The 72089-nt window shown below is 47.6% G+C and overlaps 1 protein-coding gene across 1 annotated transcript; it reads right to left on the bottom strand.

The window, feature by feature from the left end:
• Positions 1-13341: 13341 nt before the first annotated feature.
• Positions 13342-63084, bottom strand: Lats2 (large tumor suppressor kinase 2). Its single transcript, XM_041633966.1, has 8 exons — positions 62951-63084; positions 50718-51259; positions 25363-25495; positions 22346-23640; positions 20456-21038; positions 19808-19990; positions 17964-18070; positions 13342-15455 (listed from the first exon to the last, which is right to left on the bottom strand). The coding sequence occupies exons 2-8, from the start codon at positions 51054-51056 to the stop codon at positions 14973-14975; spliced, it is 3123 nt and encodes a 1040-aa protein (XP_041489900.1). The 5' UTR covers positions 51057-51259; positions 62951-63084; the 3' UTR covers positions 13342-14972.
• Positions 63085-72089: the final 9005 nt, after the last annotated feature.

Here is a 72089-nt window from a genome sequence, read left to right as displayed (position 1 = left end):
AGAAATTGCTTAAATTTGGTTTTATTGTGGAATGTTTTTCTTTCTCGTTAGTTGTGATAGTTTTTCTGGGTATTCAAATCTGGGCTGGCACCTGTGGTCTTTCAGAGTTTGTACAAGGTCTGTCCAGACCCTCCTGGCTTCCAGAGTCTTCAATGAGAAGTCAGGTGTTATTCCAATGGGCCTGCCTTTATATATTAATTGGTCTTTTTCCCTTAAAACTTTTAATATCCTTTCTTTGTTCTGTACATTTAGTGTTTATTATTTGTCATGGGGAATTTCTTTTCTGATCCAGCCTATTTGGTATTCTGTACGTTTCTCATACCTTAGTAGATGCCTCCTTCTATAGATTGGGTAAATGTCCTTCTATGAGTTTTAAAAAATATTTTCTGTGCCTTTGATCTGTGTTTCTACTCCTATCATCTGTTATCTACAGATTTGGTATTTTCATAGTGCCCCAGATTTACTGGGTGTTTTGTGCCTGGATATTTTTAGATTTAACATTTTCCCTAACTGAGCTATCTATTTCTTTTATCTTGTCTTCCACACACCTGAAATTCTTCCATTTAAAAAAAAATTATTTATTTATTTAAAACAATCTTTTCTCATTTTATATACTAATCCCAGTTCCACTCCCTCCCCTCCTTCCACTCCCTGACCCTATCCCCCCATCTCCTCCTCAGAGAGGGTAAGGCTTCCCATGGGGAGCCAACAATGTCTGGCATTATCACTTTGGGGCAGGACCAAGGCCCTCCCCCCCATAGCTAGGCTGAGCAAGGCATCCCTCCTAAGAGAATGGACTCTAAAAAACCAGTTCAAGCACTAGGAATAAATCCTGGTCCTGATGCCAGTGGCTGTTTTTGTGGGTATCCCCATCATTGGTCTTGACTCCTTTGTTCATATTATTGCTCCCCATTCTCTTCAATTGGACTCTGGGAACTCCACCCAGTGCTTAGCAGACTGCATCTGTTTCTATCAGTTGCTGGATGAAGGTTCTATGGTGACAGTTAAGGTAGTCATCAATCTGACTACAGGGCAAGGCCAGCTCAGACACCCTCTCCACTATTGCTTAGGGTCTTAGCTGGGGTCATCCTTGTGGATTCTTGGGAATTTCCCTAGTGTCAGGTTTCTCCCTAGCCCCTTAATCAAGATCTCTTTCCTTGCTCTTCCTCTCTGTTCTCTTCTCTCATCTCAACCTTCCTGTTCCCTCCCCATCCTCTTCCACCCTCCCTTCTCTTCCCCTAATCCCCAGCTCCCAATTTTCTCAGGAGATCATGTCTATTTCCCCTCCAGTTTTTTTTTTTTTGAGACATGGTTTCCCTATGTAGCCCTATGTAGTCCTGGAATTTACTCTGTAGACCAGGCTGGCCTTGAACTCACAGAGACCTGCCTGCCTCTGCTTCCCTCTGCCTCTTGAATGCTGGGATTAAAGGCACCACCACACCTGACTTCTTGTAAAGTGTTGGTGAGATTATTTTGTTTACTTTGTAAAAATCTTTATTTCCAGTTTTCAGTTTTCTGTAGCGATTCTCTTTCTTAAATTCAACTTTCATGTCTTGAATTGTTTTATTTCATCCAACGGTTTGCATTTATGCCACCGAAACATTCACATCCTTTTAAGGTCCTCGAACATACTCGTGGCTGCTATTTGGAAGTTCTTGTCTTGTGTTTCAGCTCTATTGCATTTCTTAGGGCCTGCTGGTCTAGGGCTACTGGCTTCTGGTGAAGGCATAGTGTCTTGACAGTTCTTGGGCATCCGGACTTATATTTGAAGTGTTTCTGGTGTCAATATCTGGTGGTGTCTTTGTTGGGTGGGTGTTCCATTCTTTTGTTGCTGTTGCCCTCCGGATCCTAGCCATTGTGCTGGCTGTGGGCCTCTGCGGGTTGGTGGGTGACAGAGAGGAATGCAGATGGCCTAGGAGGAAAGACTGAGAGGGGCTTTCGGAAAAGAGCTGAGACCTGTAGGAAATGCAGGTGGAGTGGGAGAAGAGGCTCCTGCAAGTGGGCTACTCCAGGACCAAGTCTGGAGACTAATGGAGACAGCGGAAGTTGCCTACCGAGTCCCAGCCTGCTGGAGCCCCAAGGTCCCCAGTAGAAAGTGTTTCTGGAGATTAGCAGCTGACACAGAGGGATAGAGATGGGTTAGAGGAAAGGCTGAGAGGGTCTGTCAGGAAGAGCTGAACTGGGTCCCAACCAAAAGGTAGAATTCTCAGGAAATGGAGGTAGGATGGGAGAACAGGCTTCTCCAAGCACACTGCTACACAACTGAGACCGGTTCTGGAGAGGACGTAATGGAAGACCAGAAGGATTCATAGCTGGATTCTTGAATTTGGTCTGCCTGGATACGGTGTTCTGGCAGACTTATGTGAGCATCTAATCACCTGTCAAATGGAGGTAGAAAAAGAAACTGTGTGGACCCCGACTGTTGCTTTAGTCTGAAGTGCAGGTTTTGCAACCACATAAACAGTACTCTAGCAGAGTGGCCCCTCAACAGACAAGACAAAAATACTGTTTGGAAACAGCATCTAGCTGGGCAGTGGTGGCGCACGCCTGTAATCCCAGCACTTGGGAGGCAGAGGGATCTCTGTGAGTTTGAGGCCAGCCTGGGCTATAGAGTGAGTTCCAGGACAGCCAAAACTGTAACAGAAACCTTGTCTCAAAAAAGAAAGAAAGAAAGAAAGAAAGAGAAATATAAAAGGTGAAGGAAGGCAAGAAAGAAGGGAAGAGGAGAAAGAAGGGTGTCTAGGAGTAGCTATAATCATTTGATTATATATCCTCTGTATTTACTCATTTACTTTTGACACTTTTATGTTTGTTTTTGAGACAGGTTTTCTCTGTGTAACCATGGCTGCCCTGGAACTCATTTTGTAGACCAGGCTGGCATCCAACTCAGATCTATCTGCCTCTGACTCCCAAATGCTATTGGCCTTTGAGATAGGATCTCACACTGTAGCCCAGGTTGCCCAGGAACGCTGTAAGCCCACACTGCTCTTGAACTTGCAGCGATCTCCTGCCTCTGCTTTCTGAGCACTGAGACTGCAGGTGTGAGCCACAAGTTCCACTAAAGCCCACCGTTTCTTCTAACCGCCATATGCTAATGAACATGTGAAGGCGTAAGTCACAAACAACCCCACACCAGTTTGGAATTATGATTAATAAGGTGATATTTATTTAAAGGGGAAAAAACTTACAGATCACCGTCCCAGACAACAGCCCTCTGCACAATCAGGAATGAGTCTAGTCGCCAGAAACGGAGCAGGAAGCAAAAAGAGTGAGGAGGGAAGTGGCCGCATTTTTAAAGGGAGAGAGACCACGCCCCAATGGGCTGGTATCTCAGCGGCTATTGGCTGGAGGAGCGGAAGGGCCTCCCGCAACAAACATGTCTGAAAACAAACCTCGTCACACAGCCTTGGCCACCAGGTGGCTCCCACTCTCAGCGATGTCTAGAAGGATCCAGGCAGGAAGCTGATTTCCTTGGTCCAAGTCGCTAGAACTCAAGAAGCCCCCCACTTCCCACCCTGGCTCTCTTCCCAAGAAGAAAAGAGCTGACTGAATAAGGAAGATGAAGGCCAGGAAAAGGGACGTTAAAACAGAGTGCAGGATGCCTGGGAAGATGCTTAGGAAGTTCCCTATGCACAAGCATAAGCACCTCCGTTTGGGTCCCTGCATCCATGTAAAATAGCCAGGCAGCTTGGCATGTGCCTATGGTCCTGGCACTTGATGGAGGAGGGTAGAGACAAAAGGATCCCCACAGTCGGCTGGCAAGCAGCAGACTTGGTGAGGGACCTTGACTCCAAACCTCAAATGAAGAGACACTGAGGACACAGGTGGAGCTCCTGGTTTGCTTGATACTTTAAGGAAGGATAGATGGGAAGGAAGAACAGGGGGAGGGTCTCTGTGGGATCACGGCCAGCTTGGGCTACACAGCAGCTTCCAGGCCATCCAGAGCTAGCAGTGAGACCCAATGTCAAAAAACAAAACAAAACAAAGGAAGGAAGGAAGGAAAGAAGAAAGAAAATAGGTGGAGATAGGTGTGGTGGTGCACACTTAGGAGGCAGAGGTTGGCAAATTCGGGGTGAATTCAAGGCCAGTCTGATCGACGTAGTGAGTTTCAGGCTGAAAACAATAAACAAATACCAAAGCAATAATATGGAAACATTGACAAAAATATGGAAACAATGATAAAAAAAAAGTGGCAAAGGGATAGTTATATACAATTGAGGGTCTAGAAATAAACCTCTGAATCTATGGCCTATTTATTTATTTTAATACTTGAGATGGAACTAGGTTCCTTGACTATTCAACATCCCAGCCTGGTAAATTGATTTTCTGGGTTTTGTTGTTTATGTTTTAGATTTATGTTTATTTTCTGAGTGTGTTGCCTGTGTGTATGTACAGCAGCATATGCATACTTGGTACCCACGGAGGTCAGAAGAGGGCATCGGATCCCCTGGAATGGGAGTGACAGATGGTTATGAGCTGCCATGTGGGTGCTGGGGTCTGAACCCTGGTCTCTGTAAGACCAGTCAGTGCTCTTCAGCACTGAGCCATCATTCCAGTCCCACTACTACCCCTTCTTAATTCCCTTCTACTCCCACTTAATCCCCTTCCCCAGAAGATTATTCTTTTCTCATTGAATTGTCTTAGTTTTCAGAAAACCAATACAAGGGCTGGGCAGATGCCTCAAAGGTTAGGAGCACTTGTTATTTTAGAGAACCTGGGTTCAGAAAAACTAGGAATGTAGCTCACTGGTAGACCCCAGGACTGTAAAGAAAACGGTATTATCATTAAAAATATTTGTGCTTGAAAAGAGACCACTAAGAGCTGAGCATGGTAGAGCACTTTTTGATCCCATAACTCAGGAGGCAGAGGCAGGCAGATTTCTGAGAGTTGGAGGCCAGCCTGGTCTACAAATTGAGTTCCAGGACAACCAGGGCTACACAGAGAAACCCTGTCTCCAAAAACCAAATAGAGAAATAAAGAAGAGTTTAATAAGGAAGCAGTTAAGAGAACCAGTTACTCTTCCAAAGGACTTGGGTTCAATTCCTAGCACCCCCATGACAGGTCACAATTCTTGGAGTTTTCCTTTCCTGACTGCCGGCTCCTAAGTAACTGACACAGAGGCTTAATATTAATTATAAATGCTCAGCCAATAACTCAGGCTTGTTACTAGTTAACTCTTACACTTAACCACACTTAACCCACATTTCTTTTTCTTTTCTTTTCTTTTTCAAAGACAAGGTTTTCTCTGTAGCTTTGGTGCCTGTCCTGGAACTAGCTCTTGTAGACCAGGCTGGCCTCGAACTCACAGAGATCTGCCTGCCTCTGCTTCCCGAGTTCTGGGATTAAAGGTGTGCACCACTGCCGCCCGGCTTAAACTCACATTTCTTATCTATGCTTTGCCACACAACTCATGACTTGTTATCTCATTTTCAGCTCCCTCTGCGGCTGCCTCCTCTGACTCCGCCCTTCTTTACCCCATTATTCTCAATTTGGCTTTCCCACCTAACTTTATCCTGTTCAGCTATTGGCCAGTCAGCTTGTTTATTAAACCAATCATTCCTATATCTGATATATATTCAGAGTGTACAGAAGGATTATTTCACAGCACACAACTGTCTGTAACTCCAGTTCCAGAGGATCTGGCACCCTCACACAGACATACATGCAGGCACCCAATGTACATAAAAAAGTAAGTCTTTTAAAAAAAGGAAATAAATAAGAGAGTAAGAAAGAGGGAGAGGAAAGATGCTTCAGCGGTCAAGAGCACTGGCTGAGCTTCCAGAAGATCAAGGTTCAATTCCCAACACCCACATGGTGGCCCACAACCATTCTTAACTCCAGTCCCAGAAGATTCAATGCCCTCTTCTGGCCTCTGCAGTCACTGCATGTACATGGTGCACATATGTGTGGGCAACACATCCGTATACATACAAAAAATAATAAAAAAAAACCTGAATCAAAATGTCCTAGGGTTGGTAAATAGTATTTGGGAACGATATTCCTGTTAAGGCACTTGCTCATGGAATCTATAAACCACCCTCACAACCCACGAGTGAAATAAAATTTGATTAAAAATAGGTGAAGAACCTGGAGACGTTTTCCCATTAAAGATACAAAAATAACTAAGAAGCACATGGAAAGTGGCTCAATCCCATTCGTCCTTAGGGCGATGCTAATCAGAACCACAATGAAATACCACAGGCTAGGAGGCAGGCAATGAGTGTCAGTGTGGACGGGAGAACTCGGTGCTGTCCTGCATCCCTGGGGCGATGTAGGCTGGTTCAGCTGCTTTGGGAAAACAATTTGGCAGTGCCTCGAAAGTTAAGCACAAACTTACCATTTGATCTGGCAATTCCACATTCAGGGGACACCCAAGAGAAATGAAAACATGTCTGTCTGTCTGTCTGTCCAAAGCTGCTCCCGAGCAGTGCTCCTCATAAAAGACCCAGAGTGGAAACCATCCAAATTTCATCTACTGAGGACTGAATGAATAAAATGTGGTGTATCCAGGTAACAGAATTCTGCTTGGCCATAAAAGCAACGAAGTGCTGACAGGTGCTCCTGGGTAAACCTGGCAAACACTTGCTAACCATCAAATGAAACTGAACACAATGGGACCCAGTACTTAAGGGTTTTGATGGGGTAGTGACTAGGAGAGGCAAATCCATGATGCCCAAAAGGAGACCACAGCTTTCTGAAGGGGGTCCATAGGTCCATAGGGAACGAAAGGGGGATGATGGCTGAAGGGGCAGGGTTTTTGTGAGAGTGATAATCATTGTGCAGCTACATGCACATGCTAAAACCTACAAAATTATATACTTTTTGTTGTCTTCTTTGGATAGCCTGTGTTTTTAATTCTTTATTTTATTTTGTGAATATGGGTGTTGGCCTGCTGTGTCTGTGTACCATGTGCATGCCGTACTTCTGGAGGCCAGAAGAGGGCGATGGATCTCCTGGAAATGGTGTTGTACTATTATATGCCTCTGTGGATCCAGGGTCCTCTGGAAGAGTGGCCAGTACTCTTAACTGCTGAGTCATCTCTCTGGCTCCCTGTTTTGTTTTATTTACATAGGATCTTTTGCAGTTTCCCAGGCTAGCTTCAAACTCATTATCTTCCTGCCTCAGCCTCTCAAGTGCTGGAATTACAGATGTGGTAGAACTGGATACTTTAAATGAGCAAATCTTATAATAAGTGATCATATCTTAATAATGCTATTATTTCAAACAAACAAGGTAGAGTCATATGAGGAAAACCTCCAAAATGAAAGTGAAAGAATAAAATACACAAGCAGCATAAAGCTTTTAGGAAGAACTAGAGGGAGTAGAGACAATTCGGAAAGAAGCCCAGACCACCTTGACGCAGTAATTGCTGAGAAATGAAGACAGATATTAAAGGTATAAGACAAAAACTAATAGATCAGGGGCTGGAGAGATGGCTCAGTGGTTAAGAGCATTGCCTGCTCTTCCAAAGGTCCTGAGTTCAATTCCCAGCAACCACATGGTGGCTCACAACCATCTGTAATGAGGTCTGGTGGCCTCTTCTGGCCTGCAGACATACACACAGACAGAATATTGTATACATAATAAATAAATATTTTAAAAAAAGAACAAATGGATCAACAAACAAGGATGAGCTCTGGGGAATGAAAAAAAAATGCCTACCCCTCAAAAAGTTTAATAGTCCTGAATGGTCAAGTCATTGGAATCTTCCAGGAAATGGTAGAAAAGGGGACACAGATGGCAAGCTGTAATATTCTGAAACATATATTTGATCTTTATTGTAGCTCAAATGTAAGAGGTCCTGCCCAGGCCCACATGTTCCCCAGCTGGTGGCACTGTTTGGGAAGGTTGTGAAGTCTTAGTAAGTGGGTCACTGAGAGCAGGGCTTGAGATTTTATGGGGATCACTTCCTGTGTGCTCTCTCACTCTTTTTTTTATATTTTTAAAATTTATTTTCATTTTATGTGCATTGGTGTTTTTAGGTCCTCTGGAACTGAGATTACAGACAGTTGTGAGCCAGCAGGGAACTGAACCCTGGTCCTCTGGAATAGCAGTCAGTGCTCCTAACCACTGAGCCATCTCTTCAGCTCCCCTGCCCCCATGTAGGGATACAATGTGACAGCTGCCACCTACCTTCTCTGCCATGATGGATCTTCTGAATCCATGAGCCAAATACACTGTCCTTAGGGGCTTCAGTCATCACAGCAGTGAGCAACAGAACTAATACACTCCAATACACATACTTCCTAAATATAGTTCTAACGTTGCGACAACTCCCCAGTCCGGGAAATCTTTTTTTTTTTTTTTTTTTTTTTTTGGTTTTTCGAGACAGGGTTTCGCTGTAGTTTTAGAGCCTGGCCTGGAACTAGCTCTTGTAGACCAGGCTGGCCTCGAACTCACAGAGATCCACCTGCCTCTGCCTCCTGAGTGCTGGGATTAAAGGTGTGCACCACTACCACCCAGGAAATCTCTAAAGTGATACGTGTCATTCTCAGTGTGAAGGAATTGACTCCTGCCTGCCAGGCCCTTGGTGGAGAATGGGGACTGGTCAGCTGAAAAACCAAGGTAGGATTAAGGTTGGGACTTTGTAGCCCTGTGAGGGGTACATTGACCTCTGTGGCCAGGATGGAATCAATCATGTTGTCCTGGCTGGTTTTGTTTCTTTGTTTTTAAATCAACTTAAAACAAGTTAGAGTCCTCTGGGAAGAGGAGCCTCAATTAAGAAAATGCTTCTATCAGATTGGCCTGTACACAAGTCTGTAGGGCATTTTCCTGATTAATGATTTATTTGTGAGAGTCCAGCCCTCAGGAAGGTGGTGCTGCCCCTGGGTGGGTAGTCCTGAGGTGCAGACAGAGACTGCTAGGTCGTTTTCTGGCCACTCAGACCCAAATAATCACACAGAAACTGTATTAATTATGACACCATTTGGCCTATTAGCTCAGGCTTTTATTAACTCACTCTTACATCTTAAATTAACCCATTTCTATTAATTCATGTATCACCATGAGGCTGTGACTTACCAGGTAAGGTGTCCTTCTCCTTTGGCAGCTACAAGGTTTTTCCTTGACTCTGCCTAGTCTTTATCTCTGTTCTGATTTCCCACTAGGCTTTACTCTGCTAAGCCACTGGTCCAAACAGCTTTATTTATCAACCCATAAATGCAACACATATACAGAAGGACAGCCACATCACTGAAATGTATAAGACAGCAGTCTGAATGGCACAAGCCTTTAGTCCCAGTACAGGCAGAGGCAAGGGTTATCTCTATGAGTTCAAGGCCAGCCTGGCCTATGCAAAGAGTTTTAAGACCAGTCTGAGCTACATTGTGATACCCTGTAGAGCGAGCCAGTAAGCAGCACTCCTCCATGGTCTCTGCTTCAGTTCCTGCCTCTAGGCTCCACCCTGAATTCCTTCATGATAGACCAAGACTGTAGGCTACCATAAAGCCTTTTCTTCCCAAGTTGCTTTTGGTCATGTCTTTATTACAGCGAAATAAATCTAGTAAAATATACATGACTATGGAAAGAAATCCTTGTAAATACAAACTCTCAAGGCTAGAGTTTGGGGAGCTTCTAAATGTCAAGTCCTAAAGGTTGGCACCCAGAAAGGCCATAGAAGCCCATACCCTCCTCCTGTACCTTCCTTAAGTATGTCTTTATCTCTGGGCTTTGTAATACCCTTTTTTTTTGCTTTTTCGAGACAGGGTTTCTCTGTGGCTTTGGAGCCTGTCCTGGAACTAGCTCTGTAGACCAGGCTGGTCTCGAACTCACAGAGATTCACCTGGCTCTGCCTCCCGAGTGCTGGGATTAAAGGCGTGCGCCACCATCGCCCGACCCTTAATTTTTTTTAAATGCTTTATTACTTATTATATGTACAGTATTCTGCCTGCGTGTACACCCATAGGCCAGAAGAGGGCGCCAGATCTCATTACTGATGGTTGAGAGCCACCATGTGGTTGCTGGGAATTGAACTCAGGACCTTTGGAAGAGCAGTCAGTGATCTTAACCTCTGAGCCATCTCTCCAGCCCCTGTAATACCCTTTATAATATACCTGGGTAGCACCACTGAAGCCAAAGATAGGTTATGAAACTCCAATTATTTATTTTATACTAGGTCCCACTATGTGTCTCCAACTGACCCTGAACTCACAAAGATCCACGTACCTCCACCTCCTAAACATAGGATTAACGATATGTGCCAGCAAGCCTGGCATGGGACTCGGATTCAGAGGGCTTAGTCAGGTCAGGCGACATAACACAGGGCTTCTGACTGACTGAAGTGGAGGCATTCGTGGGGACAGATCCCTCACCTGTGGGTCCAGGCAGACTAGAAAACTGGCTGCTCTGTGGGGACACGGGATTGCAGGATTGCTGGAGGGAGACAGCCCTACCTTCTGAGGTCACAGGAATCTCCTGTGCTGACAGACTGGGGATGAGAACAGAGGAAAAAGTCACTTAGGCTTTCCTGACACACAGGTTTAAGTCTAAGAACTCTGGAAGGTGTCCAGGAGATCCACAGAACAAGATACAGGCATGAAAAACACAGAATAGCAGAACATGTCTAAAAACTGAAGGGTACGGATGGTGAGGTTGACAGCTGAGTGTTCAGTACCATGCAGAGGCATGAAGCCAACAATCCATCAAGGAACATCTTCATGACACATAAAGAGAGCATCCTAGAGGATTCTAAGAGCAAAGGAACCACCAGGCCTGGGGAGCAGAACCCAGTGGCACACACCCGTAATCATGAGACTTGTTTGAGCCAAAGGTAGGAGGACCATGAGTTTGAGGCTAGTTACACAGTGTGGTGGTCTCAAAAAAAAAAAACAAAAAAACGAACAACCAAACAGATCGACATTAGATGCCTCTAACACTAACACTAAAAGCAGGGAAAAAGGATGACGGACAAAGCCTCAATGCCCAATTTTCACTTTAGGATTTTATACCCGAGCGCATTTTCAGTCTGGTAGAAAAGGGGGCATTTTCATCATACAAATATTTTTCCAGGCATAAGTCATAAAAGAAGGTCTGGCATCTGGCAAAAATGAGATCCAGCCCAGGAAGAGAGACAAAGAGGACGCCAGAGATGACAGCTCTTTGTCAGGGTTGGAGAGCAACCCCATCCAGGCTGGAGGAGACCGCGGCTCCTGGAAAACAGCCTGGCCCTGGGCAGATGCTCCCGAGAGACTGAAACAGGAAACGGGGGTGGGTGGGGTGAGCTGGAGGGTGGGTCCTTCACCCCCATAAAAGAGGAAAAACCTCAAACAAAACCAAACCCTCTGAAGGCTTAGACAGTAATGCAAGCTAGAAAAATAAGGTAACAATTCTAAAAGGGAAAAATAAACATAACCAAGATACATTATTTGGTTCAAAGACTACTTACATATGCTCTTAATAGTACTTATATTGAAAACTCATCATCTAAAGATTACGACAGAAATAGATTGAGAAACAGAGGTTGAAGTAGAGAATATTAAGAAATGACTATAATACACAGCTAATAAAAGAAAATATTTAAAGTAAGTAAATCAAGATAAATCTTTAAAAACATGTAAAGGTTTTTTAAAGAATGGTTGTTTGGAGAGAAGTAGCAAGAGACGGAAAGATGACTTTTCCTTTTTCTTTTTGGTTCATTTTGGTTTTTTGAGACAGAATTTCTCTGTGTAGCTCTGGCTGTCCTGGAACTCACTCTGTAGATCAGGCTGGCCTTGAACTCACAGAGATCCGCCTGTCGCTGGGATTAAAGGCATGCGCCACCGCTTGGCCAGTGCTGCACACTTTTAATACCAGAATTTTTGAGAGGCAGAAGCAGGCAAATCTCTTTGAATTTGAAACCAGCCTGGTCTACACATAGAGAGTTCATGGACAGTCAAGACTGCAGTCAAGACTGCATGATGAGACCCTATAACAAAACGAACTATCCCAGAAACTGAAAGCCAATGTGAGGGGGCTGTTTCCAAAACCTTACTAGAATACTATGCAGTAACAATAAAGAATGATGAGTTGGGATCTAGCTTAGTGTAGCACTAAGGTATGCATGAGGCCTTGGGTTCAATCTTAGCATTGCAAGAATAAGTTTCCATGATGAAAAGGCACAGTATTCTTGCATGGTACAGAATGTTTCTCCGTATAGTGCACTTCTCCCAGGATGTGCAACTATGACCCCTTGTGGTCTGTAGAGAAATGAAATGACTTTTAAACCATAGTCAAAAGAAAGACTGCCGGCACCAGGATGGCCGAGTGGTTAAGGCGTTGGACTTAAGATCCAATGGACATATAAAAAAGGGCTGGAGAGCGGTTAAGAGCATTGCCTGCTCTTCCAAAGGTCCTGAGTTCAATTCCCAGCAACCACATGGTGGCTCACAACCATCTGTAATGAGGTCTGGTGCCCTCTTCTGGCCTTCAGGCATACACGCAGGAAGAATATTGTATACATAATAAATAAATAAATAAATAAATAAATAATTTAAAAAAAAGGGCTGGAGAGATGGCTCAGTTGGGCTGGAGAGATGGCTCAGTGGTTAAGAGCATTGCCTACTCTTCCAAAGGTCCTGAGTTCAATTCCCAGCAACCACATGGTGGCTTACAACCATCTTTAAAGAGGTCTGGTGCCCTCTTCTGGCCTGCAGACATGCACACAGACAGAATATTATATACACAATAAATAAATAAATATTTAAAAAAAAAAAAAAAGAAAGACTACCCCAGAGTAAACCAGACATCAGCCACTTCCAACATAAGGCTGTGAGCTCGCCATCATCGCTCACCAGTGTGACTGTTGAATGGGCAGGGGATTCTGGTTTATGGATGCAGAGGGCTCAATCTGTGGTCAGCCTGTTCCAAGTGAGGGCCAGGACAAAGCAGAGAGCTAGGAAGGAGCGGGGCACAGCATGCACTGCAGGCTCTCAAGGGGCCGGGGCACAGCATGAATCCCTAGGGTCTTCCTGGGGAAAGAGAGTACTTTCTACCAACCGTGAAAGCCTCCAACATGGATTAAACCCTGGCTCAAGGCAGAGCCCCTACCTTCCAGCTGCTTCTAACAGCACCCCCAGCTTGAGGGCACACCTAAACCCTAGCCGAGTTACTCCTCCACCTGATTGATCACCTGTTGTCTCTATTTGAATCTTAATCCGCTCAGAAACCCTGAACAGGCGTATTTATCCCTAGTCTACAGATGACCGTTTACAGATGTCACATACTAGGTTGATTTGCACTTTCTCTCTCTGGCCTCTGTTGTCAGAAACCCAACGGCAGGTAAACCAGTAGGAAAACGTGGGAGGCTTCAGAATGCTTATTACGAAAGGCCTTACAGGTTCCAACAAAACACCACCAACGAGAGACTTGGGTTTAAAGTTTTAATAATAAATTGTGCCAGTAGAAGCTTTCAAAGGCAATGATATATCAATAAATAATAGTTAAATCGAGTTCCTGAGAAAGAACCTACCACACGAAACTACATGAGAGCATTATAAATGACACGGCGTTACTCTAAACTAGCGAGAAGACTGTGAGTCACAATGCAAGCACAGCAGACTTCAGAATTCGCCATTCATACAAATGTAAACCACGACACGGGAATGTTTCTTAGACATAGGTAAATTTGCAAGTGTTTCTGCCTAGATACATACTAAGTAATGGATACATTATGCTAAGACCCTCGAGGAAAACATGTGGAATAGTATAATGAAAACGTGATGCATTCTTCTTTTAAAAAGCAAAAGAAATTGAATGTATTCAAATAGAAATCACTTTAAATAGGAACCATACTAATTTGAAATAGGAATATTTTGTGTTTATCTATAGTTATATATACACCTATATGTCTAAGAAAGAATGTATGGCTTGTTTTTATACTTCAATGTCACTCTGAAGAATCTTTCTTTTTACAAAGTTAAAAAATGCGTTGGTTAAGCCATATTAAGATTTGACACCTCAACATATGAAAGAAACACAGTCTCATGGTAACACCTTGGCTGACTGAGGTAACAGGAAACAACACTTACCTCGCCTGTTGGTGTGGGAATCCGTTAGTGAAAAAATTAAGTAGTAGGCCCCTGCCACACCTTCCACATACCAAGACTGACAGCGTACTGGACTAGAGAAACGGACAGAGTGATGTGATTATGTCCAATGTTTTGGCAGAGCTGAATTAATCCCTTTTGATGTGTTTTATATATGACAAACGTTTACATTTGCCTCCAAAGAACCCAGTCATATGCAAGACACACACGTTAAAGAAAAGAAAAATCACACTTCAGTTGCACATATGCATTTCTTTAACAATAAGGGCTACAATCAACACCCACACAATACATTATCAGCACACTTTCTAGAATACCTCATTTAAAAACATATTCACAGGACCTGCTGTGAACGGCAAGATACGGTAATTTTATATCAGAAACCCTGCCCATGCAGCGCTTCCCACAATCAGACACTGGAGTCACCACCTTCTCTCTGCTCACTCTTCCTAGTATAATATGCAAAGGAAAAAAGCACAAAAGCAGCTTTTAAACGTTACATCACAATTCTGAAATGTGGGGATATAAACAGAGCACTGTGTAGATGAACGGTTTCCGGGACCCGGAGTGGAGCGCGGTCTTGTTCTCACTTATTGCACAGACTTCTCATCACATGTTCTTTCTAAATGTGGACAAGTGCTATCAGATAAAAACACAAATGGAAGGAACAGCAGCATGATTTGTCAAAGTTAATCCTTATAATTCAGTAAGAAAAATGGGTGTCCATAAAATAAGTGCTCTTTCCATACTGTACTGGAGTTTTAAGAATATTGTTTTGACGCAGTGAAGGTCCTCAGAGGACCAATTCGAAGTCATGGTGACCCTCCCTGTTGCCCATTAATCAGAACTAGAAACGAAGGATCCCTAACTTGAGTTTGTCTTTAAAAAAAATCTTGTTTCGTGTTTTTTTGACAAAGATCAGAGTTTCACAAGATGTGAGGCCACTGGCACTTATACGTACACTGGCTGGCAGCTCTCGGTAGCACCCTCCAGCTCTGCATCCCCCTCATCTGTGCTCTCGGCTGGCTCTGACGGCTTTGGGCACCGGAAAGGGTAGCCATTATCGTCGAAGAACCTGCGGAAGGTGAACTCGTAGAAGGCGTGCTCCGGGTGCTTGCTGTTGGGGGATGCCAGTGTGTCCCAGGCCTTGGTGCTCTCCCCGCTGGCCTCGTGCCAAGGGCTTTCTTCATCCACCGGGTCAAAATTGGAGGTGTCCATGGGGTGGCTGATGGTGGGGACGTACGGTGCGGGCTGCTTCCGTATGTCACGGGAGAAGTCGATGGCGCTGAAGAACGGGTGTGCCTTGAGGTCGTCGGCCCCATCCCTGCCCAGGCGGTTGTCAGCTGAGCAGCACAGCCTGGTGATGAGGTCGCGGGCCTCGGCGCTCAGCTTCACCTGCGTTGGGATGTGTAGCGTGTTCTCCCAGTTGATCACCTGTGGGGAGCAGAGCTGGGGTTAGAGCTTCCGCAACCCAGGACTGCATGGCTGCGGCCTAGGACAGGTAAGGGCTGAGCCTGTCACAAAAATCTTCAGCTACAGCAACAGGTTTCTGTTGGGCCACCACAGTGCTCACTCGGTGTTTACTGAGGCTGGTGGCTGGTCTCCGGGATTTTTCTTTCCTTTGAGGTAACTGACACCAGCCGGCCTTGGCCTCATCTGGGCGGTCATTAAGTATGTCGGCATGAAGCCCTGTGTCCTTCCACACACTGTGAAGAAAAACCTAATGCTGTCTGCATTGCTCAGGCTCAGGCCCGGAGTGGGCCTGGGCAGTGGAGCTGTGGCTGCTGGGGAGGGCTCATCTGCAGCAAGGGTTTTAGGGGGACCAGAACTATGAGATGTGACCCGGGTCTTCTTGAATATGATACCAAGACACCAGCAGGAAAGAAACAGTATGTTGGATTTCATAAAAATCACAAACTTTTGTGTCGTATGATGGCACGCATCTAGTAATCTCAGCACTTCAGAAACTGGGCAGGCCAGCTGCAGGCTCAAGGCCAGGCTGGTCTATACAGTGAGTTCTGGGTCAGCAAGGGCTATGAGACTGGGGCCTCACTAGCTGAACTTAGAATGAAGAGGCCAACCGTAAAGTAGACTGTGTCTGCACAGCACACGTGTGTAAAGGACTTAACATCTAGAATACAGAGAGAAAGAACCACACCAACATAATCTGAACTTTAAAATCAGGTTAAAGACTATGGGCCATTTCCATAAAAATACATGGGTGGTAAATGAATACAGAAATATATGCTCGATACTACTAATGACCACGGAAACCTGAACGAAAACCTCACCCCCCCAACACACTACCTCACCCCCCCCATGAAGATGGCTGTTATTCCAAAAAGGGGGTTGGGCTGTGTGTGGTAGTGCATGCCTGCAATCCCAGCACTCAGGAGGCTAAGGCAGGTGGACACTAGTAAGTGGTGGCAAAGAAGCCTGGGCACACTATTGGAGGGAAATGTCAAACAGATGTTACCAACCACGGGAGGTTCAAATGTGTAATCTCAGAACTGAAGGAACTGGAAACTGAGACAGGAGGATAACTCAAGTTTAAGGTAGTCTGGTCTATATATAGTAAGACTGTTTCAAAATAAATAAATAGATAAAAGGATGGAAGAATGAATACATAAATATAAACTGTGTGGCAGTCCTATGAGGGAAGCAGAAAGAGAGGCGATGCACCTGTGCGCACTGAAGCACTAGTCTCAGTAGCCGAGGCAGGAGACACCCAGACACCTGCCAACCGGTGAGCGGAAAACAAAAACACAGGGCACACACTAATTCAGTCTTAAAGGAAATCTATACATGCAAACAGGGATGAGCTTTAGTGTATTATGCTAAGTGAAAGAAGGCAGTTAAAATAAGACAAGTGTAGAGTTCCCCATCTGTGAGGTTCCTACAAATGGCCGGGGAGAGGGGATGGGAGAAGTTATTTAATGGGTACAAAGTTTCTGTGTGAGATGGAAATGGTTTGCAGAGCCCTGTGTGAACACACTCGAGGTTAACAAATCACACACTTCAAAACTGTTGAACGTGAACTCCATGGCATACCTATGGCCACTAAAAAAAGGTCTGGCTTAGTGTCATGTAGGCAAATCAGTGAGTGGTTCAGCACTTCAACTGGTAAGCAGGAAATGCCAAAACCAACCGTGCTGTTCAGAGTCTCAGTCTCTCTCTCTCTCTCTCTCTCTCTCTCTCTCTCTCTCTCTCTCTCGACAGGATTTTGTTGTGTAGCCTTGGCTGTCCTGGAACTCCCTTTATAGATCATGCTGGCCTTGAACTCAGATCCACCAGCCTCTGGCTCCCCAGGGATCAGAGGCCTGCACCACCACTTCCCTCCAGCTCTCCGTGGACCAGTGTCTTCCACTCCACCATGGACTAATCAGGACGTAAGCACCCTAGAACTGTGTTTCTGTAAGTTCACTAAAGAGTTCAGGTTTTCAGCTTAACTCTGAATTCAGAAAGTGGCTGTGAACCTAAAATGAATTATTAAATGATTAACTGACAGGTACAGTTTTTTCAGCGAGTACTGGGAATATACACAACTAGCCATGGTGACACAGTATCCAAATAAGCACACTGGCTTCTCTACCACAGGGCTGGGTTTCTCTTCAGGGCCCAGACAGCGAGCTGCTCCACAGCCGCCACTTGGACTTCACTGTGTGTGGTTCCTGCTTGGGAATACCAAGAGGGCAGACAGATAGGTAACAATGGCCTAAAGAAAATTACAGGTACACAAAGACATTAAAACTCAGGCCTAGCTCTGTTGTTTTAATACAAAAAATTCAAAGTATAGTAAGAATAAGCGAGTCTTTTCTTTGGACAACTCACTAAAATGACTGCCACTTTTATTCTGGTCAGAAGAGGAGGCCCAAGGCTGACCAGGGCCGTGGAGAGCACAAGGCTCAGAGTCACACAGGCACACGCGCCTTGCTTACTTACCTTCAGCTGGGTTTCCGTGGGGGTAGGTGCCAAGAAAGGGGGCTGCCCAACCAACATCTCAAAAAGAATCACGCCAACACTCCACCAGTCACAGAGCTGTGTGTACCCTGAAAGACAGCAATCCCTTAGTCCCTCAGCTCAGGCTCCCCTCGGCCTGAGCACCCAAGTGGGCAGGCTCAGAGGCGGTACTATGCTAATAAAAGGAGAGATCTGTGGAAATGCACGACCTCGGGCAGGGGCTCAGTGCAGCTACAGTGGGTTCACACAAAAGGAGAGATCTGTGGAAATGCACGCCCTCGGGCAGGGGCTCAGTGCAGCTACAGTGGGTTCACACAAAAGGGCAAGAGACACGGGGCCACGGACACTGGGATTTCTTTATTTTTACTCACTGGTCTTCATAAACACAGGATGCTTTTAGAGTAAGGAGACAAGACAGTCATTAAATATTTTTATAACTTGAGTGTGTGTGGACACACTATGGCATATGTTTGAGGTCAGAGGACACCTTGTGGGAGTCCATTCCTTCTTTCTACCATGGGGTCTCAGGGATGGAACTCAGGCTTGGCAGTGCTTTACCCCCTGTTATGGGGCAGGTGTAGAAAGCAGGACAGCATCCTAGAGAATTACGTAACTTTGTTGAGGATGACGCTGAAGAACAGGGTGGTGGGGCTGCCTACAAGGAGGCAGAGGAACAGGTTCAGTTATCTCTCATGTACTCGCATATCTCAGTCCAGCCAGGTTTGCTAGTGGGTTCTGGAGCAGGAACAGCCAGGAGGGGCTTTGGACTCTACCTTCATCTACCTCCTGGCACTGATGGCTGCTACAGAATACAAAACAGTACTCACGGCTGGAGTGTGGCACCTCTCCTGGGCACCAGAATTAGCATTTGTAAGCTCTCAGGAGATACCTTTGTGTACAGGGCTGAATGGATCAACAGCCTGTATCAGCACCACACTGAAGGAAAATCTCATCCTGCACCCAGTCAGACTAGGTCTAACGGTACAATGTGAACAGAAAGACTGTGTCTGGATTAGCTGCAAGGTCAAGCTGACAGCCCACTGTCTCAGTGGACCACAAAAGACACACTCAGGGTTCCTCCAGGTCTGAAGCAAACACTGTGTCCAGACTATCTATCCAGGAAACCAATTTCACCAACTAGTAATCTGATGCCCATAAAGGTTTGCATATTATTACCTCCTAGGAGTTTTGGGCCTAACATGGAGAATTCATTTGTGTGCCAGACATGGAGTAATCCAGCCTGGACAAGGGAGAGATCAGTTAGAGCTTGAAAATGGTGGGCTAGGGAGGGCAGTGGCCCTAAGACCCCCAACAGTTTCATCCGCTGACTGCATTTATTAATTTATTTTTGTGTCTGCATGTATGTGTGTAGCATGTGTATGCAGTGCCTGTGGAGATCAGAAGAGGGCACTGGATTCCCCTGGGACTACTATTAGCTGCGAGCAACCACAGAGGGGCTGGGAATTGAACCTGTGTCTTCTCAAAGAGCAGTCCATGCTCTTACCAATGAGTCATCTGTCCAGCCCCTAGCCGGCCCTGAAAGTCAGTTAGTTGGAGAGTCATTTCCTTGGACCTCAGGTGGAAAGCCCATGACCCATACTCCTCAGTTAGAGGGTGAGGGAATACATCAGCTTAATCCTGGTGAAAGCAAAGGCCCCTCCAGATGAGAGGTAAGATGATGGAGTTTTGTTGCTAGGGAAACCATCAAGCTCCCAGGCATTCCTAAGCACAAAAGTACAACAGGAATATTTAAGAGTCCTGGACACCTACTGCTGAAGCTCTTACAAGGCCAGGCAGTGAGCTGGGGAGGGAGCAGGCTGGCATACCTTTGCGGAGAAGCACCTCGGGCGCGATGTAGTTTGGTGTCCCAACCAGAGAGTGAGCCAGACACCGCTGGTGCTGCTTCTGAGCTCTCTGCTCCAGGGTCTTCAGTCTGTCTCCACAACGACAGTTGGAAACATCGTCCCAGAGGTCACCGGGCTCCATGCTGTCCTGTCTGATGTGGTTCCCTTTACCAGGGGAAAAGGTGTGGTGACAGAAAAGAGCAGAAAAGAACATCACTTCTGAGTCAGCACTGCAGCCAGTCCACAGCTTAGACAGAAAACCTAACTCTGGCCATTCAGCGCTCTCCTCCCACTGGCAAACCCAGGCCTGCTGCATGCAGGAAGCCCTCTCTCACTGAACTACTCCAGTAGCTTTGAGACTGATTTTCCAAGGTTTCTTTTAATAGGGCAGTGTGGAGGAAAGAACCCTTCAATGGTCAAAATCTATTGCAAGAAAGTCCACTAACAAAGAAAACACCCTCACAGATATCATACCGCTCCCTTAGGAAGGGAAGACGCCACTCCAGATCACAGTAAACACACCAACAGGTAATTGTGAAATGAGTAGGTAGCATAAAGACTATGCAACTGCCTGGTAGGGCTGTCCCCATGTGGGTGCAGGTGGTGCACACAGAAGGCCTGAAGCAGTACCTTTCTGGTAGTACTTGGAATTGTGAGTCCACCTGAATCCGGTGCAGAGGCCAAAATCTGTCAGCTTAATGTGGCCATCCAGGTCGATTAAGATGTTGTCGGGCTTGATGTCCCTGTGGATGAAGCCCATCTTGTGGACACTCTCAATGGCCAGAGTCAGTTCTGCGATGTAGAATCGGGCCAAGTGCTCAGGGAAGACCTCCATCCGGATGAGCAGGCTCATCATGTCCCCACCAGGGATGTAGTCCATCACGAAGTAGAGGCTGTCCTTGTCCTGGAAGGAGTAGTACAGCTTCACCACCCACTCGTTGTCCGCCTCAGCCAGGATGTCCCTCTCGGCTTTGACGTGGGCCACCTGGTTCCGGTTCAGGACGTCTTTCTTCCTCAGAGTCTTCATGGCGTACAGGGCGTGAGTGTCCACCTTACAGGCAAGGCACACTTCTCCAAAGGCACCAATGCCCAGAGTTTTGATTTTCACAAACATGGACTTGTCCATCTTGGCCCTCTTGAGTCTGTTGTAGTTGGACTCCTTCTGGTAGAGGATCTTCCTCATCTGCTCCTGCTCAGCCTCACAGAGTCCAGCCTGCACACAGGAAAACCAGAGAGTAGTGTTAGAAGGACCCACAGCAGCCAAGTGTGGGGCAGGGCCACCCTGGAACAGCGAGGACTCCTCAAAATGACGAGTCTACGAGACTACAGGCAAGACACCAACCAGCCTTGATCTGTGAACCTGAATGTGGACATCCACCTCTGTGTGCAACATCCATCCACACGTATGCAGATATGGAATCAACGAAAAGTCTTTCTCTACGTGACTTTGGGTTCCTAAAACCCATGGAAAACCACTACCATGACTACGACTAAGTAAATATCTGTGGAAAACATTCCTGGAATCCACTGACTATTATCATTATCTCCCCCTGAAGTCACTAACCACTTCAGTAGCTTAAAGAAAATGAGGAAACACAAAACAAGCAATGGATCTGGACCTAAAGGAAATGAGAACACAAATTTAAGTTTTAGAATTTGAAATGACTGGTTTGTGTAATGTAAATTTAGTATCTCATTTATTTACTTATTTTTTTGGTTTTTTGAGACAGTTTCTCTGTGTAACAGCCTCAGCTGTTCTGGAACTAGCTCTGTAGACCAGGCTGGTCTCGAACTCACAGAGATCCGCCTGCCTCTGCCTCCGGAGTGCTGGGATTAAAGGCCTGCGCCACTGCCGCCAGGCATTTACTATCACATTTAAATTTAAAATAATGTCATAAAATTCAGAGGTCCCCAGTTCAGTCCCCAGCACCCACATGGCGGCTCACCATGTAATTCTAGTCTATAATTTTAGTTCCAGGGGATCAAAAGTCCTCTTCTGACCTTCAGAGGCACAAGCATAGTATAGAGATATATATGTAAGCAAAACACTCACATGAAAAGAAAATCTAAAACAATACAACACACATACACAAACACACACACTATCTCCTGGGCATCTGAAGCTGCAGCAGGACTGGGAGACCCAGTTCTATGGGGGTTACAGGTGGACATGTGGTTTCAAAGAAACAAGCCCCAAAACACTATGATCCAAATTAGAAAAATGGACCAACAATATTTTATTTCTCTCTAAAATATCTAACTTAGAAAACTTTGTAAACATTCTTTTTAAATGTTAAGAGCAGGTAATCTTTGATGTGCTTTCTTCAAAAGTAAGGACACACATTAATCCATTTGCTGACTGACTTGCAGCCAGGGTCCTCAGAAGGGAGGCCACACATTGTGGCTTCTCCAAGTGTCTGGCTCACGCGGGGGTCTATGGGAGGGACGTGTGGTGACGGTGCACAGCCGCTACAGTGGACGGGGAGTTTGGAACAGAGTAAGGAGGAAGAGGAAAATTACTTTGGCCATTTCCTGCTCCAGCTGCAGCCTCCGGCTGACCTTCTGCTGGTAGGTTTTGATGACATTCTCTACATGCTGTTCCATGAAGAACTTGAAGGCATAGGGGGAATAGCTTTTGATGCGGGACTCTCTCTTCTCTTCATCCTTGCTATTCTTGCGGACGGGCACCGGGGAGGTCTGGATCTGCTTTTTGTCCCTGCCAGCTTTGTCTCCCTTGGTACCCTTGTGGCTCTTGTCGTTCCTGTCCTGCTCGGCGCCCCCACGCAGACTCTGCTCGACACCGGCACATAGGCTATCCACATCCAGGTTGTATTGCTCGGCCTTGCTGGGTAGCAGCAGGTGCTTGGGGTAAGGTGGCGGAGGGCACCTGCGCTCAGAGCCACCATAGTCCACGTCCAGTGGGTGCTGGCCTGTGCTGCCTTCCTTGGTCTCCAGGCTCTCGGTGGAAGGTGCTGAGGGTGCAGGCACCCAGGCAGGGTGAGAGGGACCCACGGCTGTCTGGGGCTCGGGTCGCAGTACACGCACACTCTTTACAGGGTGCAGGATGTGCGCAGCCGTCACTGCGGTGACCGTGTTGGGGGCGGGCAGTGAGGGCTCGGGCTGTGGGCTGCTGAAGGAGTTGGTCCTGCTGGGCCCTGTCCGAAAGGCCACGTGCTGCCGGGCGGCCTCTAGACCCTGCTTCTGCAGTGAGTCGCGGCGAGTGAGTGGGGCTGCAGACCAGGGTCCTGGGGAGCCCAGCTCATACAGGTCGGCATTGAGGCTGTTCCTGGATGGTGTCAGAACTGCCTGAGTGGGGCTATCGCCAGCGAAGGTGGGGCTTCGGGCACCCAACACATGCAGTGGGTGGGCCCCGGGAGCCACAGTGGCCGGCTTGTGGTGCGCAGTGGTATACAGCCCAGAGTGGGCAGGGAAGGCGAGGCTGGCAGGAGGGCCACCCTGGGCTTTGGCCAGGCCGGAATAGGCATCTGGTGGTGTCTTGCTCTGGAAGGAGGGGCTGCGCTGCACCCCATATCCAGGCTGCTCCGTTACCAGATGAGTACGACCATAGTGTGTGCCCGGAAAGTGTGCGCCAGCCTCCGCCGCTGTGCTGTAGCCTTTGGGAGGGTGCTGGTGACCAGGGGCGCTGTGCGGGCTGACCCCCGGGAAGAGGAAGTCTAAATATTGACGTGGCATCTCCTCCAGCACAGCAGGGCCCTCATAGTTTGCACCTCCCAGCTGGTGGTAAGATGGGAATGCTTCCCCTGCGCCCTCGAAACTGGGCCTCCGTGTCACCGGGGTGGGCACCATGCCCTTTCCTGCAGAGGAAAGAATGAAAAGTCAGTTTAAAAGCACATAGGGCCAGTGGGCTGCTCCTCACAGGTTGGTCCTCACACTAGCCCCAGCTTTGGGCAAACGTGTAAGGTCTACTGAGAGTCCCAGCAGAAACTGCGCTCTAAGGCGGCAGGCAAGGTAGGGGGAGATGGACGATGGTGTTGAAGGTCAAAGAGCATTTGCAAAGTCATAGGTCAGAGGGCGTCCCCTGTCTTAGAGGGCACAGCACCCAAGGCCAGGCTCCAGCCACGCTAGGGAGCTACCTGGGCAGTCAACTCCATTTTCTCCATGACGTGCAGTTCTTTGGGGGAGCCAAGTTTACTCACTGTCATGGTTTCGAAAGGGCAGAACTATACCCACTGTCCAAACAAACATTTTCCTTTCGCCTATTTCCCAAATTAGAGATTTGCTGGGTTTCTGTCTTCATTAAGGATAAACAAGATAATATATACCCAACATAACTAAGAGCAAAACCATGAAGAGGAGATTGAGAGATAGGAAGAGTGCAGGGGACCCAAGTTTGGTTCCCAGCACCCATATCAGGTAGCTTCCAAGTGCCTGTAATTCCAGCCTTTGAGAATTCTGTCCTAGCACAATATTGCAGTCAAGTGTGTGTGCACACACACACACCATTAAAAATAAAAATCTTTTAAAAACTCCTTAAAAACAACCCACAAAGTGTCCCCCTCTCTACAAATACCAGGCACACGGATGACTGCTGCTGCTTCCTTACTACTGGCTTCTCCATTTTGAAAATCTTTCCTCATTTAAAGTGATGCCTGGACAAGACAGAGGTTCCTTTCACTTTCCTACGTGGACTCCTCTGCTCTGCCCCACCTGGCAGAGGACCCTGACGCCCAAAGGTTGTGTCTTAACCACTCGCAGCACTGTTCTCCGGGACAGACCCCAGAATGCCAAGACCCAAGAAAGAGGGCCAGTCAGAGCTGGTGAGCGAAATTCCTTTTCTCTAGAAACCAGAACTGGGCCGGGCGGTGGTGGCGCATGCCTTTAATACCAATACTCGGGAGCCAGAGGCAGGTGGATCTCTGGGAGTTCGAGGCCAGCCTGGTCTACAAGAGCTAGTTCTGGGACGGGCACCAAAGCTACAGAGAAACCCTGTCTTGAAAAACCAAAAAAAAAAAAAAAGAAACCAGAACTGTATATCGCCTAACAACACAAACACTTCAAAAGCCCCTGAGATGTCCTCATGTAGGCTGTTCCTGAGGTCTTTACCGAGCAGGGATTACACACATCCTTTATCACACTCCAGGAACCACAGCCCATCCACTCCACCTCTGGAGAGGAGCATCCGGGCAGTAGGGGAAGCAGAGCCGGCAGCCTCTGTCCTTCCGGAGCTGACACACTGTTCACAGCTGCAGCCCTGAGAGCTGCCTGCTACCGGAGGTGAGAAAAGTGTGCTTGGAGTTGGAAAAGCCTTCCTTTTCGAAGACTCTCCCTAGGCCCAATAAAAGGTTTTAAAAACTTGAACTACCCCTCGCCCCCGCTTAAAGATTGGAAAAATTCAACAGACACATAAACCCTCTAGATAGTAACATAGGCGGCCATGAAGAGGGGTCAGAGGGTCAGGTGAGGTTAAATACCAGAACTGACCCTCAACCCCAGATCAACTTTCAGGGACAGGTCTGACTCCCTGTGTAGGCTCCACTCTCAGACCACAATAATTTCCAATTCACAGTCACCCTCACCTGGGGAGGTCTGCTTGATGACCCGGACAATCTGCTCATTCCTGGGGTCCAGGTAGCCCATCTTACTGATGTACTCCAAGGCTGCTTCAATACTCCTACTGCCTGTTTGCTTGAGAGCTCTGCCAGCCATCTCCTAGGAAGAAAGAAAGCAAGGGATATCACCAATGTCACTGTCATCACCACCACCACCAAGCCCTGGTGACTCCTCTCTGTGGCTGCTGGGGCCCTGCCACGTGCTGCAGAAGACCTGGAGCACACATGGTGGTTGCAACCATCTGTCCACCCCACACCATTTACCATGAAGAGCTTGGATCAAGCACGTGCAGGGCCCCTGACGGTGCCTAGAATGAAGTACGCTGGCAGTAGGAAACTGGCCTTGATCCCAGCTGCTCAGCTCTATGCTGACTCTGGAATCGGCAGAGATTCACCGGGTGGGAACAGGGAGAAACTGCTGAAGCTGTTTACGAGATGCTTACTGAAGGGCTCCTGCTGACAATGTCCTCTGCCATCTACAGCAGTAAGGAGTATAGCAGTCTTTGTGAAGCCCCTAGAGCTCTGTCTGCACAGGACATGTCCCTTAAAAGTGTTTGTAGGCCGGCTGCTGGTGACATACACCTTTAATCCCAGCACTCAGGAGACAGAGACAGAACTCTATGAGTTCGAGGCCAGCCTGGTTTATAGAGCAAGTTCCAGGACATACACAGTCTCAAGACAGAGCTGGGGCAACTGTGGGGTGCAGTCTTCAGGCACTCTGGGGTAGAGAAAAAGGAAGCAGAAGGGGGCAGAGCTAAGCCCCTGAGTCTTTGGGGGCTGTGAGAGGGTACCAAGCACTGTAAGAGGAAAATGTGGGAAGAAGGCACTGAAAAGGGGGCAGGATGGCAGCAGGGGACACACAGAGGTGTTCAGCAGGAGGCAGGCTTGCTGTGGAGAAGAGAAATATTGGGGGGGGGGGGGCACTGTCCTTGCCGTTCCTGGCACCTGAAAATTTATTCCAGTCTGCTTCCGGGGAGAAATCAGGTATGGTGGTGTACTAGGTAGGCACGTCTCTATAAGTCTGAAGCTAGCCTGCTCCACAATGCAAGTTCCAGGACAGCCAGAATTACACGAGAAAACCTGTCTTAGAGGGAGAAACCTGTGAGTAATCTGGCAGGGTCTAAATCGCCACAACACACAGCTTCATCCACCCACTTCAAACGGTGCCTAGAACAAACCAAGCACTTAATACTAACCATGTGGTCATCAACATTAAATCCTGTTCTCTGTTCTTGGCTGTATGACAGCGGAGTGGTAAAACAAAAGGGGGGGGGCTAGACTCACTGTAAAGTCACTGGCCAGATCTGGGATTCTACAAGACTGCAGGGATGAGCCTAGATGGAGGTCCGTGGTGCCACTACAGAGAGAAGGGGCGGAAGCGAGAGCTCAAGAAGCAGGCTGGCCAGTGTTCACCATCTGCAGTTGCAGGGGAGGCAGCAGAGCTCAGACGTGAAGCACTATCCGGCTCACCTGGAGCTGGTGATGACATCTCAGCTTCCCGACTTCATGGCTAAGCTATGAGGTCATGTCTACACAACTCTCAGGACTCGGAGGAAGGCTGCCCTAAGACTGCATCTCAGCACACCACTTGAAGTCTTTTGTTCCCACTAAAAATGTGCCAAGTGGAGCTGCCCCTAACCACAGGCCTTTGGCAATAAGGAATCAGCTGCTTTGTCTGTCTCTTGCAGGGTGGGCTATCTGCCTAAGTTCCCTACTTTCAGGACCTGCCAACAGCAGGGAAGCGGCAGCAGAAGACAGAGCTTGTCACCTGTATATGAGGTCAAGCTCTGTGAGCTTACTGTGCTTCGGATATAGGGACCTGGCCAGGAGTCTAGTGAAACCTCAGGGCAAGACTTGGAATGGCAGGCATGTTTGAAATCAGGAACCCAAGTGACATCCATGAGCCAAGTTTATAAATAAAACCTTCACTTCTGCCCTTTGCATTGTCTGTCCATCTCCACACGGTTAGCAAATCCATACTTTCTACACACCAACTCTCAAATGTGCTCCTGCACATATTCCAAACGACTGTGGCTCTTGCTTCATTTTGTGGTGTTGGGGACGGGACCCAGGGCCTCACATAGGCCAGCAATGCTCCACCGCTGAGCTCCACCCCCAGCCCCCCACACTTGTGTGTTAAGAGCTAAAGGAAGCTCAGAATCTAAGTCCACCACGAGCGTAGGTCTCAGCAAGCAAGGACAATACATATTACACTATGACGGGGTGCGGCAGGGGGTCTCCAGAGGACCCAGTGTGGCTGAACTCCAGCAGAGGAACCTGGCCTCTCCTCCTTTCTCAGAGGACTAAGCCAGTGTTCTGACCATTCCAAAAAGCCGTGCTGAGCTCAGAGACAGAGGCAAGCTACTCGGTGCATATATGCACACATGCACACACACACGCGCGCACACACATGCACACACGCACATACATGCGCACACATGCACACACGCACACACACGCGCACACATGCGCACACGCACGCACACATACACACACATGCGCACACACATGCATACACACATGCACACATGCGCACAGCCCACTCTTCACTGCTGTGCAGCTGCGCAGCCTTCACAAATCTACCTACTCTGACTCTGAGCACGTGTTTCCTCATCTGGGCAGCGGAGCTACCTAGGGCTGCACTAGGGATGGAAGGAGATCTCCACGTCAGCTGCAATACTTCCCTTAAGTGTCTCTGGTAGAAGATATAAAGATATTTGTCCATTTTAAGAGCACCTGGGATCAAAGACCTCTAATACTTCTTATTTTATTCTTTTAACCACAATTACCTAAAACAATGTGCTAAGCTCCTTTCACCAGCCCTGAATACCTACCTCTGGCTTTATCTAGATTACAAGCCCAGGTTAGGCTCATGGAAATGGCCAGGTCTTCCCTCTTGGTCCATATGGGGTCGCCAACAGCATGTACAGAGAATGTCCACCATAGCCCCGCCCACCCCACCACCATGATTAGTGCCTGGACACTGCTCCCTACAGAAACTGCACACTGAGAGCAGCTACACCCGCTTCCTTGGACCAGCCGTACACTGTAAACCCCGCCTCCTTGTTTATCCAGCTGTGTAACCACATCTGTTCAGCTGTATGCAGCAATTCTGCTTCTATTCAACCATATAATAGACACACCACGGTTATCTCCACCTGAGAGTCCAGACCCCCCACACCAGCTTTTCTGTTTTTCTGTGTCTGGTTGTTTTTCTTCATTCTCTTGCCCCGCAGCCCAGTCGGGTCAAGTCCCTGGCTGCTGTACTCCATTCCTAGGCACCAGGCTCAGCTGCCCTCTTGATGCCCTGCCAGAGTCGCTCAAGGCTGGCCTCTCATGTGAGGGGACCTGCCCAGCTTCTCTTCTGCGGCAGCTGCATCGTCACTCACTGTCCTCTTTGTCCAAGCTAGGAAGCCTTGCCCTGTCTGCCTGACTACCCACATGACAAGAACCAACCAGCTGGGAGGCCTCCCGACATAATGGAAATGCCAGTGACTTCACTCTCTGTGGCCTGGGGGTTGCTGGGGGAGCGAATCTGTTGTTACAGGTTCACCCAGTGCCCAGGCAGGCAGAGGCTGGACTTCCAGTTGCTGTACAGCGGAATGGTTTCACTAGCATCCCTAGTAACTGCGAGTTATTTCAATTCAGTGACAATTTATTATGTATGGAGGAAAGAATTTCCTACGCAGATCCTCTCCCACCCCTTCCTGGTGAGGAAGCCGTATCCCATGCTTTAACACTCCAACAATGAGGGTTGGCTGGGACTGGAAACGGAGTGCTCTGGCCTTGCTGGTCTTCCAGCGCCTGCATCGGTCTGCGGCTGCCCGTTTCTGAGCCTCTCACAGAACCTGTGATTTCTTTCCACGGCTGGGAGAGTGGCTGGGTCCGCAGACCATGGTGACGGTGACTTATTTCAGTCTAAAGGACTCCATGTCGTGGAGAACAAGAGCGCAGGGAAGAATGAGCCCCCCCCCCCCCCCCCCCCCCCCCCCCCCCCCCCCCCCCCCCCCCCCCCCCCGGTCCAGCCGGGCTGGAATGGAGGAAGCCAGAGAGGCTTAAGCAGTGGTCGAGGCCTCCGGCTCCACCCACTGTCCTTCTCAGGCTGACTGCCTTTCTCTAAGTGGCTTCCAGGAACCTTCTGGAAGCACAGTGGAACACAGTGTTTCAGAATATCCCACTGACATTTGTCAGCCCTAACCAGAAACATGGCCCAGGGGGGACCCATGTGAGACTATTTCCACTGCCTTTGTACTTTCTGGAGAGAGCCTGGAGGGCTTAGCATGGGCCCTGAGAACATGCTCAAGCAAAGCCAGAAACAGGGAAGAAAATGGAAGCAGTCTGCGCGGTTTCAATGGGTGGACACGAAAGGGAGCTACGGCTTCACACGTGTGTGGTGCGGCCCAGCACATGTAGCGCGTTGGTGCAGACAGCACCTTCCAAGTCTGCTGGGGAAGCTGCAGCTTGCTCATCGTACCATTCTCTTTAGCCCTGGGGCTGTATGCTAACCACGGCTGAGGAAAATATATTTTCAAAGGTATCTTATATGTGGGGAATGAGGAAGAAATTTGTTCTAAATCTAAACCAGCAAGAAAAATGGTCAGCTTTGCCAGTAGCATCTTCTATCTCATCAGCACCAAAATAAGATTAGTAATTATTCAAGAAAAAAAAAAAGGACTGGTATAGATTAACAGCCATGGTTCTGAAGCTGTAGAAATCGTAAAACCACCGGCAAGCAAAAATAAACAAATAAGAATAAAAAATTTGGAGCTAGAGAAATGGCTCAGTGCTTAAGAGCCCTTGTTGCTCTTGCAGAGGACCCAGCGCCCTCATGATGGCTCACAACCATTAGTAACTCCAGTTCCAGGGGACCCACGCCCTCTTTGATACCACACGTGGTATACAGACATACATGCAGGCAAAACATGCATGCACATAAAATAAATCTGTAAAAAAAATGAATAAAAGATTATCATGCTAGTGAGCTGTCTCAGGAGGAGAAGGCGTAGGCCATTGAGACTGACGCCCTGAGTTAGCAGGAGAAACCGAGCTTCTGCAGGCTGTTTCCACACATGTACATCCCTGCCAAACAATACATCAGATAAATATAATTAATTTAAAAATTGATACTTTTCTTCTCAAAATTTACTTTGAGGCTAATTTAAATGAGACAGTTAAAAAGCCTCTCTCCATTATGATGTCTGTCAGAGTCTATCTACAGAGTTGTAGGGGAGGAGCTGGGTAGAACAAGCCTGGATTTCTAGAAACGGAGAAGGCTGGTTAGTGTACTCCCGGAGTACACACAGTACAGGCTGGTTAGTGTACTCCCGAGTACACACAACACAGGCTGGTTAGTGTACTCCCGAGCACACACAGCACAGGCTGGTTAGTGTACTCCCGGAGTACACACAGTACAGGCTGGTTAGTGTACTCCCGAGTACACACAACACAGGCTGGTTAGTGTACTCCCGAGCACACACAGAACAGGCTGGTTAGTGTACTCCCGGAGTACACACAACACAGGGTGGGTAGTGTACTCCCGGAGTACACACAACACAGGCTGGTTAGTGTACTCCCGGAGTACACACAGTACAGGCTGGTTAGTGTACTCCCGGAGTACACACAACACAGGCTGGTTAGTGTACTCCCGAGCACACACAGCACAGGCTGGTTAGTGTACTCCCGGAGTACACACAGTACAGGCTGGTTAGTGTACTCCCGAGTACACACAACACAGGCTGGTTAGTGTACTCCCGGAGTACACACAGTACAGGCTGGTTAGTGTACTCCCGAGTACACACAACACAGGCTGGTTAGTGTACTCCCGAGCACACACAGAACAGGCTGGTTAGTGTACTCCCGGAGTACACACAACACAGGCTGGTTAGTGTACTCCCGGAGTACACACAACACAGGCTGGTTAGTGTACTCCCGGAGTACACACAGTACAGGCTGGTTAGTGTACTCCCGGAGTACACACAACACAGGCTGGTTAGTGTACTCCCGAGCACACACAGCACAGGCTGGTTAGTGTACTCCCGGAGTACACACAGCACAGGGTGGGTAGTGTACCCTCGGAGTACACACAACACAGGCTGGTTAGTGTACTCCCGGAGTACACACAGCACAGGCGTGGAGAAACCCCAACAATCACAATTCTATCAACAGACAGACACTTGCAGAATACCAAGGCGAGCAAGGCTGGGAACACTCACTGTCTCCTGGTAACAACCAAGCAGGCTCGTGAACAAAGCTCAATTAGAGCATGAGGCATAAATTTGCCTTAATTTGTTTTCATTTTGAATTAATGGCTTCTTTTTTGGTTAAAGACAAGAACATATTTACTTCAAGTCTCACTGTGATAAAACTGCCTGTGCTATTTTATTTCCTAATTATGGACGGGCAGATCACAAAAATTCTCCAGATTAAAACTGAATCCGAAGAGTGTGAGACAAGTAGCTACAAAGTTCCTTTCAACTCTATAAACTCCAAGATTGAGAGATGCCTGACAAAACAAAACACAACTCTGCCACCCCAAACACAAGAATGTGGGGTGTAAGGTTTTAGTCAATGTAATCTATCCACAACCCCCACAAGCTTTTACACAGCTGCATGCATACTTGACGGTTTATGAGCCCACATTTCTGTTCTTGTGTCCCTGGCTATGTGAGCGACCAAACATGAGTGCCAGCAAGCCCTCCCCGCCCCCCGCTCTGCCCGTCTGCACAAGCTGAGGCTCTTCCATTTGCCCCAAACAAAAGACTGGGATGAAGCAGTTCTATGCCAGTTCTGGGCTTCGCCCTTGTGAAGCCTGGCCATTTCCGCTTCCTCTCCTTGGGACCATATTGCTAGACACCCAGTTGACCCAGCCAGCCTGCTGCAGCTTTGACCCATGAGTAAAGCTATTGTGCACGTCCAGCCCCAGCTGGGCAGTTGGGACTGGGCTACATGGAAGCGAGCAGAAGTGCCCAGGGGGGCCAAGCCAACCTAGGGTCATAAGCAAGGACAAGTCACTGCTGCTTTTAAGCCACAGGATGGCTTTAAAAACTGACAATTACTGCCTCTTCTGTACATCACCGGGAGACACACCCACCTGTTAATCTTAAATTTCAAATGATCTGATCTCCTAAATTTTACCTGGATAAACTTAAACTTGCTCTTCAGGTTAAAATATTTTTATCTGCCAGGCAGTGGTGGCACACACTTTTAAACCCAGCATTGGGAGGCAGAGGCAGGTGGGTCTCTGTGAGTTTGAGGCCAGCCTGATCTACAGAGTGAGTTCTAGGACAACCAGGGCTACACTGGCTACACAGACAAACCCTGTATCAGAAAACAAACAAAACGAAACCAGCAACAACAGAAGACAGAAAAGGCCCTTACAAAATCACTCATGGACGGACGTGGACACACAAACAGCCAGCTACTCCAGGCGTAGAAAAGCAGCCCCTCCACCAGCTGCAGGCAGGAAGTCCTTGGCTCTAACAACTTCAGGTGACACCAACTCACCCTAGACGACATACACTAGAGCCTCCCCCAGCAGGACCAACCATCCTCCTGATAGACATACACTAGAGCCTCCCCCAGCAGGACCAACCATCCTCCTGATAGACATACACTAGAGCCTCCACCAGCAGGACCAACCAACCTCCCAATCCTTCTAAACAAGACACCTCTACTTCTAAGGAGGCCATGTGTATGGTCAGAGAGATGGATAAGTGGCCTTTTAAATAACAGGCCTGGTCCACTGAGATGGCTCAGCTAGGGCACAGATCTGAAGTGCAGAGTTCAGTCCCCAGATCCCACGTGCATCAGGGCAGACCAGCTCCCAAGAGTTGTCCTGACTGCCACATGTACACTATGACATGTGCCTGAACGCGGCATATAAACACAAAATAGAAAAATTAATTAAAGGGGCCTTAAATTGATGTGATGCATGTGTGGGAACCGAGATACAAAGTACCTTCCTATAAAACAATGAAGAGGACCAGTCATGTGTAGTTCTAGCTGCAGCTTTCTCCATGGCAACTGCCACCAATATTTGAATTAGTGCCTCTAGGTCTTCATCTGATGCACACTGAAGGCTCTCAGGGCTGGAGGAAGGACATACGTGCAGGGACAGGGATCCTATGCGGCGACATCAGAAAAGACTCTCCTTAGAGTCCTGCATTATTTGTACATTAGGGAAATAAAGGCAAAAGTGCTATTAGCATATCCTGCCCATGGCACACAGACAAGCAAGTAAGGCTTTGCCGCTGCGGGAGAGGGCCCTGGACCTGTGTCCTCTCTTCTGCCGTATCACACGCTATGTTAACTTCCTTTAGCTGCCATTCCTTGTCCACCTGTGAGTGACCAACAATCCTTGAGACATGAGGTAAATCCCTTTGGATGTGCAAACAGATCCCTAACTTCCACCACCCAAAGGCTCAGAATGTCATCAGATGGCACGAGGCCAATGGCTGAGATCTTCCTGCCCTGTCTACCTGATGTTTCCACCGACCAACTTAGAAGGTGCCTTGGCTTATGACTGTCTTTATTCTGTTACTATAAAACTTCATGACACCATTACCAAGTTAGAACATGTATTCAGGGTAACCATCATCACTCTGATTCTGGCTCCAGAATAAATGTGTCCTATTCCCTGTGAAGTGAGAGCTATGTTTCTGCACCCTCAACTAAAACAGACAACCCAACTGCTCTGTGGAGAGCTACTCGAGAGGGCATGGAAGGGCAGCAGTACTGGCCACTGTATCCAGCCGCCATGGCCAGTCTCCACCCTGAGCTGCGGGTCCAGAGCTGAGACTCCTGTGGGGGCTCCAGGAGGGTCTTGCCAGTCCCAACCAACCTCTTTGCCCAGCTCCAGCTGCTCCAGACATTGGGGTCTCACTGGTTGGCAGAACCCCTCAGAATGACTCAAGACAAAGACATGCTTAGAACCAGGAAATGAGCATGATCCTTACTCCTCCTTACTCTAAATTGTGGCTATCTATCTTTCAAAACCAAGAGACCAACCAAAGATTTTGTTTATTTATTACGTATACAGTATTCTGTCCACATGTTTGCCTGCAGGCCAGAAGAGGGCGCCAGATCTCATTACAGATGGTTGTGAGCCACCATGTGGTTGCTGGGAATTGAACTCAGGACCTCCGCAAGAGCAGCAGGGCTCTTAACCTCTGAGCCATCTCTTCAGCCCAAGACTGCTATTTTCAACGAAGCTACTACACTCCCATTACAGGGAAGGCTGAGGGGTGCATGCTGTGCTCCATGGGTCCTGCAGTTACAGCAATGCTCTCAGCGTGCAGCCAGGGCAGGTTGAGGTGTGCATGCCATGCTCCTGGGTTCTGCAGAATGGCTAAGACTGTCTGCCTGGCAAATAAACACTGTCAAATTCACTTTGCTGGAAAACTGTGATTCCACAGCCAGCATGGCTTCCTGTAGTCTGAAAGTCCACCCAAGCAATGAAACAGGCATCACAGTATAAACTGAGACTGCTCGTGCATTTCCCGACTGCTCAGACCTGAATAATCACACAGAAACTATATTAATTACAACACTGTTTGGCCAATGACGTTAGTGTATTCCTAGCTAGCTCTTACATCTTGAATTAACCCATTTCTGCTAATCTGTGTATTGCCACGAGGCTGTGGCCTACCAGTAAGGTACTGGCAGTATCATCTTTCTCTTTTAGCAGCTACATGGCATCTCTCTGACTCCGCCTACTCTCTCTCAATATTTCTGTTCGGATTTCCTGCCTGGCTTTGCTCTGCTAAGCCATTAGCCAAAACAGCTTATTTATTAACTAATGGTAATAAAACACATTCACAGCATACGGGGGGAATCCCACATCATCATAGTGCCAAAGAAAGGAAGGACAATATGCTGAAAAGAAAGAGAAAAGGGAAAAAAGGGAAAGACTGCTTGCTGAGTGGTTACATTCATACATGCAACCAAACTAGAGCTCCTTCCTCAGAAATGTACAAATAACAGTAACACTATTCTCCACCTCCAACAGCCTACACTATTTTAAGATCTTTAAGAAAATTAAGCTGGCTTTAGAAAAAGGTGCAGACAGCACACTCTGCCTGGTGGATGAAGCTGGACCATAAGCTCCAAGAGGGCTCCTCAGGTCCTGTCATGGGAACCAGAGTCACGAAGGCAACTAGTAATACGCACTATGGCATTATAGGTTAAAAGCAGACAGCTCTCTCAGTTGTCTGTGTGTACAACCGGACAGCTCTCTCAGTTGTCTGTGTACAACCGGACAGCTCTCTCAGTTGTCTGTGTACAACCGGACAGCTCTCTCAGTTGTCTGTGTACAACCAGACAGCTCTCTCAGTTGTCTGTGTACAACCGGACAGTTCTCTCAGTTGTCTGTATGTACAACCGGACAGCTCTCTCAGTTGTCTGTGTACAACCGGACAGTTCTCTCAGTTGTCTGTATGTAGAACCGGACAGCTCTCTCAGTAGTCTGTGTGTACAACCGGACAGCTCTCTCAGTTGTCTGTGTACAACCGGACAGCTCTCTCAGTTGTCTGTGTACAACCGGACAGCTCTCTCAGTTGTCTGTGTGTACAACCGGACAGCTCTCTCAGTTGTCTGTGTACACAACCGGACAGCTCTCTCAGTTGTCTGTGTCTGATATATTCTTCTATCAGAATTTGGGACCTATGGATTTAACCAGCCTTGATCAAGAAGGTCCAAAAACTTGGGGTACTGGCACACACCCTTAATCCCAGCATTCAAGAGGCAGAGGCAAGCAGATCTCTGTGAGTTAGAGGCTAGCCTGGTCTACATAGTGGATGCTAAAAATGTGGACACTACATAGTGAGGCCCTGTTTCAAATAACTAAATAATTGAGCCAGATGTGGTGGTCCACTGTGGAGGTAGAGGCAGGTAAATATCAGTGAGTTCAAGGTCAGCCTGGTCTATAAAGTTTCAGGACTGTTGCACAGAGAAAACCTGTCTTGAAAAACCGCGCGCGTGCACGCGCGCGCGCACACACACACACACACACACACACACGGTATCCCAAACAGATACTGGAGAAAAGACAGCTGGAAAACTGAATATCCATACACAGAAGAATGAAACTAGACCTACCCTCTGCTCTGTTTAAAAAAGGAAAAAATGAGATCAAAGACCTTAATGGAAGAGTTCAGAAGTGCTAGGACAAAACAGTTTAAGATATAGGCACAGGCAAGGATTTTTTGAAAAAAGACTCTGATAGACTAGGATAATTGAACGACTTGAAGAATGAGATTTTGTGGAATTAAAAGGTTCCTGCATAGCAAAGTAAGTATGAGAGTAAAGAGAAAGCTTACAGGGTGGTGAGGGGGTGGGGAAATAGTTAGCTATACATTTGACAGGAACTTAATTTCCAAAATCTATAAAGAAATAAAAACAAAACAGGCTGGAGAGATGGCTCAGTGGTTAAGAGCACTGTCTGCTCTTCCAGGGGTCCTGAGTTCAATTCCCAGCAACCACATGGTGGCTCACAACCATCTGTAATGAGATCTGGCACACTCTTCTGGCCCGCAGGAATACACGGAGGCAGAATGTTGTATACGTAATAAATAAATAAATAAATAAAATCTTAAAAAAAACAAAACAAAACAAAAAACCCCTAAACACCTGGAAAACCAAATCAATCAAGGAAGGAGGAAGTGGACTGGAAGGTCTCTGAAGTACAGACAGCAGAGACCTATAAAGAAGGTTCTCCATCGCAGTCACCGAAACACTGCACAGGCTACTCTAGCCCCTGCACTCCACACAGTGCAGGGTGTCGTGATGGAAACAAATGGCCAGCACTGGTGAGGATGTCGAGGAGAACAGGGCTGCTTGTGATGTAGCCTGATGCGGCTCCTATGGGCGTATGGGTGGAAATTCCTCAGGAAAGCTAGAAACAGAAGTGCTGTGACTCAGCCCTACATTCCTGGGTTCCCTCAGGAACCGAGGTCACAGACAATAAGCAGACCTGTGCTCACTGAGGCACTATTCACAACAAACTGCGGAACCAGTCTGACTGCCCATCAATAAATAGACAAAGATAAACACAGCAGAGTTTTACTAGGCCATACAGAAGAACAAAGTCGTATTTGTTAAAAAAAACAAAAGCGGATGCAATCAGAGATCATCCCATGAGGCAAAATTAGCCAAGTTCAGAAAGATGTTTTCTCCCATTGGCAGAACCTAGCCTTAATACTATGTGAACACAAAGGGTTGTGAAGAGGGCTCCATGACTGAGGTTCACGTGCGAAGACAGAGTTTGAGTTCCTGGAGCCTTGCAAAGCTGGAGCAGCGTGAGCATTCATGATCCCAGGGCTGCTACCTGGGAGATGGGAGGGAGACACAAAAGCCCCAGATACCTGCATGCATCTGGATTATGTGTCCCGAGGGAAAATGAGGACTATGACCTCTGTACACACACATGCCCACACTGCCTACAATCACAAATACTACACATGTGCACATACATACTGTGCAGATACATACATCCACACAAACACACATATATACAGATTATATAGTGAAAATTTAAAAATACGAATCTAAGACATGGAAGTTGGAGGAATTGGGGCATCAGGAGGAAGAAAGACAGGATAATGGAGGGAGTGTTCAAAGTACAGGATACACACACAAAAATGACACCATGGAACCTGCTCTTTGTACAATGAACATGCTAACTGAAGAGACGGCCTGGAGTTTCTTCTTGTTATTTACTAATAGAATGTGACAGCTGCTCAGTGCTGAGGACGCAGCTCAGTGACTGAACCCCAGCCTAATGCCCAAGACCCTGGGTGCAATCCCAGGACTATAAGCCAGGTATTCCTAAAGCATTTACACTCCCACTGGACTTTAAGCCACTTAGAGATGGCCCAAGTCTGAGGAGGACTACAGTTCATGGAGAAGAGACCTGAGCAATCTCAGATTTTAGTATCCATGGGTCCTGGAGCCGAGCCCTGGAGGAGACCTTGTAATGGCTGTACTCATGAAATGACCAGCTCAAGATTTACCCCACCGCTTGAAAAACAGGCGTGAGGGCCACGAGTCACTGACAACTTCCCTTAGGACGATTCATTTCTGGCACATGCATTTAATCCCAGCACTTGAGAGGCTGAGGCAGGCAGATCTCTGTCAGTTTAAGGCCAGCCTGGGCTACCTAATATACTTTCAAAACGAGATGGCTCAGTGGTTAAGGGCACTGGTGGCTCTGGAGGACCTGGATTCGATTCGGAGCACCCCACAAGGTGGCTCACAGGCATCTGAACTTGAGCTCCAGGGGATCTGATGCCCTCTTCTGGCCTCCATAGCGCTGCGCACACAGGCAGGCAAAACACCATACATATAAAATAAAAATAAAGTTTAAAAAGGAGGTGTTGGAAAGTGCCCCTTCAGTGAAGTGGCAAGCTTCTCTGTCTAGCGTTAAACCTAAGCCACCTCAGTGTCAGCTGTGTGGACTGTTCTCCTTGGCTCCAGTTACACAGAAGATGTACACTTTGTTTTGCCTTGGAAAGAGGCTTTGGCTGTGGGGGGGTTAACAAATATGTAAATTGGTAGAGAGACCTCTAAAACCCAGGCATTCTCTGAGAGGCAAGTGTAAAAATACTCAGAATTCAACTAGAATGTAAGCATTTACTAAAAACAAAACAAAACAAGCGCCTTTCTGCTCTGGAACCGAGCTGTAGCCATAGCAACTGTCATGTGAGGGTGCCGAGGTCAGTGTGCACTACCACAGAGTTTATTCTAGTCCAGCTGTCATATGTGGGTGCCGAGGTCAGTGTGCAATACCACAGAGTTTACTCTAGTCCAGCTGCGGGGCGAGAGGAGGCTCTGACACTGAGGGAAGCTGTGCCCACGGCAGAGTAAGTGCTGAGAGGAGGGGAGAAGGTGAAATAGTTCAGCTGAGGCCACCTGGGCTGTGACAGGGTGGCTCACGGAGACCATGTCCACTGCATTCTGATATTCTTTACCCAGAGGTCCAAAAAAAAGCCATTGCACACGGATGCTCTCAGAGTCCCTTCATTCTGCAATTGGCACAGGGTTGAAATGCAGGAATTGAAAGACTTGAGCCTGAATCCTAGGCCAGCCATCTTTTATGCTGCCAAGGGAAGGAGGTTCCTTAATCCCTATGTGAACCTTTTGTGAGTGTGAGTGTGTGTGTGTGTGTGTGTGTGTGTCTGTGCGCGTGCGTACAAGGGCACAAGTGGCGGTCAGAGCACAACTTGTAGAAGCCAGTTTTCTCCCACCATGTGGGTCCTGGGAATCAAACTGAGGTCACCAGGCTTGGCCACAAGTGCTGTTCCCTATTGAGCCATCTCATAGTCCCCTTGTCAAACATCCTAAGATCAAAGCCCATGCCTGCTATAGAGTGGACCACAAGTAACTGTTTACTATTGTGACAGATGTAAGATCTTAAAACATGAACCATGCAAAGGAAATTATTTTGTATTTTTTCTGTTGTGAGTCTAGCCTTTAAGGACAGCCATCTCTCCAGCCCAAAACTACTTATTTTTGTATTTTTAGTTGAAAAATTTTTTTTCTTGTAGCACTGGTTTTGAATTCACAGAGATTCACTTGCCTCTGGCTCTCAAGTTTTTGTTTTCTGAGATAGGACTGTCACTGTACAGTCCAGGGTGACGTCAGACGTCAAAGGGCTGGGATGACAGATGTGTCCACTGTGCCCATCTTGGATGAACATTTTCAATCTCTCAAACAAAGGTGAAGATTTCCCTGTGTGATAAAAGTGGTGGGTTTAGAGACCAGGCCTCACGGCGTGGCCCAGGCTGACCCTGTACACCAGCCCTTTACCCAGGAGCCATCTCTCCAGCCCATGGTCTGTGCCTGTCACTTAGAGAGCAGTGTACTTAAGTGTTCATGACGGACATCATGGCAGTATTTGCTTTTAAACTACCCAGCTACCACACCCCAGCTGAAGTTCTGCTTCTATCTAGAGACAGATGAAACAAGCAGCAGAGGGTATGCCAGCTTCATGTGCTGTTTGACTGTCTGAAAATCTGTAAAACAAGAAGTTACAAATTCACACAACCAGCCGGGCGGTGGTGGCGCACGCCTTTAATCCCAGCACTCGGGAGGCAGAAGCAGGTGGATCTCTGTGAGTTCGAGACCAGTCTGGTCTACAGAGCTAGTTCCAGGACAGGCTCCAAAGCCACAGAGAAACCCTGTCTCGAAAAACCAAAAAAAAAAAAAAAAAAAAAAAAAAAACAACCAAAAAAAACAAATTCACACAACCAAGTAACAACAGTGCCTCTGGGTGGGGAGCTGATGGCTCAGTTTCCTATGTGAGAATGTTACACTATAGTTAAGTGGAGGGGACAGCTCCCTCTACCCCTTGAACTCAGCTGCACAACACCATAGCTCAACTGTGGACAAACTGGATGGAGGTGGTAATCCCTTCTAATCCCTAGTAGAGGGAATCTACTGGGATTCCAAGCACAGCACCCACACAAACAGGAATCCAGAAAACCAAGAGGCCAGCTTGCACTGAATGAACCAAATGGTCGCAGGCATTACGGGCAGTGGGGGTGTGACTATGTGGCTCGGATGACAATGAGAAAAGCCAGAAAGGAGAAGGTCACAGAGTGTGGGGACAGGGAAGCAGGACACTTGAACCAGTAATAGGTTGGAAGGAGTAAGGGATGCGGGCACCAAAGAGGAGCTGGAGGCCACAGATGCGGGTACCAAAGAAGATGCAGGAGGCCACATCTGGAAGCTTGCCGGAAGAGTCCCTGTGTCAAGGCAACGGCACGAGAGAACCTCCACATTCAGCAGATGGGCAGTGAAAACGCACGCTGCAAAAGCACTTCGACACAAGCAGGAGCGCTGTGGAAAGCCCCACTAACACAATGTCTAGCGCTACAAACACCGCCAACCCAAGTAGGATATCCAGACACTAGGAAGAACGCCCAGGACTTCCCTGGGTCAGCGAGTGGATAAGGGGGCAGAAAGAACTTGCAGGAAAGGAGAAGCGCTAGAGAGGGAAGCCAGGGCAGCAGAGCCTCCTCTCTGGGGAAAGACCCTGAAACCATCAATGGCATCTCAAAGAGGGGCGGGCCTCTGCTTCAGATTCTCTGCTCTCTCTCCTGGGACACCCCGAGGCAGAGCTGTGAATATGTCCAACCAGAAGCCATCTTAGCAAAACTCCCTGGCTCATTCCAGTCAGGGGGGGGGGGAGCGGGCGGGGGGGGGGGGGGGGAAGCGGGCGGGGGGGGGGGGGGGAGCGGGCGGGGGGAGGCTGCCTCTGCTTGCCAGAACATTTCCAAAGTAAAACAGAAAACCAGGAAGCAACAGCAAGGCTAAACGAAGGCTGGAGTCAAAGTCAGAAGGTGGCGGAGCTACACAGCCTTCCTTGAAGCCATCTCTAAGACACCCCGAGAGTGAGAGCCGACCAGGTTCAATCTGTTCTATTCTGCCACATTCTTGGGACTCCTAGACGTCAAATGTCACCAGTCAAGGCTCTTTTGCTGGATAAAAGCTTTTATAAACCAAATGAAATTATGTCAAATTTACACTGAATGCTGACTTGCTGGCTGGGGCAAAATTTGTGGTTAATTATCTATTCTTGTACAAAACAACTTTTATGTCTAACACATGACTAATAATTTTTTAATATCATAGCCAGTCAAATGTATGTCCATCCAACCCAGAGGTCTCTGGGTTTGGGGAAATATTATCTATGTGATTCCATGGAAAAGGTGATCAGAACCCTGAAAGCTGGTCAAAGGACAAGACCCTGCGATTTAATAAAATATGGCAGATGGCATTGGGTGGTGCCACCACCTCCTAACATGTTCTAGCCACGTGTCAGCCACCAAGCAGGCAGGCATCCTTACTATTCCACAGATAGCTCATGATGCAGGAGTATTCGCCTCAATAGTCTACACACGCTTCTCTGGTGAAACTGCCGGATGCGGCTGCACCACAGATCCTAACAAAAGCCACCTTTCTTTCTTCCTGATGGACAGCACACAGTTTTGCTAGTGGTCTTGTGCTGGTTGACAGGCCTGTTGGTCCTGGCCTGGGAGGAGCGCTAGGAGAAACAGTAAGTGGAGTGGAAGCTCCTGTTGCTCCACCTACTCCTGGGCATGATCCTGGATGAAAAAATGCCATTGGTGAAGGATGGACAAGACACACGAGTCCCCTATGTCAGCCACATTCCTCCTGCTCACTGCAGCTGCCCTTATCTATCTCCAGGCAGTGAGCCCCAGGGCGGGGGGGTATTGCCAGCCTTGACATGGCCAGCACACTCAGGAGGTGCTTTACAGTTGTCTGCCTGACACCTGGGCATCACTGAGCACCTTGCCCCTGACAGTGAGGCTGGTGCTACATAGCCCAGCAAAGATGTAAGGAACTTAAACAACTGCATGTACATCTGAGCACTAAGTGCATGCAGTGCCTGAGAAGGCCAGGAGAGGGAGTCAGATCCCCTAGAACCAGAGTTACAGAGAGTTGTGAGCTGGGAGAGTTGTGAGAGTGTGGGTGCTGGGAATCAAATCCAGTGCTCTTAACTGCATCATCTCTCTAGTCCCTCCTCTACTCTATATCCACAAAATGCTTTGTTGGCAACCCAAATTGTCTTTAAAAGTCCCCAACAGTTGTGCAAACCCAAGGCTGAACTCAGAGCCTCACCCCCAAGACCCCTCCTGTCACGTTGCTATGATTCTTAACCTCAGATGCATCTGTGTTACAGCTGGGAGCCCAGCTGACAACTACACAGCTGTTGGTGAATAGTATTCTAAGGGTGTAACTTTTGTTTACGCTCCATTGTTTAACTCCGTGAAGCTGTGTTACTGTGCCTGTCTAAAACACCTGATGGTTTACTAAAGAGCTGACATGAGGCAGGAGCAAGGTTAGGCGGGGCTGGCAGGCAGAGAGTGTAAAGAGAAGGGGAAATCTGGGAGCAAGGTGAAGAGAGGACACCAGGGGCCAGCCACCCAGCCAGCCACGGAGAAGGAGTGAAAGTGAAGATACAAACAAGTAAGAAAAGGAAAAAGCCCAGAGGCAAAAGGTGGTTGGGAAAATTTAAGAAAAGCTGGCAAGAAACAAGCTAAGGCCCGGTATTCATAACTAAGAATAAGCCTCCATGTGTGATTTATTTGGGAGCTGGGTGATAGGCCCTCCAAAAGAATAAAATACCATTAACAATACATAAGTGTGCCAGAGAACTGCAGGGTGAGAAAACAGGCTTTACGTAAGATCTATTTGTAATTGCCAGCAATCTTCCCATTAGGGCACACACAGAAGATGCTTGCCCCGGACTGAGGGCTGGGATCAGGCCAAAGGCCGTGAAAGCAGACAGAGGTCAGGCGCTCAGCTCCCTAAAGGCTATGAGGAAGAACACCCTGCACACGAGCAGCTGCAGTGGGGAGGGGAAGTATGGCTCCAGGGTGCCTGCAGCTTGTCTCCCCCATCTGCCTGACCACTGCCAGCTCTCTTGCAAATTTAGATTGAGTGGGGTTCCAAAGTCAGCAAAGACTTGAGAGTTAGAGAGGAAATCACCCTTAAGTGTGGTCTGAATACAAGCAAGTCAGCCTGGACACTCAGCGGGAACTCTAACAATGTAACAACTGCCAGCAATTTAAAGCCAGGACCATTCCCACTACCAGGAGCAAACATGGCGAAACAACTACCCCAGTGCTTTCTTGGTCAAGGTGAGCAAGGATGGATACTTAAGCACAATTTACTAACTCATAGGTAAAACTATAAAAATGCTATTACACTCATAATTCTACTTCTAAAATTTACACCAAAGAAATCAGTACCTTTTGTTTGTTTTGAGATGGAGTTTCTCTGCATAGCGGTGGCTGTCCTGGAACTCGCTCTATAGACCAGGCTGGTCACAAACTCAGAGAGATCTGCTTACCTCTGCCTTCCGAATGCTAGGATTAAAGGTGTGCGCCACCACCATCTGACTCAGTCCAGCTCTTTATGATAAAATAAAGGACTACAATGCAGGCCTTAAAAGCAACATTTTATAATGGTACTAAATGACATGAACATTTTCACGCTGAAATGTAAGTTCCTTGGCTTGCTGTAGGCATCTCTGTGCTTGCTTGGCTCAGAGTTCCAGGAAGAGGCGGCTAGAACAAAGCTGTCTTCCTGGGCTACAAGTGAGGCCTCCAGTGCTCTCGGATAGATGCTAGGAAGGAACGGCAGGCTAATGAGGGAACAGAGAAATCTAATTTAAACTGGAGGATGGGAAAGGCTCACTCCAGTCACTGAAGACAGGCTGGGGAGGAGAGGACAGCACCAGGAAGTCTGAGAACAGAATCCCTAGGACTGGAGCAGGACAGAAGGGATAGGGGTAGCCTGAGGCTACAGGTGCTCAGAGCCTTCCCAGGATGGTGGGAATGTTTCCGGGAGTGAGAAGACCCTAGGGTGCTAAGGGAGCTTAGCAAACCACTACAGCACTGTGAACCTACTTTGCTGTACCAAAACGAAACAAAAACAACAAAAGGGAGGGAGGGCATATATAGTACACCCCCCATCCACTGTTAACCAATCACAGAATACACACATCTTTAAATTAGGAAAACACTGCCCAGTTAAAAAAAACAGATGTAAGCCGGGCAGTGGTGGCGCACGCCTTTAATCCCAGTACTCAGGAGGCAGAGACAGGAGGATCTCTGTGAGTTCGAGGCCAGCCTGGTCTACAAGAGCTAGTTCCAGGACAGGAACCAAAAGCTACGGAGAAACCCTGTCTCGAAAAATCAAAAACAAACAAACAAACAAAAAAAAAACCCAGATGTAAAGAGCGGTTGGACTTGTGTCCATCAAATTACAAGCGATCTGGCTTGCAGCTACAGCACGCTGGGATGGGAGAACCGCAGGTAGTCTGTTCTTGTCTTCACACTTCGCCCTGTTTGCTAGGCTTCCACAAAGGAGCAAGCCGCACTTAGTAGTCAGGGAGAAGACTGCACAGCAGGGCCGACAGAGAGGAAACTCCTGGACCTCCTCAGTCATTTTATTTACTCACTTACTGGGCTTTCTAGGCACAAACTCTGCCACTGAACTACTCTTAAATACTTTTAAAATATCCTTTCTCAAAAAGTATGTGGTTTACCTTCTGGCAGGGCCAAATTTGTCTTGAAAGCCATTGGAAGGAGGTGCGGAGGCAAACAGCTGTCCCACCAAAGACCATTGTAAACCGTTTCCTGTACCAGCTGCACTCTGTAACAAGGCTTCCTCCTTCCCTGCTTATTAGTATTTCGCGTTGAAAAGTGGATCCCTTTCCAGAAAAAAGGAAAAACGAGGAAAATCTGAGATCTAAATCCACTGTCCTTCCACTGGCCAATACCTGTACTTCAGAGTCACAGGAGGCAGAGCCCATCACAAAGCCAAGAGCAGCTTAGCCTTCTTCACACCCTCCTCGCTGCTTTGCGACAGCGACTCCCTATGTAGCCCAGGGAGGACTCAAACTCAGAGCTGGTTTACAGGTGTGCACACCACATCCAGCTCTCTATGATTCTTTTCATGTTAACCAGATAAACTTCATAAGGAAGATCTGCTTTGTGGACTATCGATTATCCCTTATCTGGTGTGGGGGCGGTGGCAGAGGCTTTTGCCTAGACTAGTACGTGAATCACATCTGCTTGGCAAATATTAAGCAGCAGCTGGGAGGCCTGTGGGAGAAGTCTTAGGAGCCCAGCCCAGGCCTGAGAGGAGGGAAGTCCGACAGCAGTACTCACAGCCTGCCCACACAGGCCTCACGAATCAAGTTACTGTGGAGGGCTAAACAGGAACAGCTCCAGTCCACGTGGGGGCTTCAGGAAAAGCCTGCTGCTAAAGCAAAACAAGCTTGGCAGATACTAGGACCCTCTAGGAAGCTATGGAACGGCGCCTTGAAAGCCCCCAAATGAACAGGCGGGAAGTCTGTTCCGGAGGAGAATGGGCAGTTGGGAGTGTGCTGAGGACCACAGCTGCAGCTGGAGCGCTGGGTGCCAGCACTCGCAAGGGCTGTGCACTCAACCAGCAAAATGCCAGAAGAGGAGGTGATAATAACCCACACCCTCAGTGGATACAAGGGAACAAGATGGAAAAGTCACAGCACATGGAAAACAGACTGTGAAAAGCCAGCAGCCATCCAACACTGAGCCTAGTGACAGACACTATCCAAACCAGAACAGGCAGCCACCACTCAGGGAGTCAGGCACTCCAGACCTGCACTGGCAGGCACTCTGCAGGCAGGGCTCTCTCTCTGACTCCCCTAGAGCCCACGTCACATGGCTGCTGTGCATGGCTGTAACAAAGGACAAGCTGGGAGCACCTGCTGCCAAGAGCACTCCCTCCTAAGTGAGCTCCGGGACACCGAGCCTCTGCCTCTGCCCCTTCAGGTGACTGCTGGGGAATTTCACGTTCTTCCCTTGATGGCTTAAAAATGTCACAAACTGACTTCCTTTGCTCATTTTCCACAGCATCCCGCTCACCCCTCGTGGGCCTGCTGTCAGGAAGCCACTGTAAGAAGTCACATCCTGGCCACTGCCTATGCTCCCGTCCCTCTGTAAAGAAGGTCTGTTTGTTTACACTCTCTCTACCCTGATCCCATTAAAGATCTGAATTACTAGAGCACATGCGGAGTGGGTTAGGAAAATCACAGAAATCCAGGACCAAGGAACTGTTAAGGACGCGGAGACTATAGGCTGGTAACAGACTGAGCACAAAGCACAGGAGTCTGGGGGAGGGGGGAAATCACTCCTCAAGGGAGGTAAAGCCATTTGGCATCTGAAAGAAACTTCTTATCTAAGTCTTCCTCTAGGGTACACAACCTGAGGAAGGTGCTATAGACAGGAGCCACATGTCTGCACATCCCTCAAGACCTCAGGCTCCACAACACCCGGGGTTCCCTGAGAACAGGAAGTCAAGTAATACCCCTCCATCTCTGGACGCAGAAGCTGTCTACCAACCCAGCAACACCCCTGCACCTTAGCCGTGCCACCTATCAACACTCTGTACCCCCATGCAGGCACTCCACCTGTCACCCAGCAACACCCCTACAATCCATACACTACCATACAGGTGCTCCGCCTGTCACCCAGCAACACCCCTACATCTGTACCATATGGAAGCTCCTGTTATCAAGCAACACCTCTGAACCTCCGTGTACATGTTCTGCCTGTCACTCAACAACTCTGCAACCCTCCTCACCATGCAGCTGCTCCACATGACAATCCTCAACATCCACCTGGTTGTCACCCACTACAGCTTAGGGAGATAATGGGACAGAGATATGCTACCCACATGAACCAAGGCTGCAGAGTGTCACAATGGAACTGGACCCTTACCTTCCAAGGCCTGAATCTCTAGCTGAAGATCAGCTAGCTTCTCCTAGAACAGTAACCTAGTTACCTACTTATCTCAGAAGGGCTTTGTTAAGTTGGGAGCATAGCCCCCAGCCCCTGGCATCCATCTCAGCACCCCTGGCCTGGGAGTTGCTTTGGTCTGGACTCCAAATCCCAGCATGCCAGGACCACTCCCACAGGGTATTTAAGGGGCCTCCCAGAGGAGAAACACATGGTTTTCGGGTCTGCATGGGCTCCCTGCTTTCCTGTCTCCCCGCCATGCACTCAGCCACCCGAGAGCGTCATTCTTAATAAAACGATGGGCATTTTGATTCGGTTTGATTTGACCTAATTAGATTTCTTCTGCCGACGGAGCTGTCTCTTATTATTTTTACTTAACAGGCTTCACGTCATCTTTTACAAAAGTTGGTCAGATTATGTAAGCAGTATATCATTTGGCAAACACATTACATTGAAAATACCCTAACGTCTTTCACTTTTTCCTGATACTTCCATTTTAAGAGGTTTGATTACAAAAGTGCCCATGCATGCTAGATGGGTATAATTAATGTATGAAAATTAATGGGGCACGGGTTGGAGAGATGGCTCAGCAGTTAAGAGCATTGCCTGCTCTTCCAAAGGTCCTGAGTTCAATTCCCAGCAACCACATGTGTTCACAACCATCTGTAATGAGGTCTGGTGCCCTCTTCTACCTGCAGGCATACACACAGACAGAATATTGTATACATAATAAATAAATATTAAAAAAAATTAATGGGGCTGTAAGTTTATAAACTGTGCACATTTAAGATGTAAGTTTATTTTAACATTTAAAAGAAAATGCCCATTTCAAGCAGTCAAGTAAAAATTTTCAACTAGTCATAGTACAAATAATATAGAAAAATACACGTGTGTGCGCACAGGCAATAAGCTATTACTTGTACAGTTAAATGCAGTAGAGCAAAAGGGGAGGGAGGGAGGGAGGGAGGAAGGGAGGGAATGTGTGTGTGTGTGTATAAAAAGAATGGGTTTCAGAAAACAAAGCCAGCACTTTAAGTCAAATTAGTTAAGAACAAATTTGCATCTAAACACTGCACCTGATGGGACTTGGACGAAGAAGACAGCCCCTCACCTGGTACAGCAGATTCTAACAAGAGCGCCAATCCACCCATGCACAGCTCCGGGGCACTGTCACTCTTCCCTCCTGTTTGTGTTCACATAATGACTTTCCCACCAGAATCCTCAGAAAGCAAACGCACTCACTCCTGAGGTGGAGGAAAGTGGGGAGGGCGCAGCTGTTTTAAGTTTTAAAGTAACACTAGACAGCAGACTGAATTATTCCGGGAGCATTAATATGGTAAAAGGGAGGCCTTTCTGCTACAATGAACATAAATTGGATGTTGATGGGCCCTCTGCAAGCATCACGAGCTTTAGCTTCCCTGTATTTATGGTTCATGTATTAGAGAAGCAACCAGTTCATTCCTGGCTCTGCAATTAACACTAATGGGTTTTACTTTAGTCAGGATCCCATCTATACTTTGGATTATTTGACTTCTTTCTCTTACATTTGAAATATAACTCCAAAAACACCAGGCTCTGATTGCCTCCTTTGTTTGCAAGTGATTTACATTAGAAGAGGGTCTTAAAATTTGCTGTTGGCCTGAAAGCCCCCATTCAACCTCACAGGCTGTTTCCCTGGGCTTCCTCCCATACTCTGTTAGGAAACAGCACTTGGCAGCAAACCTAACTGAGTACTCTCACAACGAGACGGGCAGCTGCCCTCAGCCTCCACTGCTAGCGCAGGCCGTTACTCAGGAAGCTGCGCTGCACAGAAGGGGCTCACTGACCAAGCTAATCCAGCACAGCCCGAGTGTCAGAGAGGACAAGACATAAAGGTGAGGTGTTTCACAAACACATCATCCCAGTAATCAATTCTCTAAGATCTGCATCATCAAACTACAAGATGACTGACATTTCCTGTGGAAGTAAAGCGTGACATGGTTAGCCTGTGCTGTGACTGTGATCCAGTCATTAAATTATTTCTAAGAAACTAAAAGCATTTAAGCCAACCTGATGCTCTTTGAGCAAATCTTACTAATTGTCTAAGGCAGCAAGAAGCCTTCACTTATTTCTAGTTCACACAATTGTGACTTTTACAGTGGTACATGGAAGTAAATTATGGGCTTTCACAAGTCATTCCACAACACAACTACATGTCTGCTAGTCACATTTTACTTGGTTGGACACTAGCTCCCTTTCTATGGTCCTGTCCCTCAACCTGGATTTCAGTCAGATCCTCAGACTTTGAGGAGACCCTAACCACGCAGCTCTGAGTCGATGCTGTCATGTAACGCTCTCTGCCCCCTCAGTGCAGGCTCTGACTCTATGCAGCCCCATGCTGATGACTGCCACACTGTCTGGCATAGCTTCTGCCTTTCTGGGCATGGTCATGACTTCTGGAACAGTACACACGCTCTTTTAAATAGGAGAGGACAGCTGACTATGGCGGCACACTCCTACAATCCCAGTACTAGGGAGGTGCAGGCCAGAGGACCAAGGCCAGCATGATATATGAGACTTTGTCTCAAAACAAGTAAGTCAAATAAATCAGAACAAACACAGGTATAAATTTGTCAGAGTAAAATTTTTAAGAAAACAAAAATAATAAACATTAGTAAATACATGTTAAATAGCACTCCTACAGGAAGGAAATAAATGTACAAAGCAAAAACAAGGTAAGAGAAGTCAGGCTCTTCCCCAGAGAAGCTCAAAATAATCCCAAGCAGGTCAAGGAAAGACTAAGAATAGAAGTGGAAGATGGCGTGGCTCAGTAGGGAAGCATAAGAGTGCACAGGGCCCTGGCTCTATACATGTGCACACAAACCATGACGGAACAACATCAACAAGGAAAAGCACCTAAGATCTTCCCTTGGAGATAAGGTGCCCATCAGCTCAGGACACAGAAAAGGGCCGTGTGTTAAACAGTTGAAAGTTTGCACAGAACTGCTGAAGGGTGCTGGCGCCTGAACCCACCTGGTCACACCCGGCGTTCACCAACTCCTGAAGCATCTGCCGGTTTACTTCTGCTGTGGCTGAAGTGCCTGATTCATTGGCAAAAGGCAGTAGGGAATATCGGATTTCCCTGAGCGCTTTTTGGTAAGGTCCAAACTTGGGGGTGGCTCTCATCTGCTGCTGCCTGGAGGCATCTTTGCTCCCCAGGACTTTGGCATCCAGGGAAGTGTCACTGTTTGGTCCCACAGGCAGCCCCTGGGTGGAAGACTTGGACGGCTGCTTTAGCCCCTCCCGGATCTCTTGCAATCGCTGCCGGCTATTTCCAGAGTAAGTTGTGGCAGGAAAAGTCTTTGGCCTCATCGTTAGTCCAGTTTCCTTTTACCATAAATAGAATCTTCTCAATGTGTCTTATTATTTAAAAAGAGAACGGGCAATCACGTCAGTTAATTGTAAACATATTTTCAGAACAGCTTCCTTTCAAACATCTTCTGTCCTTCAATTTCTGTAGTTCCTAAAGAAAACCTAAAATTTTCCAGAGTTTTCATTTTGAAGATCATCATTCCCTGAAAAAGAAAACAGGACAAAAACATTCGTTTGTGGATTTCACATCCTGTTAAAGTTGCTTTGCAGAAGTGCACGGTGATTTGGAGATATTCTACCCAGAGAGTAAAGAAGCAGCGCATTGCCTTCAGAAGCGTCAGTACCATCTTTATTGCTCTAGAGCCACCCTGAGAAAGCTCCTGTAACAGGGAGCCTACAGCTGAGTGCACCCCCACAAACACCACGCGGGGCAACACTGGAGTCTCAACAACTGCCAGCTCACTGTCATGTAATTCTGGACACAGCTTGAGGATTTGGGGTTAAACATACTAAGTACATTTCTGGCTTGTCCCTAATATCAATCAATTTCTGATCCACACCCCTGTCCCTGTGGCTCTCCTCAACATCCTCACCCACCTGTGGCTGTGATCCTTCACATTTTTTGAAAAATTTCCTGATGAAACCCTCTCCAATATTCTGAAAAATAAGGTCAAAACTCATCATATTAAAGGGATCTTCCACTGCAGTTCAAAGCGGTTTGCACTCAGAGGACCAGGGTTCACTTCCCACCACCCACAGGGTAGGACACAACCACTGTAACTCCAGTTCAGGGGATCTAATGCCCTCTTCAGGCACCAGCCACAAGTGTGGCGCACATACATACATGCAGGCAAAACACTCACACGTGTGAAATAGATACATCTTTAAAAGGGAAGCGAGAGAGAGCCAGAGAGTCCCTCTCAGCAAAGTCGTGCTCAGGATGTGCACTGGCACTTGTCCCTGGCCTGGCTAACGTGGGCTGCTCCTCTCGACACTAGTCAGCAACCCCAGCTACTAGCTGCTCCAGGATCACAGGGAGAAGCATGACTGCGACATTCTGAGCTGTGAGGATCTGTGGGTTGAATATATCTCCCACTTACAGTATTTCCAACTTATGATGCATCTATCAAAAGGTAACCCAATCACACACCAAGAGGCACTGGCACCCACCACAGCGAAGCCTCGGCACTCTCCACTGTGCCCACTCACAACTTTTTTCACCCACAGGGGCCCCTTTACCTGTTGTCTTTTGCCCTCCCCCAACTCCCTCTCACTCTACAGAGCTCAGTAAGTTGACTTCAAAGGATAAACTTTTGAGTTTCAATAAACAAGGTTAAAACTGCCTCCTCAAAGAACAGCCTCTAAAGTCGGGGCTTCTAGCTTCAGTAGGTAACCCCACCACAAACAAGACCCTGTTTATAGACACCTTTATGTGTGGTAGAAATAAATAGCATTATCCAATACTGACTACAGGCCAGAGACTGTCACAAGTTTTACTTGAATTAACTCATGTTACATAACCACATAGAGCAGGAAATACTAGAGATAACATTAAAATGACTGCTTTGTATGGGGACAGCGGTCTTTACTGCCACAACTCGCCACGTTATTGGAAAAACTGAGGAGAATCCACAAAAAGAACCAGACTAAATTCTCAACGTGAAATCTCTATTTTAATACAAGGTTTCTAGTACCCTGAGTCACTGAAATAGTTGTATAAGGCAATAAAGAGAGTGGGCTATGAGATCCAGACAGCTGAGCCCCTGGCCCAGGCTGGCTAAGGCCCAGGAGCCTAGAACTCTGCTGGACTGATGTAAAATGGGGCATATTGCAAGCACATGCATTTCCAGGGACTTCCTGGTCTGAGCATCTGTTTTGAAAGACCTAGATCTCTAAAACCATAAGCTCACATTTCAACAAACCCGGAGGGCTCCTGAGATCCCGCAGAGCATGTGCGGAGGGTCCTGGAGAGACTCGAAAGGCTGGGAACTTGAAAGGATACTGCTTTTCGCCCAGAATTCACACAGACATGTGGTATCTAAGCTTTAATTTTCTTCCCTTTCTTTGAAAATACCTATGATAAACACTTGATAAAGGGCACTCAGGGAGAAAAGGTCTGCTTGGATCCAGGTTACAGCCCATCGTTAAATGACACCTGTCAAAAGCAGAGAGAAAATGCAAGCATTCCTGCTCCCTCACTCTGTAATCCGACAGCCCAGGATCCCCCAGAATGGTGGGGCTCACATGAGTGAGTCTTCTTCAGTGGAATACAATACAATCAAAACTGTCTCCACAGACACGCCCACAGGCCAAACTGACCAAGCAATCCCAATAAGACTCTTTCCCATGTGACTATGACAATTAATCTCACAGTGCCCTATCTTTATAAGGCATGGACTTGACACAGTGCGTTTATGCTACCCTCTACTCAGTATCTAGCCTATCCACTCTGCAAACAGGGAAGGAAGTGTCCTTTTTTAAAAAGGTTTAAAAAATTTACTTTCTCCACATAAATGTTTGCCTCTATGTATGTGTGTGCACATGATGCATGCCTGGTTCCCAGAACTGGAGTGAGTGAGACCCATGTAGGTATTAGGGATGGGACCCTCATCCTCTAACCCCTGAGACATCTCCCCAGCCCCTGGGGGCATCTTTTTTGAGAGAAGGCCTTGCTCTATAGCAAATATAGGAACTCCCAGTCCTGTTGCCTCAGCCTCCCCACAGCTTATGCCTACTAAGCTTCAGGCAGCGACAGAATGAGCAGGAACCTCACCTTCAGCAGTTCACAGTGAACTGGGGCAGAGGGTAAGGGAAGCAAGGACTGAGAGAAAGAGAAGCCCAAAGGAGAGGAATCCAGCACAGGATGGAGGATGGAGGGAAAGTCAAAGAAGCAGAAGATAAGGAGTCTGACTGGGGGTGGGGATGGGGGTGGAATTCCAGCTGGAGGGAAGAACGCAGGCTCCTCTACAGTGAGGCTGGGGACAAACCAGAGGATTCTCTTGAAGTGCCTTTAGCAAATGTCATTCTGGTCTCGGTGCAGAGGCCAGGCTAGGAGCAGGGCCCTGGCCAGGAATCTGGGGACTGATTGAGAGATGTGGAACAGGGAAGGGCTTCCGGACCTAGTCACACCAAGCCAGAGGTCTGGGCTTAAAGGCCTAGGTAGCTATCGTCAGAGTCCCAGGTATTTAACCAGCCTGTAGGCTACCCATTCATACATGCCATAGGGTCATCAGGACAGAGAGTAGATGTCCCTCCTGGAACTTTCCTTTAGGAAGTTACGGTCTGTATTTTACTACAAAGGACCCTAGCGGACCAAAGAAAACGAGAGCCCTTTCACACATCTCGCCAGGGCGAGGGCTGTGCAGAAAACAGCAATACAAAGTTCTGTTAAACGAGAGCAAGCCACATTTCTTGCCCATCCCATAGCGAAGGCTGGGTCACGGTAACAAAGAAAGCCCTGGTGGGCTCAGGCCTTCCAAGTTTCCCTGGGATTTGTTCTGAAACAGAGGCTGCTCCCAGGAAAAAAAGAACTGGGGACCACGGGCAATCTTTTCCTAGCATACGATCATTAGGCTCACAGCATTCACAAGGAGCTCAGATGCTCAGAAACTACACCAGTCACATCAGACGGCACACCACCACCCCCCATGCCCAGATCGGGGGCACCCATTTTCTTGACTTCTAATACCTAGGATCAGTCTGACCAGCTTTTGTACTTTCTACCATGTGGTTATGTAGCCTCTGGCTTCTGTTTCACCACTCTGGGCACGACGCTTGCTCACTCATCCATGCCACGCCCTCACCCATCATTATACGGTGCTGGTGCCTCTCAGGTCACACTGGACCACCTCAGGGCCTGGAGCAAGAGGCAGGGGCGAGGGGTCTGCTCTAAGCCCTTGCTTCCCCCATCAGCACTTGCTACGGTTCCTGGGAGGCCATGGGAGCTGATGTGACATCTGTGAGGAAAGAAGAAGATGCGATTCATTTATACTGTGCAGCAGTTCTTGCCCCGGGGTATTTCCCAAGGCTGGCAGGCACAGCCCTGACCACAGACAGCCAACTCTGATGCCGCCTCTCATAACCTGGCATAGAGTGGGACAGGAAGAGTCTAAACCAAAGGGGTGGCAGAAACTGGACCAACTTCCGGACGTGGGAAAAACTGAAATGGTCTCAGCAGCACAGGTCACAGAAGAGGCAGTCACGAGCACTGTGCAGAAAACGTTCACACCACCAGCGACGGTGACTGCTGCCGCCTGTGTCCTCTGAAGTGGCCCAGAGTCTCCAAGTGTGCTAAACACGCACTCGAATGAATGGCTGTACTTGTGGTATGAGGCCCACCCTCATATATGTAGGACTTCTGACAGTCAACAAACTGAACTTCCATACAAGGGGTGCCTCTCACTGCTTAAGAATGAGATTCAGACTGTGCAGCTTAAACTTCAAGACGGAAGACAGACAAAATAACCAATTATTTAAGCACAAATGTGTTAATGAAAAATTGACAAAAACAAAGAATTCTAGGGCTCTAACACAGGCTAGTGTCTGGAAGATAAAGAGAAGTGGCCCGGTCTAATAGCACTGAGAGGTAGCACCCATCAGACCTGGTGATGCTCATAGGAAGGGCTGAAGTAGTGTATCACAGCGATACACACCTAAGGGCTCAGAATGAGCAGTATAACATTTTACTCAGATCAGGAGACAAGAAGCAGCCAAAACTCAGCATGGTAACTGAAGACACCAAGCTGAATACAGAGGCAGAATGTCCATATGTGTCTCCTTTGTCAGTCAGGGTGTAAGGATGGCCTGGGAAACTGAAAACGACTTCTGAGTGTGGAAGAGAAGAGCACAAGGAAAAAAAAAGCCAGTCCAGCCGTGTCCCAAGCCAACTGAAGCCAAGCACTAGGTTGCACAGGTCTGAGCAGTAGCTCAGCTTCAGGAAGTGACCACAGCCCAACAGGCAGGTCGGAGTTAACTCTTAGGTCCCATGCAACTTAAAAGCACCAGGTCTTTCCTTGCATCTGAATGGCACAGGCCTATATGCCACTGAGAAGAGACAATCCTAATACCTGCTGGCTCACTCCCCTGGACTGCAGGCAGGGTCTCCCTGGCTCAGCAACCTAAGGGACCACAACTGCACTTCTACACCAACTCCAGTCTACAAACAATCTGAGAGATGGGCAGATGCATTTTTGTCTGCTCACCCCTCTGCTACCCGACATGCGGTCATATATACCCAGGATATGCCTGTTCAGAAGCAGTCCCCTAGAGCCTCAGCAGGTGCTATAGAGTAGGGAGCACTGGGCTGAGCAAGAATCCACAGGGAAGCCCTTTCTCTAAGCATAACTCCAATGGCCAAAACAAATGTGCCTGAGTGGGGTCAGGCATGGTGGTGCACCCCTTTAATCCCAGCAATAGAGGCAAGTGGATCTCTGTGAATCTGGGGCCAGCCTAGTTTACACAGCAAGTTCCAGGCCAGCCATTACATACTGAGACCCTGTCTCAACAAACCAACCAAGAAAAAAAAGTGGCTGGGGGAAGCTCTCACAAAACTGTCACAAATCATCACATGTCCATGCTGTGGAACAGTCTTTGTACACTGTAAATATGTATTGCTCTCATTGTTAATTTTGGGGCAGAAAATGCTGGGAAGAAGGAGGGCAGAGTCAGAGGGTTACCAGCAAGACAGAAAGGAAGCAGGACATGCAGGAGAGGTAAAAGTCATGAGCCATGGGGCAGAATACAGATTAATATGAATGGATTAATTTAAGTTGTAAGAGCTACTTAGAAATAAGCCTGAGCTATTGGCCAAGCACTTATAATTAATATTGAATCTCTTGTGGTTATTTGGGAGCAAATGCTGGAACATAGAAAAAAACAACCTACATGTCCATGTCCTAGTACTCAGCCATCAGAAGGAAGTCCCATTACAGGCCACATTGTAGATGATCTTAGAAATATCACGCTAGCATTGAGTTGAGTGAAATTAACTGCTCAGAAAATGAAATACCAGAGTGTGTGTGTGTGTGGGGGGGTGGCACACACCTTTGATCCCAGCACTGGGGAGGTAGAGGCAGGCAGACCTCTGAGTTTGAGGCCAGACTGGTCTACATACAGAGCAAATTCCAGGACAGCCAGGGCTACACAGAGAAATCTTTCTTGGGAGAAAAAAAAAAAAAGCATGGAATAATGTACTATTTCGTATATGTTGCATACCTAGAGGGGCAAGTTCAGACACAGAACAGAGATTAATCAGAAGCAAGAGGACAGAAGTGACTGCCTGATGGTCCAGGAGAAAGTAAGTGTTGCTTGTTGCAACAACAAGAATATATTTAATGTCATGGAACTAAACTGTACATCCTCGTAAATAGTTACACACACACGTTTCTCTTTCTAAATGATAGTTCCTAGATGAAAACGTGGCCCTAGTCACTGGTTCCCAAGAGTGGGGCAAAGTCCCACTCAGGCTAGAGTCTAAACTCTAGGGGCGGCTCACACACCATCCTAGCCCTTCTGTCACTCTAATACAGACACTGAAACACCAAGGGAGTGTGTCCATACCACATCCTCACATGTGGGAGCGTGTCCACACAGCATCCTCACATGTTCCACAAACACTCCAAGCACAAAGTCAGTCAGGGAACTGGAGGTGTGGGCAGCACCCACCTAGCAAGCAGGGTCTCTGAGTTCCAGCCACAACTACTCCAACTGCACAATCCACCCTCCCCAAACAAACAAACAAACAAACAACCCACAAAGTTGGGCGCGCAGACAGGAACAGCAAGTTTAGTCTTTGGCTACCTAGTCAATTTGCAGCTAGCCTGGACTACTGAGACCTTGTCTCAAAAGCAAACTGTTAACTAGAGCTAAGAAATACCAAGTGGTGGTAGCCTGGACCAGCAGCAGGGTCAGGGTTTTGCTGCTCCTCCCTCTCCAGGCTCACAAAGCTCGGGAGCAGGGGATTTCAGTGACACCCATGAAGCTGCCATCGGCTTTCTTGTTCTGATTTTTCTCCCCATCTCTCCCCACTTCTGTGGGAAGTGTTGGTCCCAGAACGCCCCAAGAACACTGTCTTCTTAAGAGGTTGACAGCACCCACCAGTGCCCCAGGTCCGTGACGGAATCATCTAGAAAGAAGAAGGCTTTCGGTATCATTAAAAAGAGAATTCTTTTCTCAGCTTGGAGACTCTGCATTTTAAGGTTTAATTTGAAGACAGTTTGTTTTACAGCCAAATCTTGAACTTTTTTTTTAAAGATTTATTTATTTATTATGTATATAGTATTCTGTTTGTCTGTATGCTTGCTGACCAGAAGATCTCGTTACAGATGGCTATGAGCCACCATGTGGTTGCTGGGTATTGAACTCAGGACCTCTGGAGGAGCAGTCAGTGCTCTTAACCTCTGAGCCATCTCTCCAGCCCCCCAAATCTTGAACTTTTAAAAGAATTTTTTCATGGAAACATTCATCAGTCAAATGAAGGCTACAGCTGGGGATGAGCTGCACTGGACTCCCACGCCATTTTAACAAGACCTGACAGATGGGAATTTCTCCTTCATCAATAAGTTTATAAATACGACCCTAAGGAATATTAAATAAAGTAAATCTATTTTTTAATTTGTTTGGCATTAACACCTGATTTAAATGTATTTTAAAGGAAACTGAGTAAGACACTAAAACTGAAAACCTGAAACAATTTAGTCAACTCACACCTGCGATCCCAGCATTTAGGAGCCAGGACAAGAAGACTGTCGAAAGTTCCAGGCCAGCCCGGCCTACATGGTGAATTCCAGGCTAGCCACAGCTTCCCAAAGAGACCCTATCTCAAAGAAAAGCAAAACAGAGACCCCCAAACATAAAACCTGTAACAACTCACAAGACAAAAGCATTTCACTGCAAAACTGAGCCCATTAGCAGACCTTCTGCTTAGCTGGGCCGACCAGCAACCCAGTGCGGCATTTTAAGCATTCCTTCTATGCTTCCTCCCAAACCCAGTCCAGCCCTCGGCCTGATCCTGGAGAATGCTAGCAGATGTCCAAGGATTCTTACTCTCCCTTCTGCTTCCCAATCCAACCCAGGCTGCATACACACACCAACCAGCAACCACCGAACCAGCCAAAACCTGTACCTGGTAGGAGAGTGCTAACGACACACACTGGCTCTAGTTTAACTCAGGGGTTTTATTTTAATTATAAAATTGTTTTCCCTTTGTTTGTATGTATGTGTGTGAACATCACAGCACACCTGTGGAGGTCAGGGACAGCTTACAGAAGTCAGCTCTTTCCTTCCTTCTACCATGTAGGTTCTGGGGACTCAAACGCAGGTCACAGGCTTGGGGCGGTGTGCCAGCCTTGTTTGTAACATGGTCTGTGTGGCCTGGGCTGTCTTAATGCCCCCACATTGGAAGGGCAAACAAAGGCCACCCCGCTATCAGTTCTCTTCATTTGCTCACATGGTTCAGGGGTTTGGGGGAGTGGGTATTTTAAAACACTATTTCTTGGACCAAAACCTCCAGTTATTATTTAAATCACATTCCCACTAGAAGCAACGACGAAACTAAATCAAGTGGACAGGTCAGGCCTTGAGCCAGACACTAAATGTCAGCCTCGCATACCACCCCAGTCCCATCCAGGCCGGAAGGCCACAGGCTGAAACTGTCCCTGCTCTAAGGAGGGCAGCGACTATCTTCCTAGAGGTTCAGGAAAACACCATTTTCCCACTCTCCAATAACCAGCATACAGCCTTGGGTGCCTGTGCAGTGGCCAGAGGAGCCAAATGCACTCCTCCCTGCAGAATTCCTAAGAATGAGTAGCTAAAGAGTACAGGGCAGGCCACTCCCAGCAGGGCTGCACATCTCTGAGCAAGCTGTGCTTCCTCTGCACCCACCCCCCTCAAGTTCCCCCGTATTCCCCATTTGGGAGTCAGAATGCATATCCCATTGGAGAATCACAGCCGGTGATCAACCCAGCTAAAGAACCATGTGTGGCCGGGCGGTGGTGGCGCACGCCTTTAATCCCAGCACTCGGGAGGCAGAGGCAGGAGGATCTCTGTGAGTTCGAGACCAGCCGGTCTACAAGAGTTAGTTCCAGCCGGGCGGTGGTGGCGCACGCCTTTAATCCCAGCACTTGGGAGGCAGAGGCAGGCGGATCTCTGTGAGTTCGAGACCAGCCTGGTCTACAGAGCTAGTTCCAGGACAGGCTCCAAAGCCACAGAGAAACCCTGTTTCGAAAAAAAAAAAAAAAACAAAAAAAAAAAACAAACAAAAAAAAAAAAAAGAGTTAGTTCCAGGACAGGCTCCAAAGCTACAGAGAAACCCTGTCTTGAAAAACCAAAAAAAAAAAAAGAACCGTGTGTGTCCGCCTGTTGACGCAAGAGTCTTCCAGGCGGAAGACCACTTAGAGAAAACCCTCGAGAGGGAGGAAGAGCTGAAGGGCTCTGGCTGCTGGAGGAGTGTGGAGCTAATAATCTTGGAGTCTCCAACTTCCACGTAAAGGCTTGAACATACGAGTGAAGAATGTGTCCAGGGAGACAGACAATGCTGGGGAGGGTGCAGGTGCTGTCTGGGAGACTTTTAATATTTAAGAAAATAAAGCAGAAGAGCCAGGAGGTTGGGTGGAGTTCATTAGTAATGGGAAGCGCTAGCTCTCAGCATTCTGGCTCCAGATAACTGCTGGAGGCAGGGAGCTTCCTGGTCTAAACCCAGGCCTACTTCAGTCAAAAGCAACTTCCACTCTTCAAGGTCTGATCTGTGCGGTCTGCAATGGTATCTTAGCAATCAGGGCCAACAAGGAAAGCAATGAAATAAAACGGCTTTCCTTCTTCAGCCAGAAAAATCCCATGTATGCCAAATATTGGCACATAAACAAAAAGTACTTATTAACTTTACAAAAAAAACCCCACCACTCTTACAATTAAGTCGACTGAGTCTAGACATTAACCAACATAAAGTATTTGCCAAGTGAATGGCAAGCATTAAAGAATGCCAAATTTACTTCCTAATTTTAGCATCACCACCAATTATCTTGATTTCCAACATTACTGTTTTATTATACCTTCAAGATGAGACAATAAATCAAGCACCATTCGGCTTCAAAGCATTGAGCTCAGGGACAGCAGCAACCCAAGCAGATCCTTAAACACTCAGGGCGCCCCTCAGAGGGTGGCACTGAACTGACCAGGGAAAGGAACAGCCCTCTACTACTGGAAGAGGTACTTCTCCACACGCCAGCTGCTTCAGGGGAATCAGCAACCCACAGGCTTTTTAGAAGGACGGAGATTTCTGGGAATTCCTACAGCTTCCACAAAGCTGACCTCTGAGGACTACTTTAAAGTCTACCCATTTGCAGAACTGATTTAGTCAAGACAATGTAAATACATTGCCTTCATCAACTGCAGTCCTTCGAGCATACTATTTTTAAATAGTATAGAATACTGCCTGGAAGTTTCATATTACAAGCACGAAATAGAAAACGTTGTGTTGGTCTGGATTTCCCAACACAAACACAACACCCTCACCCCACGTTACCCCCCGCCCCCACAAAGCTCCCCAAAAGCTTTCGTTTACACGCTTAGGGTGGATTTACCAGTTCCAACCCCTCCATTCCACTCTCCAGTGGGCTTTAAGTACACAGGGCAGGCTATTTACAACACAGCATTTAAAATAACAAGGCATTTTATTGTAACGTGTTCCCCGCCCACCACTGAAAGTCCCTCCCACCAAAGCTGTGATTTGCTAAGAAAAGAAATACCGACAGACAGCTCCAATTTACACTTAATACTATTCCAACGAGATGGAGAGGCTGAAGAATATAACTCTTGGCTCAAAACTTCGGGGATTCTGTAACTGTTCTAGGAACTGCACAGCAGCCTCTGTTGGTACCATACGCAGCTGACACTTGAAACGCGGTAAAAGTTCAGCAATTTCAAAGGAACCATGGTAGATTTGTTCCACAGTCTTCTCTAGACCGGGATAACGAGACGATATTTTACAAGAGGCCGAATACTGTAATGTTTTGTTAATTGTAGTTAAGTTAAAACAGGCTTCCTAAGCAGCGTCTACATTCCTGTACTGGGAGATTTTTGTTAACGCCTTATTACAACAGTTGCCAAAAAGGGGGGGGGGAATCATAAAAAGTGGCTTAATCTCCAGATTTAGCCCTCAAAAATGGTGAGCATCATTTAACCAAGGGTTAAACTAAAAATACGGCGCAAGATTTCCCACAAACCCCTAAATAAACAGCCACATTACAAGCAAGCAGAAAAGGTTTAAAGAAATAAAAGTCCTCCCTTAAACTTTTTGTCAACAAAATCTGCACGTCCCGTTCTCTCCCGTCCCCTCGCAGGCATTTGTTTTCACCCGGTGGCCTCGAGTACGAGGCCGGTAGCGGAGGTCGCCCCGGGTGAGACCCGGGCTCCGCAGGCAGCTGCTCATATGTGGGTGACCTGGGCTGGGGACCAGCGCTACGAACTCAGGCCGCTGAGTGGCGGAGGGGAGGAGCAGCCGAGGCCGGCCGGGGAGAAGTCGGCTCCGGAGAGGCGTTACGCAACGGCCCCGCACCGGACGGCGCGGCCAGGGACCGGACACCGGGCGGGGACTGCGCCGCCGAGGGCTCGGGGAGGGACGGCGCGCAAGGCCGCGAGCGCGCGTGGTGGACGGCGCGGCGCTCCGGAGGCCCAGGTTGGGCGGGGTCGGCGCCGCGGGACGCGGGGTCTCGGCCTCCGGACGCCGCCGCCGCCGAGCACAACAAAGCCGTCCCACCGCCTCCACCCACTGCCTCGCACCCGCCCGATACCGGCTCGGTGGACTCTCCGCGGCCCGTAGGGCAGCTCGACCGCGGGACCGGGCGGGACCGCGCGGGCGGAGCCCCGTCCGGACAAACTTCCCGGCCGCGGTCCCTCACCTCCGGGAGTGCTCTACACCCTCGGCGGCATCCTGGCCCGCGGCTCCGGGACCTCGCGCGCCGGGAGACCGGGCGCCGGTGGCGGCAGTGGTTGCTGACCCCGTAGGGTCAGGGGAGCCCGGAGAAGCGGTGGCGGCGCTGGCGGCGGCGGCGGCTCCATCTTCCCGGGGCGCTCACGCCGCGGTTCCGACGCGAAGACCCGAGCGGGACATTCGCTACATTGTTGGCATTCCACGGGCGTCACGTGACCCCTCCTCCCGCGTCACTCCCGGCCGCACACCAGCCCGGGCGGGGCGCCCGCGGCCTCGTTCCCCGCCGCCCGCCCGCTCCGCCTCGCCGGCCGCTTCCTGCGCCGCCCGGCCCGGCCCGGCCGCCGCCACCTGCCCTGCGCGCGGTTCGTCTCGGAAGTCGCCGCTTCTCCCAAGCTCCTCGTACCAGTCGGCTAAAAAAAAAAAAAAAAAAAAAAAAAAAAAAAGTTCACGGGCTCCTGCCAGCCACGAAAAGTAGAGCTGGCTCTTGAGACCGGGGCGCCGAATAAAAAACCGGGACGCCTGACAATCCGTGCTTACTTAATAGGACCCAGTTTAACCAGCTTTCTCCCCAGGCACGCATTCTGCAAAGTGCCTTGTGGTTTTAGAGAACAGAACACTACGAACCAACCAGAGAGACAGGCGCTTACACTTCGGCCACTCCTTTAGCCTCCATTTGGGGATTTGGTCCAGGGACAGATGCTGAGAAGAAATAACAGCGTGGAAGCCAAGTCCTCCATCTACTATTGGCTCTCTAACATCACACTTCCCACCACCTACGGTCTGTGGTAAGTGATGGTGAGGACTAATGGTTTTTAAAAGTCAACCTGGTTTCCTCTTTAATTAACAATCGTGACATTTGAAGTTTCAATTCCGGAAGAAACAATAACGAAGATCGTTTGTTCCAGCTTTTATTTTTATTTTTGTACTGGGAAAGGAACTCAAACTGTCCTGTACTAAATTCAGCGGAACTCTTGTCCTGATTGCTTAAACCACTCGCCAAACCTTTAGCCCTGAACTGCCCCCTTTCCCAAATCCCTTGTCTTCCAGAGAATCTCCTCAGTTCTCATTTCTCCACCCATTGAACTTTAATAATTAGCATTCATTTTCTTTTGTCAGTCTGACCCTGAGTGCTTACACTGACATCTTGCAGGGTAATGGGAACCCAATGCATCGCCAACAATTTAGTCTGTAGAAGAGGAACCCACTGACAGACACCTGTGTACCCCTCCCCCTACGGCAAGCACACTGGCAGCCTTCACTGTGTGTTTAAAGTTCTTGCCTCTTGCCCTTTAAAGGTGTAAGAAACTTTGATCAAGCGAACTGTTAGTGGTGCACAATTATAAGCCCAGCCCTAGGAGGCAGAGGCAGGTGCATCTCTGAGTTCGAGGCCAGCCTGATCAACATCGTGAGTTCCAAGACAACCATAGCATCTCAGAGAAACCAGTCTTGAAAAACAAGAAAAACAACAAAACAAAAGAAAGAAAAACTTTACTCAAATAAAAAATGCTATAAAATGGTGTCATGGTTTAGATTGTAAACGCCCCTCAAAAGTACACATATTCAGGGGGGCCATGGTGGCGCACGCCTAATCTGAACAACTTGAGTGTGCAGCAGCAGAGAAGGAAAATTCACGTGGTGGTATACATATGGGCGCGAAGGAACTGACTTTGTTTCTGCCAAAGGATAAAGGACTGCAGATAGACTTCAGAACAAATGTGAAACAAAGAAAAGCAATTTGCAAAACTGTATATGTTATAATACTATATTCATAAATACACAGAACCTTTTGAACCTATACCAATATCTTGGGTGAGTATAAACTCTTACACACCAAATTCATGACAACACTGGCCTATGTAGAGGGAATGGAAATTGGACTGAGGAGAGAAAAATCTTCAACCTAATCTATAGTGCTTGATTGGTTTAATCAAAAAGATGACAGTGGGGCTTGGAGAGATGGCTCAGTGGTTAAAAGCATTGGGCTGCTGTTCCAGAGGACCTGGGTTTGAGTCCCAGCACCCACATGGCAGCTCACAACTGTCTGTGATCTAGCACTCTTGCTCAAACTACACATGCAGGAGGAAATGTCAATGCATATTAAAAAATGTTCTTAAAGATGAAGGTAAATTGTTAACATTTAAAAATGTTTTTCCCTTTAGATTTGTGTGTGTTTTGCTTGACTGTAGGCATGTGCGTCCCACCAGTACCTGGTGCCCATGGGGGCAGGAAGGGCACTGGGTCCCCTGGAACCGGGATGGCTGGCACTGAGTCACAAACACCTTGAAGTTTTAAAATGTTTTTAAATGCATGTATTTGAGACTAGAGACAAATTGAAAACAGATGTCGAAGACAGCCAATCAACTCAGGCATTGTGGTGCATGCTCATAGTCCCAGCACTCATGAGGTGGATACAGGAGGATCAGAGGTTTAAGGTCATCCTAAGCTACATAGTGAATTCTAGTCCAGCTTTAAGGCCAGAGACCCTACCTTTAAAATAATAATAATAAATATAATAATAATAATAAACTATAGTCTCTGAATATAGTGATTCTAGGTGATTTTTTTGTTGTAACTCTTGATACATCTGTAGTAGGACAGTCCACAACAAAAATATTTTTAAATTAGTGAACTGTGTACACTCACATGATGTATGTAGCTGAGGAGAGAAAGATAACACAGGGTCAGCTGAGCACAACATCATTCATGACAAAATGACCATGTATAGACTGATACATTATTTGTGTGTTCTGTGCCATAGCCTTCTCCTTCCCAGGGATACGCTGGTGTTTCCGAGTTATCTAATCTCCAAAGTAACCTGTTATTAACCCTTTCTGATAGAAAACGACCTTGAAGTGCAGAGAGCCAAGTAATTTGCCCAGGATTAAAGAGCTGGGATTTGAATCTAGATAGCGCTAACTGCAGAGTTTAGGAGCCCTGAATTACTAGGCTCTCTCGAGGTAATCACAAGACGTCATGATTACAATGTGCTTATAAATACGGAAACAAGTCAAATTAACCCCTTTATGCATTTAGTGTTGCTGGTTTGTTGTTGCATCACTAGAGGTGGCAGCCAGGGCTCCCCAGGTGCTAGGCAGACCCTCCCACTGCCACTAAGCTATACCTTGAGCAATGCCTGGAGACAGGAGGTGTCAGGAGGAGAGGAGCACAAGAACCCAGGTCTCTAGCATCAGAGCAGAGGGCTGTCATAGACCTGGCTAACACTGGAAGCCTGCTCGCCATGGAGGCTCCTGAGGTAAGGATACAATAGTTTTAGGTGTTCGCCCGAGTAGAATATCCCCTAAGACTCACACCCTGCTCACGCTGTCTCTGAGTGATAATTTACTCAGCCTCTTCGTACTGCAGCTCTTGCTACAGTAGGTGTTCGGAGAGCAGGCTCTGGTCTAAAGCTTATGCTTGGCCCTTATATGTCGCTTGTGTGACTGAGACTTGTGACATCTGTCTCACCGAAAAAATGGTTCTCTCTGGACAGTCGTAAAAACATAGAGCAAGCCGGGCCGTGGTGGCGCACGCCTCTAATCCCAGCACTTGGGAGGCAGAGGCAGGCGGATCTCTGTGAGTTCGAGACCAGCCTGGTCTACAGAGCTAGTTCCAGGACAGGCTCCAAAACCACAGAGAAACCCTGTCTTGAAAAACCAAAACCAAAACCAAAACCAAAAAAAAAAAAAAAAAAAAAAAAACCCATAGAGCAAGATGAGATCACAAAAGACCCGGATGACTGAGAAGAAGGCATGCCACACTGATTCTTTCCAGTTGGGGGTTGGTTTAGCCCATATGTTTTGTCTCATTAGCCAGACCACAGCTTCCTCCACGACCATAGACTGTTCAGAATGTCTTCACTGACGAGCAAAGCAGATATGCTTTAAAGCCATCTTTAGTTTGCCAAATATCAGCACCTGAAGCATTAACTGTTTCTGGTCGAGTGTGGGGGTGCAAACCCGAATCCCATCACTCAGGGATTGAGGAAGGAAGACTGAGAGTTCCAGGCCAGCATGGACTACGTAGAGTCCTGTGTGCTGGGCTGGGTATGAATGAGCGGAGTGGACCTGTTCACCGAGGCAGCTAGGGAACACTCCTCCATTGTTCTTTGGCTATTTCAGTTCTAAAAACAGAGAACTTTGAGAAAAGTTAACCATGTCACTTTTGTTACTTAGGTGTTTTTTTGTTTGTTTGTTTTAGAAAAGGCAAAATAACCACAACAAAAATTACCATCTTAACCCAGGGCCTTTCAAGCACTCTACCTCCGAGGCACATTCCTAGTCCTTAACCATATTTAAGTATTTTGCTCAATAATGAAACGGTTTGGATGTCAGAGCTAAATCCCTAGAATATCAGCTGTCTCACTCACTGTACAGTGTTAAAGTTGGGGAGGTGAACTCTTCCCTGATTTTAAATTATTTCTAGTCACTTCTAGATATTGTAGAAGAGAGGCCCTCCTAGAAAAATGTTCACAAAGTCATGCAGAGGAGCCGGGCTGCGGTGCCTTACACCTTTAATCCCAGCACTCGGGAGGCAAAGACTGGCAGATCTCTTGAGTTTGAGGCCAGTCTGGTCTACAGAGTGAGTTCCAGGACAGCCAGGGCTCCACAGAGAAACCCTGTCTCAAAAACAGAAACAAAAATAAAGAAAAACAGAAGCTACGCAAGCTTCCCATGTCTGGCTGGAACAGTTCAGGTGCAAATCCCTGAGACCTGCTCTTCCAGATGCCTGCAGGGATGCTAAGGCATTTTCATTCTCCGAATAGCCTCTCTGCTTCTCAGATGAGTAATAAAGTATGCGGTTGCATCAGCCAGCATTGCTCAATACTCTGAGATTTGTTCCCAGGAAAATTCAAAGCAGCAACTTCTGCTTTTACACAATTTCTTTTAAGGATTCATGTTAGGGAATTGGTCGACATTCTCCTGTACAGCCCCTCTTGCGCTCTCCTGGTTCTGCTCGACTGTACTTGAGGATTCTTCATTATGTTTATGGTTGGCTGCAACGTCCGTCACATCCAGAGATGAACAGAATGCTGCTATGTCTGTATCTGGAAATGTTCCACTGAAAGGGGCTACTTTACTTCTGTATGCTCTGAAACCTTCCATTAAAAAGTGTAAAACAAGGGGGGAGGCATACATTTAATCCCAGCTCTAGGAGACAGAGGTAGATGGATCTCTGTGAGTTCAAGGCCACCTTAGTCTATAGAATGAGTTCCAAGTCAGCCAGACCTACATAGAGAGATCCTGTCTAAATAATAACAAAAACATAAAACACATAAAGCAGGGACTAGAGAGATGGCGCAGTGGTTAGCATGGCTCTTCCTGAAGACCCGCCTACCTGGCAGCTCACAGCTGGCTGTAACTTCAGTTTCAGGGGATCTGATACCAACTTCGGGTCTCTGCAGGCACCAAGACACAAAAGAGGTACACAAACATACATAAGAGAAAACTTCTTTGTTTTGTTTTTTGAGACAGGGTTTCTCTGTAGCTTTAGAGCCTATCCTAGAAAGAACTCTTATAGACCAGGCTGGCCTTGAACTCACAGAGATCTACTTGCCTCTGCCTCCCAAGTACTGGGATTAAAGGCATGTGCCACCACCTAGCGAGAAAGCATTTTTTTAAAAACGAATTGAAAACACTTGAAACAGGCTAGGTATGGTGGGTGGTGCACATCTTTAATTTCAGCACCTGGGAGGCAGGGGCAGGAAGATCAATGTGAGTTCCAGGCCAGCCTGGCCTGCATAGGGAGAGATCTTGTCTCAGAAACAAAGACTAAAACACAATGAGCCGGTGCCTCTGGTCCACTCTGCTCCCAAACTTCTGGGCCTGAACGGTGTTGCTGCCTAGTCTCCCAGTCACTGAGTCTATGCCCTAGGAGGTTCAGGCGGCTCATTAAAAACCTTTGTTTGTTTGTTCATTTATTTTTGAGATTGGGTCTCACGTAGCTGATGATGATCCTGGACTCTTGATCCCCTGCCTCTGCTAACTGCTATATGGTGTGCTGGCACACCTGCTAACAGTTTGAATGGACTGTTTTGTAGCAGGTGTGGGTAAAGTTTATAAAGAGTAAGTCCAAGGCCTTTGTCTTATCACAGCCAATTTCTGTAACAAAATGAACATTTCAGAGCTCTTGTGGGAGCATCCCAGCCTGTCTAAATTTACAATAAATCGTTAATTGTATAACTGATGGTAAAGGAAATGTTTTTGTGATCTCTTTTTAAGTTTGACTTTAAAATGAACTCTGAAGTGCTGTTTGGGTTGTTAGCAGTTATGTTAACAACAAACTATTTCCATTAATCTACCAGATACCGGATGAGAAACAGAAAAATGGAGTGTGTTATCATTAGATGCTCGATGAACCTTGCTAGAAGAAAGCCTGAGAGATGGCGATAAGTTGATTCCTCACGCAAAAGTGGGAGCAGGCCTGTGAGGCCCTGGCTGCCAGGGCTTCAGATTGTGTTAGGTCATCCCTTGTGGAAGGCCCAGGAAAGTTGGAACTGGGCGAATGCCCCAGTGCCAATCCCTTGCAGAAGGACAGAGGTGAGAGGGAGTACCAGCTTGAAATATGCTTGGTAGAAAGGGAAAGCGGCTGAACAGTCAGGAGGGAGGCTGGCATTTGAGGCATGCAGAGAATGGACTGGCCAGAGAGAGGGAGGATGTTAGAACAGCAGGGATACCAAGTAAACAAAGCGAGGAGAAGAGATGACAGAACTTTGTGATTAGGTACGGCCAAATCTAAAGCCATCACGGTAGTAGTGGATATCTGTGGTCCCTAGCTAGCCAAGGGGCTGAGGTGGCAGGGTCCCTTGAGCTCAGAAATTCAAGGTCTGCTTGGCCGATGACCCTGAATAAAAAAGCAGACCACAACCACTGCCATCAGCTACGAACCTGGGTATGGTGGGCACACCTGTGATGCCGGCACTTGGAAAGCGGAGGCAGGAGAATCAGGAGTTCATGGTCAGCCTAACTACACTGTGAGTGCAAGGCCAGCCTGGCCTACAAGACAGCCTACCTCAGAAACACAAAATAAAGCACAAAACAAACAAATTTAAAAAACACCATCCCTTGAAGCAATGAGAAAGGAACAGGGGACCGCAGTGCCCTCCTGTGTCTTTTACCAGCGGTTAGAAGTCAACCAGCCTCCTCTGCACGTCCGCCAGGATGTGCTTGCTGCTGTAGGCCACAACCAACAGGACCACTTGAATGGAACCTCTCAAGCTCCCTGTGGTAACCTGGTTTCCTCAGATATTTTGCCATAGTAACAGAAAGCTGACCAACATGTTTAAGGATGGGGTTAGGATTTGTGTCAGTGTGGTAGCTACCACAGAATCTAATCCCTTATCTAGTGCCCAGAGGCCACTTAACCAATCTATGTCATATAATAGAAAGGACAGACAGAAGCCCTGCTAAAGACAAAAACAAAATAATCACAGCACTTGCACCCTTCCTGTGTCTTCTGAAATTAGAATAGCTGCCTCCCTTTGTCCCTTCCCCACTTCCATATCTTGGTTGTGAGTCTAGCTAGCCTTTAACAGCTGAGCCATCTCTCCTGCCTTTCTTCCTTATTGCTTTTTCCTATTTTTTTTTTTTTTCGAGACAGGGTTTCTCTGTGGTTTTGGAGCCTGTCCTGGAACTAGCTCTTGTAGACCAGGCTGGTCTCGAACTCACAGAGATCCGCCTGCCTCTGCCTCCCGAGTGCTGGGATTAAAGGCGTGCGCCACCACCGCCCGGCTTTCCTATTTTTCTTGCAGACAATTTTACTATATAGCTCAGACTGACAAGCTTGTGATTCTTCTGCACCAGTCTCCCCAGGGCTCGGATTATAGGCGCACAAATCCATCAAGTATTTGAATATGGTTAACAGGAAATAGAATCCTTAGCATATAGTTGATTTTAATCAGTTATATTTCATGCCTTTTCAAAGAAGAGGACCTTAGAACCTAGGAATCAGTAGCGGTATAACAGTACTTTCTAATCAGAACCGCCAGTCCACAAATAACGACACAGAAACTTATTGATTATGAAAGCTTAGCTTTTGGCTTAGGCTAGCTCTTGTAACTTAAATTAACCCATTTATATCAATCTACATTTTATCAAGAGGTGTTACCTCTCTTCCATCTTGCACCTCCTGTTTCCTCTTCATGTCTCCTGGCATCCCTTCTCGAGCTTAGCTTCTCCTCTCTCTCCCTCCCTGGAAATCCCACCTATATCTCCTGCCTAGCTATTGGCCATTCAGCTCTTTATTACACCAATCACAGGAATACATCTTCACACAGTGTAAACAAATTTTCCACAACAAAAAGGTACTTTTATCTGCAAATGGCTACTGACCCAAGGTCTTATTTTTTTATAAAAAATAAATTCATACCAGCAAGGCTTGGCCTCCTCATGAGTGCCCAAGTCTGTGTGCTTCTTTAGGGCACTGGAGTTTGAATTTAGAGACTCCTGCATTCGAGGCTCACTCAGCTGCTGAGCTGGATCTCTATATCTTCCCTATCCTCATCCATTTTTGCCTTGTTATTTGGAGGCAGGGTCTCCCAGCATCTCCCAGCTGGCCTCGTCCTTGTGACATCCTCCCTCCTTCCTGAGCGGCTGGCATTACCAGCAGGCCCAGACCCAGGATTACAAGGCTGTACTTCCTGATAGAACTGGGGAGAGGGAAGAGGATGAGGTGATAGAAATTGTGTTTAGACTTAGAAAGGGAAAAATAATTTAAATTTAAAACCCAAACTTCCCCGGGGTTCAGAGGCACACTCACAGCCATGTATTCCAAGGAGATGCCTGATGGTAATGGGCAGCACCATTACAGGCGCTTACCCTGCCATCGGCACCAAGCTACATTGTTCAAATAGCTGAAAATCAAGCCGTCTTCAAACACTGGCTGTGACTTTCCCTTTCACAATGGAAGCATGACACTAGGAGATCCCATGACTTTAAGACACAAAGAATCTTCTGTTGCGTTTGTGTGTGTACGTGTGTGTACATGTGTGGTCACAGTGAACGTCAGAGGGCAACCTGTGCTGATTGGTTCTCTCCTATCACGTGGACACTCAGGTAGTCAGGGCTGGCACCAGGCACCTTTAGCCTATCCACCGTTATTTGTTTGTTTAG

The sequence above is a fragment of the Microtus oregoni genome, unplaced genomic scaffold (genome assembly GCF_018167655.1).
Source record: "Microtus oregoni isolate MIOR12 unplaced genomic scaffold, Mior012 000045F_ref0000178, whole genome shotgun sequence".
In the NCBI taxonomy this organism is placed as follows: domain Eukaryota; kingdom Metazoa; phylum Chordata; class Mammalia; order Rodentia; family Cricetidae; genus Microtus; species Microtus oregoni.
The sequence above is the reverse complement of the archived record's forward strand: the minus strand, read 5'-3'. Positions and strand labels throughout refer to the sequence as shown.

Coding starts and splice junctions, on each gene's coding strand:
- Lats2 (XM_041633966.1), bottom strand. CDS start 51,056: ATGAGGCCAAAGACTTTTCCTGCCACAACTTACTCTGGAAATAGCCGG. Junction 25,496..50,717: donor TGAACGCCGGGTGTGACCAG/GTGGGTTCAGGC, acceptor CTTTCTTCCTAG/GAGATGGCTGGCAGAGCTCT. Junction 18,071..19,807: donor CGAGGTGCTTCTCCGCAAAG/GTATGCCAGCCT, acceptor GCTGTCTTTCAG/GGTACACACAGCTCTGTGAC.